Source organism: Dendrobium catenatum, unplaced genomic scaffold, assembly GCF_001605985.2.
Source record: "Dendrobium catenatum unplaced genomic scaffold, ASM160598v2 fragScaff_scaffold_842, whole genome shotgun sequence".
Lineage (NCBI taxonomy): Eukaryota > Viridiplantae > Streptophyta > Magnoliopsida > Asparagales > Orchidaceae > Dendrobium > Dendrobium catenatum.
This window is the reverse complement of record NW_021319304.1, coordinates 445,137-515,990: the sequence shown is the minus strand read 5'-3', so window position 1 is coordinate 515,990 and position 70,854 is coordinate 445,137. Positions and strand designations below refer to the sequence as shown.

General features: G+C 33.4%; 4 protein-coding genes across 6 annotated transcripts; 1 reads left to right on the top strand and 3 right to left on the bottom strand.

The window, feature by feature from the left end:
* Window positions 1-2,730: 2,730 nt before the first annotated feature.
* On the bottom strand, window positions 2,731-5,613 carry LOC110098140 (beta-glucuronosyltransferase GlcAT14A). The gene is made up of 5 exons (XM_020824866.2): window positions 5,089-5,613; window positions 4,033-4,195; window positions 3,864-3,939; window positions 3,662-3,777; window positions 2,731-3,379 (listed from the first exon to the last, which is right to left on the bottom strand). Exons 1-5 carry the CDS (start codon window positions 5,506-5,508, stop codon window positions 2,877-2,879), a joined length of 1,278 nt encoding a protein of 425 aa, XP_020680525.2. The 5' UTR covers window positions 5,509-5,613; the 3' UTR covers window positions 2,731-2,876.
* A 4,539-nt stretch (window positions 5,614-10,152) lies between these two features.
* Window positions 10,153-29,773, bottom strand: LOC110098122 (protein SPA1-RELATED 4-like). 3 transcript variants are annotated; one of them, XM_020824843.2, is made up of 8 exons: window positions 28,487-29,773; window positions 28,245-28,402; window positions 15,244-16,225; window positions 14,465-14,611; window positions 14,041-14,352; window positions 13,867-13,926; window positions 12,801-12,879; window positions 10,153-10,516 (listed from the first exon to the last, which is right to left on the bottom strand). In XM_020824843.2, exons 1-8 carry the CDS (start codon window positions 29,048-29,050, stop codon window positions 10,455-10,457), a joined length of 2,364 nt encoding a protein of 787 aa, XP_020680502.1. In that variant the 5' UTR covers window positions 29,051-29,773; the 3' UTR covers window positions 10,153-10,454. The 3 variants fall into 3 exon arrangements, 2 of the variants coding, with proteins under 2 accessions (XP_020680502.1, XP_020680501.1); XM_020824842.2 differs by lacking the exon at window positions 12,801-12,879 and having other exon boundaries at window positions 28,487-29,772; XR_002303310.2 differs by lacking the exons at window positions 10,153-10,516; window positions 12,801-12,879 and having other exon boundaries at window positions 14,041-14,132; window positions 14,227-14,352.
* A 14,372-nt stretch (window positions 29,774-44,145) lies between these two features.
* Window positions 44,146-48,114, top strand: LOC110098118 (ACT domain-containing protein ACR11). The gene is made up of 6 exons (XM_020824837.2): window positions 44,146-44,533; window positions 46,439-46,493; window positions 46,708-46,830; window positions 46,915-47,009; window positions 47,337-47,421; window positions 47,544-48,114. The coding sequence occupies exons 1-6, from the start codon at window positions 44,403-44,405 to the stop codon at window positions 47,895-47,897; spliced, it is 843 nt and encodes a 280-aa protein (XP_020680496.1). The 5' UTR covers window positions 44,146-44,402; the 3' UTR covers window positions 47,898-48,114.
* A 1,166-nt stretch (window positions 48,115-49,280) lies between these two features.
* LOC110098117 (probable serine/threonine-protein kinase At1g54610) lies at window positions 49,281-59,437 on the bottom strand. Its single transcript, XM_020824836.2, has 8 exons — window positions 58,678-59,437; window positions 57,115-57,399; window positions 56,663-56,980; window positions 56,079-56,306; window positions 54,572-54,672; window positions 51,588-51,702; window positions 50,403-50,840; window positions 49,281-49,772 (listed from the first exon to the last, which is right to left on the bottom strand). Exons 1-8 carry the CDS (start codon window positions 59,068-59,070, stop codon window positions 49,479-49,481), a joined length of 2,172 nt encoding a protein of 723 aa, XP_020680495.2. The 5' UTR covers window positions 59,071-59,437; the 3' UTR covers window positions 49,281-49,478.
* Between the last annotated feature and the right edge of the window lie 11,417 nt (window positions 59,438-70,854).

The following is a 70,854-nucleotide window of genomic DNA, read 5'->3' as shown; positions in this document are numbered from 1 at the left end:
GGTCAAGTGGGTCAAGGTGCTCTGCGGGGCGGGGCAGGCCCGTGGGGCGGGTGACTGGCAGGCCCGCAGGTGGGGTGGTTGGCAGGGCCGTGGGTGAGCCCAGCTGGGCTGGTAGATAGATGGCTTCAAGGACTGTGGTTGGACGGTTTCTTAATTTTTTTTCATTTTTTTTATTTTTCCGGCAAAGTTTATTTCCGCCGAAAATATTTCTGATGGTTTTTTCACCAGAATTTTGCCAGAAATTCTTCCATCGAATTATTTTGCGACGGTAATATGTTTTTGACGTGCATTTTATCGTTGACTAATTTCTCACCATAAATGCTTATTTCTAACAGATTTTGGGCATTTTCAGGCAAATTTTATCTACCGATAAAATGCATTTTTTCTGTAGTGTATTGTCAAGAGTGTGAGTATTAAGAAAACTATCAATAGAGTAAGGCCTAAGCCAATTGTCTTGCCAAAAGAGAACATCACATTGGCCCCTGCCCCATTGAATATATTGCTCAGCCTCCCATTTGATATGACAAAGCATTTTCCAAATTAGAGAATTAGAACTCTTATAACCACATAATAGAGGGTGAGGATACTTGCAATATTTAACTCTCATAAACTTAGCCCACAAGCTTTTATTAGATCTAATTATATTTTTGCAACCCAAACCCCCTTCCTCAAAGACACCATAAATATTTTTTCAAGAGGCCCAAAAAATGCTAGAGGTGATGTTATTCGAACCCCAAAAGAACTTATTAAGAATTATTTCCATTATAAGATAAGTAATCATAGTAGGTCAAATAGTATGGAAAATAAAAATAGGGACTTAATGCAAAACATTTTTAATCAAAACTAGCCTACCACCAAAAGACAGGAAGTTAAAAGACCACGCATAAAATTTCTTTTGAATAGTATTAAAAATGCCTTCAAACAAGTGAGTTTTTTCCTACCTTTGAAAGAGAGGATCCCATGTACTTAATTGGCAAAGACTTAGAATTAAACCGCATAATCTTTGAATAACAAAAAATCTAGACTAATTCCCAGAATTGGTCGCAATAAAATCGCTCTTGTCTTTCTTAATAGACAACCCACTAAGTTTTTTGGAACTGAGAAAGAAATCTACACAAGATCTTGAAGTTATTGATAGAACAATTATAAAAGATAATAAAATCATCAGCAAAGCTGAGGTGAGTCATAGGGATACCACCAGTCGTATGATAAAGAAGCTTAAGATACCTTTATGCAAATCCTTCAAGCCCCTAGAAAGATATCACTACAGAAAAATCATCCATTACCGACAGGTTTTATGAAAATACACTTCATGGCAATAATAAAGAGTATGAGAAATTAGGTCACCATGATGAAGGTCATGAGAATATTTAAAAAACCCATGATTCCTCTCATTAATAATCACTAAAAAAAAAAATCAATGTTATTCTTAATAAGTAAAATAAAGAAGAACTAAAACTAAATAAAAACAAAACTTTATATAAAAACTTCCAATTGAGATTATCATATGGATTTGCCATACCCATAATGTTATTATCACGGGTGATAAGAGCATGCCAATTGCTATGAATCATATCCAAAAAAACTATTATATAATAACCACATGTTTTGAAATTTGAAAGCATAAGGAACAAAAGAACTGCTAGCATTAATACTTAAAAGCAAAGGCATATGATCAGAATTAGTTCTGCTTAAATATTTCTCATGAGTCATAAAAAAATCAGCAATCCAAAATTGTATTAAAAAGAATCATATCAAGTCTTTGTCACATAGTGTCTCTATTCCAAGTAAAGTCACCACTCAATAACCAATGTCAAGCAGATTATAGTCAGTGATCACAAAATTAAAATCATTCATGTTGACTGGGGGGGGGGTCCCCAATTCTCTTAGAAGCATTATAGATAATATTAAAATCACCACATACACACCAAGGGCCATTAGAACTAAGAGCAAAATCAAATAATTGCTCCCAAAGAGGTAAACAATTCAACCTAGAGCAGTCAACATAAACAAAAGAGGCATTATATTTGGTATTAAAGAAACTAATTTGAGAATGAACAACTTGAGGAAAATTAGAAATAATATTCACAGTAACAAAAATTTTCCACTTAATCCAAATTTTGTTAGATCAACTAGCAAACTTCATAGAAAAACTCAAACGAGAAGAGCAGTAATATCTAAATTGTCAGTCGAAAATAAAAGGCTCGATTAAAACCAGTAAATGAATATTATGAACCTTGCACAAATTTATAACTAACTTTGTAGTCCACCCCTCCAATATCCCTTACATTCCAAATAAGAGCTTCAACCATTAAAATCTTTTGAAAAAGTTTGAGCTCCAGTAGAACGAGGCATAGAGGATAAATGGACTTTAGTATGTTTGCCTTTATTTTTCCCCCACCTTAGAAAAGCCATCATCATCATTAACTTTAGAAACACTATCCTTATAAGAAGAAGAAGTGGATTCAACATTAACAACCACACATTTATGGTTCACATCAATTTGACCCAATTTGGATTTAGGAAGAATCTCCCCCTCTCCAAAATCATCATTAGACAAATCCCCAACCTCCAATGAAGCGCCTTCTTTTTCAACTTCTTTATTAACATTAATTGGTAAAGAGTGGGTGGTTGAGGATTTCGATCATTAATGTTTTGAAACATAGAGTTAATCAAGACATAAAACTGAGTAAGATTCAATATATAATGATTGACTCTCTATGGTGGAAATTTTCATCAAACCAACAAAGTTTATTGAAATTTTATGTAATGGGTACTCATCATAACTTGACAACCTTAATCCATCTATGTTTGCATTTACATTGTCATTCAAATATGATTATTTAATGTTCATATTTTACAATCTATGAAGTTTTTTATCTACATTGATTCATCTTAAAATTATTAGATCTAACTAACCTATCCATAAGCTGTGTTAGTCTCTGTGATCCAGGTCCTGGCTCAAGCCTCATCTCATCTCCAATATCTGAGCACCGTGGCTCGCCGGAGCACCACCCACCAGGCACAATGCCCTCTTCGCCTCGGCGGCCCAGGAACTCTTCATCAATCTTGTGGAGAACAGAATCATTCATTTTGAATTTTCGAGCGAAGGGGGCTTTACTACTAATCATTCTTTCGAGGTCAGGAAGACCAAGGATGTGTGGGTGTTGCTGGGGAGGATAGTCCCATGAAATGTAGTGAAGGTCATGATTGATGACTGTGTTATTGAATTCTGGTACGTTGCATATTACTGTCTGGAAGTAACTTTCAGATGAGGAGATGAAGTTGGTGTAGTACATTAATAGGGTTCTTGGTAGATTGTCCCAACCATAGATGCAGAATTCAACAAAATCCCTTGATAGAGCCATCCATGCCGAGCCTACATAATTTGATCAATCTCTTTTATTTTGTTCTAAAGAATAAATATATTGAATTGAGTTCTGTAAAGAAAGACAGTGATTTTGAGCTACTATTAATACAAATCAAACACAAAATTTGACAGCAAATTAAGGCTTCGTTTGGGACGGCTTTCTTACTTCTTCTTAGAGCAGTTTTATAGTGCAACTAAAAAATTGCTCTAAGAAGCATTAAGATGGCCGTCCCAACCGAAGCCTATATAGCCTCTTAATTAATACAAATCCATTAGTACTGAAACCATTACCTGTAAAAAGCTTAAATGCGTTGGGCGATTCTCTCCTTGGTGACAGCCAAAACACATTAGATTTGCTCTTCATATAAAGCCCTGGATCTACGATCAATGGCTTTGCCCTCTGATCTCTAATTTTCAATAAATAAAACCAATTTTCATCTCATCACCTCACATATTCTACTAAGTAAAAACAAAAGAAATTCATGCAACTCACTCCTTCCATCCCAATCTGCTTGTATGCTCAATAAAATTCAAATTTCTTGGCAGCTTTGAGAATGTAAAGAGAAGATCTGAACATAACAATACAAGCTTTAAGTTATATCAATTAATAATAATAATAATAATTTAATATTTTCATTAAAAAATAATAATAATAAACTCACCATGAGTTACAAGAGGGTAATCTGAAGCACTGAGGTTGATGAACCAATCCCAGTGCTTCTTCTTCTTAAGAAGAATGGCACAGGCATGGAGGGTGGTGGCCATCATTGTTGGACCTCTATAGGTCACCATGTTCGCCTTTTTAATCACATGAACATTTTCCACCTTCACAAATTAAAATCATTCATTATTAAGTTGTTCAATCTAGGCGTGTAAGTGAGTCCAACTGACTCGTGAGTCAGCTCGGACTCGACTTGCTAAAAGGCTCATAAGCCGAGTTCAATGAACTAACAAGCCGAGCTCAATGAGCTAACAATTCTTTATTATTTTTCTTTTAATTTATATTTTTTACAATTTTATTAAAAGAATGCTGAATCATAATCATTTTCTCTCTTCCATAATTAAAAAGTATGCTCAAACATGTAGAATAAAGCTCGAGCTCGAGCTCGAAGTCAACTAATTAATCAAGCTCAAGTCAGAAGTGACCCGTAGCTCGACTCGTCTACACCCCAACTCCACTTTAATTGATGCTCCATGTAGAAATGAGATCACTCGTAAACTCAATCCCTAATGAAGGTCAAATTATTCTGTGCGGACGCCAAACGCCATCCAGAGACCAACCAGAATGCGTCACGTCATCCCTGCTAGGTACCGCGGCTCGGTACCACACTCGGTACCGCGCTCGTTCGGTACTGCTAACATGGCGCGTTCTAATTGGTCTTTGGACAATGAATAGTATTCGGAGTTCGCACATAATAATTTCCCCTAAAGAAGAGAGATTATAGCTGTTTTATTATTAAGAGAATTATATGATATATTAGAGTTCTAAAACTACAAAATCATTATCACCTTGGCGAAGAGGGAATGGTTGGCGACCCGAGCAACAAGTTCCCTCCTTTCTGCTACAGTACTGGTAATGATGCTCATTCTAATTGGTGTTTGGACAATGAACTGTATTCGACGTTCGCACAGAATAATTTCCTTAAAGAAGAGAGATTATAGCTGTTAAGAGAATTATATGATATATTAGAGTTCTAAAACTACAAAATCATTATCACCTTGGCGAAGAGGGAATGGTTGGCGACCCGAGCAACAAGTTCCCTCCTTTCTGCTACAGATGACTCGAGGTCTAGGTGCACCACGTAGAGGTTGTGAGGATGATAGAGTGCATGGAGGGTTCTCCACAATTGGTTGAGGTTGCCTTTGGAGCCAGAGATCAGGTAGGCAAGACGAGGGACATTGGTAGCCGGAGCCGGTGAGAGCTTGGATTCTAAAACAATGGCCGAACGATCGCCGGAGAATTTTGAGGGGAGAAAAGAGAGAACGGAATCAATGGTGGAGACAGAGGAGAGGAGGCCCATGTTAAGGGAGGTGACAAGGAAGACTGCAAAGAAGGAGATTAGGAAGAGAGGAAGTGCCCACTTCTTCTCCATGCCTGAAGGTAAGAGTGAGACTACTCTTCCTTTCTTGAACTCCATAAAAATCTAAACTTTTTTGTTTCTCATAATGGTTTCATCTCTCTTTTTAATGGCTAAGACGAGAATGGAGATTGGAACTTTTATTGTTTGTGGAGAAAAAAATGGTGAAGGTGATAAATGATTGAAGGACAAAATAGAACTTCAAATCTTCAATGAGCAAGAAGAGGAAAGTGGGGTACAATCCTCCTGCCTGAAATTTATTACGCGCGGGTCCGAATTTGTTCGAAGACTGATAAAAATGCGTCACGTCCCTCCAAAAAATGTATGGCGCTCGGTACTCGGTACCGCTCAGTACTCTAGCATGGAACCGAATGTGTCCAGTGTCCGCACAGAATAATCGCCCCTTCTTTTTCTTTTGGGACGGCTTTAGTATCAAAAATTTTTAAACTAAAAATTTTTATACTATAAATCAATAAGAAAGCTATCACAATCGAAGTCTAGGGCTTAGTTTGAGGCATCTTTCTTATTGCCTTCTAAAACAATTTTTTTTAATACAAAAAGTTTTAGTTCAAAAATTTTTTATTTTTAAAAAATTATTTTAAAAATCAATAAGAAATCAATCACAAGCGAAGCCTTGAGATGACTTTTTTACTACTTTTTAAAACATCTTTTTAGTACCAAAATTAAAAAATTTGTGTTAGAAAGTTGCTTTAAGAAGCAGCAAGAAAGTCATCCCAAACAAAACTTACGTCTTCATTAGGGGCAACTTTTAATTGCATTGTTTTTCAAACTGCAATCATAATTTTTATTTGAGCACTGATTTTCTACTACTTCCATTAAATTTGTGTTGGATAGTTGATTTTTATAGCAACTTTAAAAAAAAAAACTTATTTCTCTACGATAATTTTATAACCAACTTTATAAAAAATTATAGTTGTCCCAAACAGAGTCTAACGGCCTGTTTGGGACAGCTTTCTTTCTGCTTTACTTTACAGACAGCAAACACAAATTCGCTTGGGTACTACTTTCTCGCTGCTTTTTAACTAATTTTCAGAAATTTTTGTAATCGAAAACTGATTCCTACAATCATAATAGTAAAACTATTTTCCATGCTCCAGCTTTTCAACCAAATTTATAAAAGAAAAAGGATTTGTGGGGGGAGGAAAAATTATCACATCAGTGAAAATGCCGAGCAATACTGAGCATACCGAGTGAACCGAGCGCACTGTACCGAGCACTTTAGTGACGTGGCGTTTTGTTATTGGTTTTCGGATGCATTCGGTAACCTGACGGAATAATTACCTGGGGGAGGGGGGGGAGGATTTTGGTAAAAAAATATATTTTTAAATCATTAGAGAGAAGAGAAGATGACAAAAGGAGGAGACTTTCCGAGCCCTCAAACTGCAACTTACGGAGATTTCTAATAAATTCGCCACCGGAGATTCAACTGAGGAGAGAACTTTGAATAAGAAGAAAATAATTTTTTTCTCTGAAAAAATAAAATTAAAAAGATATTCGATTGAAATAAAATAATTATTTATAATCTAAGCATTGAAGCTAATATTGCGGTAATTAATGCCTTAAAGGTGATTAAAGGAAAGATAAGGATAAGAACAGTAAGGTCGTCATTACCGTCCAGTTAGGTAGATAATGTAATTACTCATTAATTAATGTACAAATTTTAGTTAGAATTTTCTGTAATTATTTCAATAAAAAATTCATCAAAAATAATATTTCAAATCAAATTTCCACAATATCGTGTGATTTATTTTAAAATATAAGGTATGTTGACTTATGAATCGCCATCAATTAAAAAAAAATTAATATATAAGATTTCATTTGAGGCAGCTTATCCTTTTTTGTTTCTTTTTAAAAAGTCTTTTTCTTTTATTGTAGGTATAAATATATTTTTTTAAATAATTTTCTTAAAGATAAAATTTAAAAAAATACTATAAAAACAGTCATTTAAATATGCATTATTTTTTGTTGACTTTTTTTTTTCAACACAAAAGTAATCGACATGGTGTCTTGGATGAAGCCTAAGGTTTCGTTTGGGATGACTTTTTTATTATTTTTTAAAATGAAAAGTCGTCTCAAACGAAGCCTAAGGCAGGCTTCATTTGAGACTACTTTGGATCATTAATTTTTTGTATAAAAAAACGGTTACAGAAAGTCGAAAAAAAGTTATCACAGACGAAACATAAATCAAAATATGAGAAATTATATAATATTTTTGGGCAATGTTCTAAAATTTCATCTTAAAAAACTAATATCCAACTATTTTTATGTACAATAGTATCTCATAAATCTTGGAGAGAACAAACAAAACTACAATATGATTTTTATATTTCATTAAATTCTTGATTCCACATATTTAAATATTAGAAATATAGACATTTTAGCAAAGAATTAAAAGGAGGGAAGGTTAGCAAGGAGACTTTCTTCCACAAATATTTATGAGAAGAACTTTGGAAGACTTTGTGGGTAGAAATTGGAATGATAGCCTATAGAATGCATGTGCTTTTTTTTATTTATTTAGGGTAATTAACCTAATTGCAACTTTTTTTGGTAAATTTTGGAGTCTTAATAAATTAATTAGCACTAATTATAGGTAATATATAGTAATGACTTTCAATCTTCTTATTTATGGATAGCTGTGAAATGAGAGGGGAGCGGTCATTCTCTTATCCTCTCCTTTAAGATAAATTCTCTTAGTATAAATTTTTTACATTATAGATTTATAGTATATATAATTTTATCATCCTAGCGGTAGCTTGTTGTATCATTTAGCAAGGCTCCAAATGATGACAGTGTGACCTTTATTTTAGATATCTTTTATTTAAGGTTAGTTGCAATACGTATTTTTTTTTCCTGCCGGTTAGGCGCTTTGGCTACCAACCAAAATATCTTGAATTTGAGTCTTCCATATATAATATGTGTGTGAGTTTGTCTTAGGCTTAGTTTGGGACGGCTTTCTTACTGCTTCTTAAAGAAGCTTTCTACTTAAAGCAGCTTTTTACTAGAAAGCTGTTTTAAGAAGCAGTAATAAAGTCGTCCCAAATGAAACCTTAACTGGTCTAAATGTCCTAAAAAATGGTTAATAGCAAGATTGTATAAGTAGCATCATTGCTCCCAAAAACAATCCAATGAAATAGTGAAATCTAGTGACCCTTTTATAGAATTCAGTGATTTTTTGACTTAGGATTACTCAGGCCTAATTCCTATAAATGAGAAGATATAGATTAATTAAAAAGTATGATGCTTTAACACAACTTTTTTGGAAAATTTGGGAGCAAAAGCTCAAATTAAGCTATAAATGAGAAGACATATAGGATCCTTAGAAAAGTGGAAGAGCCAAAGGGAAACAAATCAGGAAAAATAGAAATGAAATAATATTGCACAAATGCGAGAATAGGAAAAACGACTGAGAAGCCATCCAAAAACTCAAAAGTTGGAAAAATTATTCTGTGCAGACCCGGACGGCATCTATAGACCAACCAGAATGATCCACGTCACTTTCTTTTTCTTGGTACCGATGCTCAGTATCACTCAGTACTAGGTGATGTGGGGCATTCTGGTTGGTCTCCGAATCGTTCGGTATCGACGCAGAATAATTTCTCCACAAGTTGGACTTAGAAAGCTAAGCACAAGCCCATGCACAGGCAGCTGAAAGTCATGAACTTGGATGATTGGGATACAAGAGGCCCATTACAGTTATACAACCAAGAGGTCATGACCAAGTTCTTGAAAATCGGGATGTAAATGAGTCGAGTCGAGTCGAGCTACATTTGCTTAGTTCTTGTTGAACTTAAGCTTGACTCAAAACCATTTACTAAACCCAAATTTGACTCATTTGAAAAGATTCCACATAATAATCACAAATATACAAAATCATGCAAAGAGCCAATGAAGATAGAATCATGAACAAGAGGACAATTCATCATTGTCAAGGCCAAAATTCAATGGGTGCAGAGAACACAAGGAAGAACAGTTCCTACCAAGTCAAAAGCCTCTTAGAAAATATCCAACACACTCTGTTCATGCTTCCAAGTACTCAGCTTGGCTGAGTGGCTTTTCTAATCTTGAAAATAGTAGCTGTTACTGTAGTCCTATCATTGCCAAATCTACTGTTGTTTCTTTACTCCAAATATAATATAAGATTTTTTTAAAAAAACATTAAAGAGACTTAGGCTTTATTTGGAACAGGTTTTTGTTATTTTTTGAAACAATTTTTTATTACAAATATTTTAATTTTTATTATAAAAAATTATTTTAAAAAATAACAAAAAACCGTCTCAAATGAAGTCTTAAGTTTTCATTGAGCAGCTTTCTTACGGCTTCTCAAAATAATTTTTTAGTGCAGAAAATTTAATTTTTTACTAAGAAAATTTTTTAAGAAACAATAAAAAATCATCCCGTTTAAAATCTTAAGCTTCATTTGGGCAGCTTTTTTCTACTTCTTGAAGAACTTTCTAGTAAAAAAATTATACTAAAAAATTACTTTAACAAGTAATAAAAAGTAATAAAAAGGCCGTCCCAAACGAAACCTTAGACTTCATTTGAGACAGCTTTTTTATTATTTTTAAAACAACTTTCTAGTATAAAAATATATAATTTTAAAAAAGTGTACTAAAAAGAAAGAAAATTATACCAAAAGAAGCTTTTTTTTTTACATTTTCTTCCCCAAGAAAAGATATGAGCATAGATTAGATAACTCCTCCAATTGAATTTATATTTGACTATAAACAATTCTTTATCATTTATCTGTACTATATCATACAATAGCTCATCAGCTTCACCTACCTCTTTAGGAACCAACAAAATACAAATGATGCAGACAACAAATTTCTCACTGCTAGTAACTCTGCAACAAAAACAATTACACCATTTCCAAAATTTCGATGTTCCCGGTCGAATTCGCGGCAACGAGAGAATGTGATTCGCCGCGCCAGCACAAGCAGGAGATGAACTGGTTAGAATCATCAGCTTCGCGGCCAGAAATGGGATCAATGCTCCCAAATCTGTAGGATAACATAGGCATGGGGAAGGCTTTGTGGTACACAAAAACCTGAAACAAAAAGCATTTAAAGATGATAATCTTATTCATAATATTAACCATTTCTTTTAAATTTTGTTAAACGGGTTCATCTGAACCCAAAATTTTACGGATCAGAATTTCGAGTTGGGTCATATATTGAAACCCCTACTTTATGGTAGTCAATTAGGTTCTCTTATCTATGCTAGAAGGCAAGATGATCTAGTTTTTCCCTTCTTTTGGACTGCTGGAATTGCAATTCCAGAATTATTGCTCGTTGTTTTCTTCTAGAATTACTAGCAGCAGGTGACCAATTCCTACGACTCCAGATGATGATTGCAGCAGGTGAAGACCACTTGGAGGTATGTAAGCTGCAGCGACAGAGGAAGATGAAGAAGCAGGTAGCATCTCCAAGGGCTGCGCCCAGCAACAGCTATGAGGCTGGCAATTTTGGGTGTTGCCAACTGAAAGTGATGGAGAGAAGAGGATTTTGGAGAATTTTGGATTGAATTGGTTGGTCAAATATTTTGCTACCATTGAATGTTGGAAGAAAAATGATCATATTTGATTTGCTTGGGGAAGAGGTATTTTATTTTCAGTGTGAAAGGGGAATAATTTCATCATTTGATTGATTCTACTCATGTGCATAAAAGTACAAGAACGGGAGAATTAATTTTCTTAGCAAAGTTAGAAACAACTAAAGAAAAGGGTAATGATATAAATTATATTCCTATAGTGAATGAATATATAGATGTTTTTTTGGATGAATGGAAGGATTTACCTCAGAATAGAGAGGTAAAATTTTCAATAAATCTTCAACATATAACAAATCCAATTATAAATGCACCTTACAGAATGGCAACCAAAGAATTGCAAGAATTAAAAAGTCAGTTGACAGAATTGATAGAAAATTATTTTATCAAACCCAGTTCATCTCCATAGAGTGCACCAATACTATTTGTCAAGAAAAATGATGGTTCAATATGACTTTGTATTGATTACATAGAATTAAATAAAGTGACTATTAAAAACAAGTGCCCTCTTCCCAGAATAGATGATCTATTTGACCAATTAGCAGATGCTTCTATCATTTATTTAATGATAACAAAAAAAAATTAGCAGATGCCTCTGTATTCTTCAGAATTGATTTGAGATCAGGTTAGAGTGAAAGAAGGTGATGTTGAGAAGACCGTTTTTTATATCAGATATGGGCATTATGAATTTTTTGTTATGCTATTCGAACTAACCAATGCCCCAGTAGTGTTCATGGATATGATGAACAGGATTTTCAGACCTTTCCTTGATCAATTTGTAATTGTTGTTTATTGACGACATCTTGATCTATTCAAATAATCATAATGAACATGTTGATCATTTAAAAATTGTGCTAGAATTATTAAGACAACATAAATTGTTTGTTAAATATTCTAAATGTAAATTTTGGCCAAATAAAATTTCATTCTTGGGGCACAATTTCAATAGAGAAGGTATATTATTGGATCCAGAAAAGATAAAAATAGTGATAGAATAGTCAAGACCAACTAATGTGATAGAGTCAAAAGTTTCTGGGAATTAGCAAGATATTACAGAAGATTTGTAAAAGATTTTTTTTAAATTGCTTTGTCTTAATCTAAGTTGAACAATAAAGACATGAAATTTGAATGGAATGGGGATTGTGAGCAGAGTTTTCAAGAGTTAAAACAGTATTTAGCAACTCCACCTATATTGACAATTCCATCAGGAACTGAAGGATTTAAAATTTTCAACGATGCTTTTCTAAAAGGATTGGGTTGGTAAGAGGTGATTGGAAGAATAAGAGGGTTGAAGTAAAAGAGTTTCTAATTTTGATGAAGGAAGAATAAGAAGGAAAGTTGGAGGAAGAAGAAGGATCAGTTTAGGGAAGAAGAAAAAAAGAAAGAGGTAAGAAATTTGTTTGTATGATAATGTTCATAGTTATCTTTTAGATTTTCAAAAAGTTGGTAAAAGTTTCTAAAGCAATTTTACCTAATTATATTTTAGGATTTATTGGGTATATGCAGAAGGGGGATTTTAAGGAAAATTATTATGTTAAATATAAGTTTATGTTATACAATTTATTTGAGTAATAAACTATGGAATCTATCAATCTATAGAATTTGAAATAGGTGATTGTAGGTTACTTCCAGACGCAAAAGAGTAAGAGGTGGAGAATTTGAAGAGAACTCGTCAAGAAGGTAAGTTGTGTAAATTCTAATTAACAAATGCAAGAATTAATAATTCTATATATATATATATCAAAAATTAAAAAAGATTGGCTATAAAATAATATGCAACTTACCATTATAGGTGGGGCAAAATGATCCATATGTATGACACTGCACTGTAAGTGGGGCTAAATGGACCCAGAGATATAATTTCTGCATAGCAAATGGGGCAAAAGGGACCCATAAAGAGGCAAAAGGGACATATATATTGTTCAATAGCAATAATGTCAGGACTATTTGTGCTCTATTGAACTTTTTTTTGAAAGTTCAGTCAAATCTTTAAAAATTGATATTGATATTCTATATAGACTTCAAATAAATGAATTTATAATTTTTAAAAGATGATTAATATTATTTTGCAAATATTTTTAAGTTAATTCAATCATGTTATTCTTTATTATTTGGCATTTAATTTTTATATAAATTGCATAACTTATTGAACCTCATAACACATCAATTCTTTTCATATTGATTGTTATTACAAGAAAAGAAAAAAAAATATTAAAGCAGAATAGATTCAAGTTATTTCATTTTATATTCTAGTATTTAACTTTGTTTGTGGATCTATAGTTGAGATATGATAGACAATTCAGTGGTGTACTATTTTAAATTTTATTAGTGGCTCGATAAGTATTTATTTGATGTAATTGAAGTGATTAGATGCTTCCATTTATATAGTAAATATAAATGTTAATGAATGTTTATACAAATATTCAGATAATGAAAAATATCATATCTTAAGACTGAAAAATTTTATGTTTATTTTTGTGGCACTTTACAATACTAGCAAGGGTATAGTGGGGGTGTTACGCTCCCTACCTCAGTTTTCCCTAAATCTTGCATGAAATTGTTCAAAAATACCTATGTACAAGAAGAAATTAGCTAATATAAAAATCATGACTTGTTTTCTATAAGGTTATATAAATGCATTTGCATTTATAGTATTGTAAGGAAAATTAATAGGTAAGCTTGAGTCCTACAAACAAATAAATATTTCCTGTCTCTTCTGCAGTTAAGCGGATTATTATAATTCAAGTGAACAAGTTGTTCATACTGCAGGTGTGACTAGAAATCAAGTTTCCCACATTGCAAGCAGCTAGAATTCTAGCTCACAAAGATCATGAAAACATAAAATCTTACCTCATTTGTTTCTGAGCCTGTAGCAATATAACCATCAGAAACGGACAGACCAACAAAATTCTGAGAAAAAAAAAAGAAAGAAATTTAAGAGAAGTTCAATGAGAATCAAATTAATCTTTAAGAAAAAAAAAATCTAATCATGATGAACAATTACTAAAGAAAACAGGCTATTACCTTCACATTTGTATGCCCAGTGAATGAGTGAACGGGTCTTTCAATGACCCCTGATGAACTCACAGTAAGGTCCCAAAGCTTCAAAGAGTTGTCTGTCGATGAAGATACAAGGGTGGATGAATCAATAAACTTCACATAGCTCACAGTCCTTGCATGAGCAGCCAATGTCAATAAAGGAAGCCGTACATTTCGTAGATCATAGTAGTACACATTATGATCTGCTGAACCAATAGCAAGTAAATTAGCCGAATCTGGTGGAAATTGCACAGAACATACATTTGCCTTTGTTATGATAGTTCCAGTGCTTCCTCCCTGTATTAAGAAACAGATTTACATGTTGCAAGAATGGAAAATAAGTTTATAATGTCATATAGCAGTGCATAGTTGCAAAGCTGACATACACCAAGTGCAAGAGTACAATTGCCTGATTGATATTCCATAGCTTCACAGTCCCATCATCACTTCCACTAGCTAACTTTGTTGGGTCAATTGGGGAATAGTTAACCGACCACACACGCTTCTCATGTTCCCTCATTTCAACAAGGACTTCACTTCGAGAGACATCCCATACCTGTGATGGAGCATAATATAAGTAATTGTAAATAAGATTAAGGTTTCGTTTGTGACGGCCTCCTTCCTGCTTCTTAAAGCGGCTTTCTAGTATAAAAATTTAAATTTTTTAACTAGAAAACCGCTTTAAAAAGCAGTAAGAAAGCCATCCCAAACGAAGCCTAAGAAATGAAGAAAACTGTGAGGATCTTCAATGAGAAGAGAAAGCACTTCCTTCATGAGCTTCTTGGGAGAGGAGGGAGAGAGGGAAGGGAAGAGGGAGATGGAAGAAAACAAATCCTTTATTGCTTGACCATACCTATTACAACCTATAAAGCCTCTATATATAGGTACTAATGCTATACAACAAGCTACACAACAAGCTACAAACCTAAATCTAGTACCACCGTGGAGAATTGTTAGATATAGATCCTAGATTTAGCTTTGTAGCTTGTTGTGTAGCTTCTTGTATAGCATTAGTGCCGATATATAGAGGATTTATAAGTTGTAATAGGTATGATCAAGCAATAAAGGATTTGTTTTCTGCCTTCTCCCTCTTCCCTTCCCTCTCTCCCTCCTCCTCTCCCAAGATCAAGAAGAGGAAGTGCTTCTTCCTCTCAAGCAAGATCTCACAAAAACAGTATGATTATTCACCTGCACAACCCCTTCGAAGTCACTTGAAGCAATCTGGCTCTTTATGTAGCCATTCCAGCAAACATTGCTGAGTTTTGATCTACTAGTCATCTCAGCCACAGGATAATGAATATTGTGTTCTTCATTTAATATTGCATCACATTCAAAAACTTTGATCTTCCTATTTACACCAGCAGTAGCAAAAAATTCTTTATCCCGGTCGAAAGAAAGGGAGCAAATCAAATTACTGGAGTTTAGCAGGTCTCCTTGTTTAACTTCTGCACGAACTTTAAATTTGCTGAAAGATAAGTACTTGCACAAACCGTTCAGGAAAGGATTTACCAAATCACTCATTTTACTGCCACCATTGCCTTTCTTAGAGGCTAAATAATCAGCAGAACTCCCATCAGTTCTCACAGTTGATCCACTACTAGGATTACTAATTAGCATTTTACTACTAAAACGTTGGCCTATTGGCCTCATAGTTTTGTATCTTGATGAAAAATAAGCTTCCTCCAGCCTGCTAAAGTTTTTCAAGATTCGAGAGCTCTTTGATGATATTTTCTCATGGGTCTCTTGGTTAGTATCTGGTCTGGGAACATCAAGATGATTCTCATTGAACTTTTCTTCCATAAAATCCTTGTGTCCAGGCCTGATGCGCTTTCGAGAGCCCGAAGAAAATGAATCTTCATTTATTTCATTACAAGGTAATGGACACTCAAATTTATGAGCTGTTCCATGATCACCTTTCTCAAGTCCAAGAAAGGAGCATCCATTTTTCATGAGGCTTGACCTTTGATTTTCAACTTCTTCTATATCAGCACAGAGAAAACAAATGGTGTCATGAAGCTTATGAGCAGCTTCTATCTTTCTTGTTTGCAGCCCCAAAAGAAAATCCAGAAGTAACTCCAACTCTTCAATCTCCTCTTTCAACTTGATAGCTGCTCCTCGCTCTTCTAAACTATCTAGTTCTTCGTTTAAGAACTCGCTTTCTAACAACTCGCTGCAATCCACAAGAAAAGGAATCAGATTAAAATCAAAGAGTAAAATTCCAATTAGGTAAAAGCTGAATATGTTCATTCATGTCCTAAGGTGAATTTTTGACATAAAAGAGAGTACCTAGGATCCCCTAACAATGACTAGCTTTGAACTTGAAATATTTTGAGAGCAATGGTTAACTTTCTTTTATTCCTTCCTATCCAAGCATATATATAATTTGCACTTCCTACCACTGCATGCAAGGATGAACCATTTTTTGCTTTGCAGACATATATTTTGCAGACAATGCAAACATCGTAACTTTTTTTTTCTTTTTCCACATGGCAGATATATTTTGCAAAACTAAAGTAGTTCTATTGCATTCAAGTCAGACAAGCATGAGCAGGACCAGACCAGCCTCAGTGGCAATAAGGATATGTTAATCTAAACTTGCCGCACAAGAATTTTGTCAATTACTGAGAAATATCTTCTCAAGCCTAATCAGCTCCTCCTCATTGATTAGGTTTATGTTGTAGCAAAAATAAGAAAAAAAAATGAGGAAAATTGAATCCCTTATTGAGTTAAATCTCTTATGTAATTCATGAGATGAAAGTTTAATGAAAACATATTGGGGATGGGGGAGGGAGAGAGAAAGAGATGAGATATATTGGGGAGGGAAATACCGGTAGTTTAGTGTTAAATACCGGCGGTTGAACCGCCGGTTAATAGCAGGGTTTAACCACCGGTATACAGCGAATTTCCTGTAGTGGAAGTGATCACTAGATGTTAGTGGAAGCTGAGAAGGTTTGTGCTTCAATCAGTTTGAAGAATTATCACTCAGTTTTTATTACAGAAGTTGTCTTGCTATGCAGTGAATATATACCCATACACGTTGATCTATGTAGAAAGTCCTGTGCCATAAAGAGAGAGAGAGACACACACATGTAGGGAAATCCTCAACTTGCATCCAAATTGTCAAATAACATACAACAAATCATCTACTACTACTACAAAAGAAAGAAAAAAAAAAGCAATACTTTTTAACGGTAAAGTTGTACTCTTGTTTTCAAGCATAACTTTTTCATTTTATAAAATTAAACATATATCCTCAAAATCAGGTCTGAGATAGGATCAATATTTAAAAAGGTGATCTTGAGGCTAATTGATGTGAAGGGGTGGAGCAAATTTGCCTAAAAAATAGTCGAGAGAGGTGCTTAGCCTATAGGGGATACACCCTATAGACTAAGGCATCGCCCAAAGGACATGAAATTCATATTTTGTGCGTGAATGACAAGATGTCTTGCACTGTGACATAAATTAATTTAAACTTATCAAGCAACCAAATTTTAATATTTCATAGAATCTTCCTATTTATTTGAATAGGAAACTTAAAGACAAAATTAGTTGTCTTATATATTTCCTACTAGGAGCACTCTTAAGATTGTATAACTTATTCTAAAATTCTTATAATGGCATCCGCAATGAAGAAAATATTTCCCAAGTATCCTCCTCTTACTTTTCTTCTTTATTTCCGAAATGTATAACTTTCAATTTATGTTCCACTTTCTGGTTTGTAATACACTTCTGCCACACTTTTCCTCACCAAGGACAACAACAACAACATTGCTCCCTTTGTCTCAAATTCCCTCGAGACTAAGTGATGAAATCCAAATGACATGAGAGTTGCAAAACATTCATTCAACACATCAGTTGAATGGAAAGAACTAACTAAAGTGGTCGCAATGGGTTCACACATTCTAGAAGGGAAGGGAAAAATTAGGTCATTGACTTGGCATCATAACTAAACAATGTGAAACCATGTTTAAAATATGGGACGAACATGACTCTTTCGTGATGTCTTAATTATAGAACTCAAAAGATAATTGATATATGCATGTTCCTCCATTCAGAAAAGAAAATATGGTATACAATAAATTAAAACTATCTACACATTCACTATATCACACAAATCTATGAATTCAATATTAATATCTCTTCAGCAAAGCAAAGAGGGCAATCCATCACAAATATCCCAACCTATTGCAAAGCCTATGATAAGAGATGGACCATTATTAATACATCCAAATGTAATGTAGTCAAAATGTGGCTCTTCTTAAAACATTTGTTGAAAAAGACCAAATATGTGATTTTTTGGGGATTAAATGTTAAATTTGATGTTGTGAGGGTATAAATTATCAAAAATGAGGATTTAAAATCACTAAACAAATTCATTGCCTAAACTAAAGAAAGAAGAAAGGGAGTCATGATCACCAACAACCCAATAGAAGGCTCAAGATTAACATCCAAGGCTATCGATCTCAAGAGCTCTGACTCAAATCCTTCTGCAACTGAGGACCTCAAGTAACCAAACCTAACAAAGATTATCAATAAAGATACCCTATGGAGCACATATTGCAAAAAGGTTTGAAATACATGGTAAAGATGTTGAAAACTTTATAGCATACCACAAAATCGAAGTCAAACAGCACAAGAGATAAGTAAAAGAGCAAAAATATGTATTGTAGCACATATGATAGAAGGTAACACAAAAGAATCACCAAATGAGTTCCACATAATATATAAAGGCTATAAAGCTTTCTAGGAATACTGGAGAAAACATCTATGAAATGTTAGGCGGGCCCCTCCGGTCCTTACTCTAGGCGGGCCCCACATGGAGTTAATTCAAGGGTTGGAGGGAAAATTTGAATGGAAAGGGGGGGAAATTTGAATAGAAGGGCTGTTTAGGGATTTTGTATGGGGATGAGAGTTAAAGAGGGGGAAAGGGGGGAATTAGGTCCTCATCTTGAATTTGAATAAAAAGTTTGAGATCTCATTATGTGCTTGGGCTCTAGGGTTTGCTAAAGACTTGTGGAGAGTTGTTCTTCCTCTCGAATCGAAGGACGTTGTATCTTTCTTTGTTTTCTTGCATCTACTAGTGGAAACCTTGTTTCTTTTCCTTATTTTTCTCTGTTTGGGTGCATTTCCTGCTGCAGAGCTGCTGTAAAACTGCTGGGACAGCAGTTTTGCTCACTGTTTTGGGCTGATTTTGACTAGGGTTGCTTGCGAACTCAAGTATTACCTTAGGGTTACTTGCGAACTCAAGTATTTCCTATCAGAATGTTGAAAAGATATCTATGGTGCACATATTGTGAAAGGATTGACACCAAAGGAAAGATGTGAAAACTTTATGCCAAACCATAAAGTCAAAATTAGACAGCACAAGGGAGTTAAACAAAAGAGCAAAAATATACATTCTAAAACATATAAGGCAATACCAAAGAATCTCCCATTGAGTTCCACAAATAAGAAATAGAAAGGCTAAAAAATAATTCTAGGAATACCAAAAAAAACATATATGCCAGGTACATGTATTGTAGTATTCTCAAGTGTTACCTTATCTTCTCTACCTTCAAAGTCTCAAAGATGCCCATTTTTAGTTATTGGAGAATTGATTCAGGAGAAACATGCTAGATAAACAACTACTCTAACAAAATTATTTCATATACTATTTATCCTAGAAACCAAAAAATAATCATTATCGATGGATCATTGACAATTATGATTAGCTAAGAAGATATTCTTATAAACACATCCCTTGCACTCTTAAATATCCTTCATGTATCTAAATTATTAACAACATGTTATCCTTTCAAAAGCTAGCTAAACAGCACAGGGAGGGCAATTAGAGTGGCAAAAAGGAAGGGATGGTCTCCATCGCCTTGAGAAAACTAATGATTAAAAAACTTTACACAATCTTCTGTTATTTCTTCTTTCAAAAACGATTAAATCAAATAAAATTAGATATGGCTTCAAAATCTACGTATAAGTTACCCATTCTTTATTGTTCTAAAAAACTATATTACCTTCGTTATTTAAAAAAAAAATCAATATTGAAAAGTTTATTGTAATGTTTGTGATTAAGCAAACCACAAACATACCAATTTTACAAAAAATTAAACATCCCTAATTCCCTTTTTGTCGTTCATAATGGCATCTAGGAATCTGATAGGAAGTACTTGAATATTTCAAGTAAAACCTAACACTATTGGTAAAAACAGCAAAAACAGTCCACAACTCCAATGGAAAACAGCAAAAATCGTAATTTTCTTGGAAAATATGAGGGAAAACACTTGAAATTCACTAGTAGAAGAAGAAAAATAGCAAGATACAATTGATCCTCTATTTGAGAGGAGGTTCTATCTCTCCCAAATCTCTAAACGCAGCTAGAGCCCAAAAGAAACCTAAACCTAAGTGATCCTAAATTCAGCCAAATTCAAGATACCCTAATCCTAGGAAAACAAACTATTTAATGCATACAAATCAAAGAAAATCCCTAAACAATCGCTACATTCAAATTCCCTCCTAAACTCCCTTCAAAAACCCTTCCAAAATTGCTATGTTGGCGCTTGTTGGTGCTTGCGGTGCGATCGGCGTACAGGAGAAGCGGATGCTTCCGCCTGGGCCGGTCCCGTATGGAAAGGCTGGACCGGTCCAATGGATCGGTCTAACATAATTATATTCTTTGCCTGACATCTCCAAGGCTCAATGGTTTGTCTTTTATCGATGTCGTACCAATATGTCATGGAACCTTCTACTTAAATCTAAGAAATGACATGAGTACCACATTTCTCACATTTCACAACTTGATTAAAAATTAATTTGTTGTTGAAATAAAAAAGAGTTTGATATTATAATACTAATAACTATTTTATTCACTATCTTTCATACTTCTAAGAGGATGGAATAATACATGAGTCTTCTTCTGTGTATATACTCCAACAAATAAAGTAGTTGAATAAAAGAACCACCACCTACTTGCTCCCACTAAAGCTTCCTTTTTTTTTCAAAATGATGTTTCAAAAAATTATTGGGGGAAACTATTTTAACGACCACTTACATCATAAACAAGTTACTTGTAAGGGTTTTTTAATTCAAATATCTTATGGAAGGCCTAAAAAATTTCTTTCCTCACTTTAACACCATAAATAACCTCATTCTAAAATTATTTGTTAGTGTTACTTCTCTTCATACACGCTCTAAAAATAGAGGAAAATTTGATTCACAATCAATTAAATGTGCGACCATTAGTTATTCTCCCACATAAAGGAGATATAAATGCTACCACCCCTCTATGAGAAAGGTGCATATTTCAGCTCATGTTACTTTCAATAAAGAAAAATACTAATTTATTACTACTTACCCTCAACAATAAATATGAGATAAAGATACATTTTTCTCCTAGATTGTCATTCCTCGGCACGCATCGCAACAAGCAATTCTATTCCAGACTCTGCTACCCCTATCCAAACTAAGATTATGCCTAAGCCACTTTCTATTTAACCACTACAGATTTACTCAAGAAGCAATGCATTAATCCCTCAATCAACACAAGCTTAATCAACTGAACAAATACCTGTTGTTGAATCTACTAAAGGAACGATCAAACTTACAACTAAAAGGAGTCCTGGTAATAAAGGTACAAGAACATCTAATGAACACCTATTATTCTTGTTTTTCTCATACAAAAGTCTTTCTCATAATCAATAAACCTTCCTGACTACCCTGCAAACTACTTCTAACCCAAAGGAAACCATTGATTTCTTAAATAGGGAGAATTAGAATAGTGCTATGAAAGAGATCAAAATGGAAGCACTTCAAAATAAAAAATAAAAAATAAAACATGCAAATAGGTAAGATTACCACAATAAAAGAAACAAATGGAATGTAAATGGGTCTTTGCTATAGTGTAAATTAAATGGTTCTTTAAAAGGTATAAAACTAAATTAGTTGTCAAATGCTACACTCAAACAAACAGAATTTATTACCTTAAAATATGTACTTCAGGTGCCAAAATGAACACTATTAAATTATTCTATTATTAGTAATTAGTATGGAATGGAAAATATAGTAATTTGCTGTTAAAAATGCTTTATTGATGGTGAGCTAGATGAGGATGTATATTCAAAGGTGAAATTAGGATTTTGTTTAAATATAGAACAAAAGTTACATAAGCTAAAAAAAACATGGTATGAATTAAACCAATCTTTAATAGGAGTGTCAAAATGGGTCAATGGGTTGGGTTCGGATCTGACTCGAATCTGGTCAACCTAAACACAAACCAAAACTATTTAATAAACAGGTTAAAAAGGTGGAACCGAACCCAACCCGAATGACCTGAACCAGACCCAATAACCCATTTTGATTTTTTTTAAATCTTTTTATATATTTTTAATAATAGATTTTAGAATAATTAATAAAAAATAGGACTATCATACCAATAAATAAATAAATTGAAGAAAAAAATAATTTAAACAAGTAATTTCGGGTCAACATAAGTTTGGCGAGTCAACCTAAACACGGCCCGTTTAACAAACATGTCAAAATTCCAGACCCGAACCCGACCGTTTATTAAACAGGTCAACTCAAACCTGAATTTTTTAGAGGATCCTATAATTTTTTTTACACCCAAAATCTTCAATGGCCTCACTCGTAAGATTCACCAAGGTAATGCGCAATATAAAATATAAATAAATTCAATGAGACCTACATTATTTGTAAAACATACGCCTAAAGCATGCATCTCTTCACCGGTAATTTATGTGGCCGAAATATCATAATAGTTAGTGATGTGGAAGAAATTGAGAACTTAAAATATATCTATATTTAAAGAATTTAAAGTAACAATGTAGGCAACTTAAAGTATTTATTTAGCATTGAGCTTGCACACTGTGCACATAGAATTTTTATATCACAACAAAAAGTCATAACGGACTAATTGAAAGATATAGGTATATTAGGATGCAAGCTTGTTAAAAGTCCCATAAAATTCAATCAGAAACTTAGAGATTCTCAAATAGACACAACAAAAGAAAAAAAAATCTCCTATAAAGGACTTCTGGGAAGATACATCTACTTAACAAAAACTAGATTTAACAGTGCTTATATTGTTAGCATTGTGAGTTAATTCATGCACAGTTCTAAAGAATTGAATCTTAGGACAGTACAAAGAACTCTACAATATTTGAAGGAAACCCAAACAACATAAAAAAATGGGAAGAATTCACTCTTGAGGCATTAAAAGATAAAGATTATGCAAGTTTTATGATAGACAAGATCAATTTCAGGATATTACATATTTTTAAGAAGCAATCTCGTGATAGGAAGAAATAAAAAATAAATATGATAAAAACATCTTGCACAGAAGCCGAAATTAGATATATGACATTGAGAATCTGTGCTCCATTATGACTAAATATTATCCTAAAGGATTTGAAGTTTGAATAAAATGTCCTATGAAGCTCTATTATGATAATAAGACAGCTATCAATATTGCATATAATCCCATGAAACATAATCATACATAGCATATTAAAGTTCATACAAATTTTACAAAGGATATGCTTAACAATGGTCTAATCCAAGGTTTGAAATTGTGCCATCAGGTATTGAGCCATATTCTTTCCATGAGACGAGGCGTAAGCCTCAAGGTGTTTTGAAACGTAAACCTTTGAATTAAATTATTAAATTAATGAAAAACATGAAATGATAAGTAGAATATTAACATCAAAGTAAATTATTCCAATAAGAGTATTCAAAGTCAATATAAGGCTACAATCAATGCTAAATAAATAACCTCTATCACTACCGGTTCAAAATAAATAAGTAGTCTAATGTCATAATTGTGACTTTAAAATTTCCCTATTCTATTCTCATAGAGGATCTTTATTAAAATAATCGTTATAATCAATTACTTTCTCTCCCCTCTCATATTGAAACAAAGAAAATAGGTTTTCAACACCAAGAGGAGAGGTGTTGGAGGAGAAGCAACGGCGGTGAAGCTACAATGGCAACATAACAAGAAAGGGTGCCAGTGTAAGGGTTTTCCGGCATGTGGCTAGACATTTGAGGTCATGCAATTTTCTCAAGTTTGGCTTGGTTTATGGGGGGTTAGTGGTCAACATGAGGCATATCTCACTCCAACTGAGGTGTCAGCCCCATCTGGCAAATGTGAGGCATACACCTCATTGACTTTTTTAAAATTGTGTTGAGACAAGCTTTGAAGTGCGCGCCTGATTGCTACATTTACACCCGGTCTAATATTTATCTCGCTTATAACCACATGTGAATAACTTGCCAACATATTCACCATGGGAATATCAAGGGCAGACCTTCAAAAATTATATGGCAAACATGGAATGAAAGACATCCATTTATTTTCTTGAGGGAGAATATGTAAACAACTCTTTATTTTTGCCTTGACTTCCACCCTCTTCCTTTCTTGATGCCACTACCTCATGGATCCCTAACTTCAATCCAAACTTCAACCCTCTTCCTTCCTTAGGGGTTGTTTGAAGTGGGATTTAACTTTAGTGGGATTTAATAAATCCTGTAAATCCGGATTTAGTAAATCCGAAATGTGTTAAATCCTGATAACTGTTTGGTATGCTAAATGTTAAATCTTGTTAAATCCTAAGAAACTGTTTGGTAACATATATTAGGATTTATGGCGGTTAGGGATTTAAGTTTAAAGGAAATATTTATGAAATCAAGATCATTGCATAAAACATAATAAAACCAATTTTAGTTCATATAAAATGACCGAAAATTCAATAAAAAGCAAATACAAACTAATATGGACCAAAATGACAGTTGAAATATTAAATAAGAAAATTATATTAATATTTAATTACTAAGTATATCATTAATTAGTCAATTAAGTTAAATTAGATAATTAATTTATGCATTAATTATTTAATTAATTAATTGCATTATTAATTATTTAATATTAATTAAGTTAATCAATAATAACTTTGAGGCGTCTAGGGTTTGCCTTTCATCTTTTCTTTTCGTTGTTGTTGTTCGGCTTTGTTGCTTAGCAGGAGGTGTAGAGATTGCGCGCGTCGCTACTTCGGTTCCTTCGTGGCGACGACTTTCCCTTCCTGTCGGGTCGGAAGTTACGACATTTTGATCGGAAGAAACAACGGGAGCTTGGTGGCTGTGGAGGTTCTCCCTTTCGCGCGCTTCTTCGGCGACTGTTGAGCTTCAGCGACATGGGCGCCACGGGTAAGTCTTTCGCCATTCTTTAAATCCCGTTAAATCCACCAAACCGAGGGATTTACTAAATCCGAGATTTAAGTCGTAAATCCGGAATTTATTGAATCCCGGGATTTAACGCACGTTGTAAAACCGTTTGGTTGGATTTAGCATAAATCCGACTTAAATCCGACGATAAATCTGATACCAAACAGCCCCTTAATGTTGTCATCTTATGGATCCATGAGATACTTCACTACAAGAAAAAAATGGCTATACCAGTGGAATTTCCAACGTAATTATATCCGCCAGTAGTAGCGGCAATGTAATCGACAGATATTCCACTAGTCACTTACCGGCGGGTTTTCTGACGGATAAACCGCTAACAATTTTTAGGTGGAAAACCCGCAGGCAATTTTTTGGCAAAAAAACTGCTGGCAATTTTCAAGCAGAAAACTCGCTGGCAATTTCACCGGTTTTTATAAAATTGATGGTAACTTCTGTCGAAAAATACACTGAAAATTTCTTGTGAAAAACTTGTCGGCTTACTTAAACACGACAAAATATTTCTAGCAAAAATGTCGCCGGAAACATTTTCGCCAAAAAATCCACCGGCATTATAGCCGGAAAAGGCCCTATTTTCCTCCCGGCACTATTCATGATTGTCTTCCTACTCATTTCATTCTTGCTTCGCTCTCGACCACGTGAGTTGCCTCCCGTCGAACGCCGTGTCCACCGCCTTTGTGTACACCACTTCGTCGCCATTGTTCGCCGCCTTGGTCGCCGGCACCGCCATATGTTGTTCTGCTATTAGCCAATTTCTTTTTGCTTTGGTCATGGATGATCTCGGTAGACATTTGCAAGATATTGTACCATGGTGTATGCATTTTTTTGATGATATTCTCCTTGTTGATAATACTAGAGATGGAGTTGATGGTAAAATAGATGTGGATGATATTAGTAGAATTCAAGTTGGATGGTTAAAGTGGAGGAATACATTGGGTTTATTGTGTGATAGAAAATTCTCCTCAAACTTAAGGGAAAATTCTATAAGACATGGTGAAACCTGCAATGCTTTATGATATAAAATGTTGGTCACTAAAAGAGAAGCATAACATTAAGTTAAGTGTTTGCAGGGATGAGAATGCTCATGAGTGACTTTACTCTTACAGACAAGATACGAAATAAGCATATATGTGAAAAGGTTGGAGAAGCTCCTATGGAAGATAATATTAGAGAGAGTGAGAGAGTCACCTTAGATGGTTTGGACACATAAAACGGCGGCCTCCCGATAACCCAGTTAAGAAAGTAAAGGTATTAGATTTGGCTTATATTAAGAAAAAACTTGGATGTTTGAGACACGGGAAGAGTGCTTCGCAAAGGACGAATATTTCTGCACAATTCTGCCAGAATTCCGTCGGTAAATCCAACAAAAATATATCCAGCGGAATAATTCCACCAAAACAAAATTTTCAACTCTCGTTTTACCGTCGACTAAATTTCCACTGGAAATCCGTCAGAGATGCACATTTTATGGCGGAATTAATCATTTTCTGGCAGATATGGACCGCCAATAATATGAGTTTTTCCTGCAGTTCTTGTTGTCAACGCACGAATCCGTGAGACTGTTTTAATTATTTTCAGTTATTTATATTCTCTGATTTTGTATGTTTTCTATTATATACTCTTCTAAGATTTTATAAATTTTGTACATATCGGAATAAAAGATAAAACAAACTATTCTCCAACTCATGAAAAAAAAAAAGACATTGCCTCGTTGCTTCCAAAAAGATGGAAACATAGAAGGCTTTCATGTCCTCTAAAAAATTGCAGGAACTCTATTAATGCTAGGGTTGTATGTATTATTAATCATCGAAGCAAATCTAAGTAACCAAGCAAAGGTTCTCCTTACCCTCGACGACATGTGTCTATTAATCAAATCATTGAATTTTACATTTCATTTAATCAATGATTTGTTAAACGCAAATATATAAACTTAAATTATTAAATAAATATCCAAATTTTAACAATTATTAAAAAGAATGACACATAAACAATAAAATTGAGAAACAATTATCAATAACTTGGTAATAATGTCGAATACACTTACGCTTATTATAACCACGCATGAAGGAAAAAAAAAAGGACACTAGGATTGTGTTGAAGTAAAACCTTGTTGAATATTGAACCCGAATTCATACAAATTATGTTGAAAATTGAAAAAACCTAAAGAAATTCAGGCTTTGTTTGCCATTGTTGAATTTTGTAGTGTTGGATTGTTTAGTAAAGCAGATGACTGTATAATAAAATTATATTAAGCATATTGTTTAGCTTGTTGCTTAAAGTGTACTAAGAATTTTGTTTTTCTAGTAAAAATTTGTCATAACAGTGAAATAAGTTTATTGAATAGAATATTATAATGAATTTCATATATCATCATCATCACCATCCTCATTATCCTTATTAGCCTTATCCCAACTATTTGGGACCAACTTTATGAATCCTCATACTTCATCCCATTTTGTTAAATGCTCCATGAGGCATTAAACTCTTTTCAAATTATTTTGAACAACTTATATCAAAATTTAATATAATATATTAATCTTAATTAGTAAATAAGTATTTAAATAAATATTAATTTCTTTAAAGGAAAAAAAAACTAGCATTCATAAAAAGCACTTTTTGAAAAGCCAAATAAACTGCTACTAAAAAAATTTAGGCTTCGTTTGGGACGGCTTTTTTATTGCTTCTTAAAGCAGTTTTCTAGTACAAAAATTAAAATTTTTATACTAAAATTAAAAAGCTGCTTTAAAAAGTAACAAGAAATCTATCTCAAACGAAGCCTTAGTTTCCATCTTTCATAAAAGTTAATTGTTTATGTTGTTCAAGAAAACATAAGTAGCAGAAAATCTAGGTAAAAAAATAGCTTAAATCACTTAATATTTGAGCAGTTGAGCTAAACCAAAGCAATAATACCCAAAAAAATATCATCACAGTTTAAAAAATCTAACCTCAATGTAGGCCTACTACTTGGCTGTGGATGCAAAAGCCACAAGCAAAAGGAAGCCTCCTTAGGCCACTTGAGTAGCATTTGTGGAGGAAGAACTCGGTCTCTCAAGTTAGACATTTTGCTAAGCTTCTCTTCCAGAGTTTCGAACATGCAAAATAACTAGCAGACCAAAACCAATAACCAAAATTAACAGATCAAACAATCAAAGGTTTAGCCAAAGATAAAACAAAATTGATTCCTAACCTCAAAAAGAAGAACTCCTAATTTGTAAACATCAGAGGCAAATAAGCTTTGCCTTCCTTCGACTTCTTCAGGGCTCGCATACCAAGTAAACTCCATACTCAATATTTTCTTGAGAGGAAAGTCTCTGGTCTCATCAGCCTCACTCACCACATGCAATTCTCTCTTTCCCTCCACAGACTCCATTGAAGTCATCTGATCACCAGGAGCCACGGCAGCTCCGGCAGCATAGCTACCTTCTTCGTCCCCACATGAAGTGTCTGAACAAGAAGCGGATTCAATGAAAGAAACACGGTTAAGTGCTGACAAGACAAAGCAAGATGGCCTAATGTTGTTAACCACAACTCCCTGAGAATGTGCGAGGTTCACCGCCTCGACAACCTGCCGGAATATATGAAGACATTCTACAAAGTCCACCGGTCTCTTGGGCTTGTCCAGCCACTCCCTGAGACTCACCTCGCCGGAATTCTGATGAACATGACCGGCAGGTTTCAACTTGGGATCAAAACATCTTTCATCAGCACGGCATCGGTTAAGATCCTCGTCGTCCTCCACCTCCTCCTCCATAGAAATGCCGCCACCAACTAGCTAATTACCCCAAGCTTTAATTTGCTTGAGGCGGCCTTCAAGGGCTTGGAGGCGAAGAACCTCCTCTAATCAAACTCCTTCTCGAAAACCTCCATGCGACCATTTCCAATGACAAGAACCAATCTTTTACTCTTCAAGGATCGCCGCTCCGAGCACAGGAAAGCATTTGAAGAGGTTTGTGACGCCAAGATCTGATCTTTCACACGCGAAGAACAAAGCTAGATGCTTTCCATCAAAACCCAAATGCAGAAAGCTCCCCTCTTTCCGGCAAAACTAGACGCACAATGAATCGAACAAACCCAGAGGCCAAGAAGAGAGAGAGAGAGAGAGAGAGAGAGAGAGAGAACGATAAAGAGCGGCAGCTAAACCGGAGAAAATAGAGAGAAGAAAACAACAAGATGATTTTTTTTAAGTGGCCCTCTTCTTCCTTTTTATCACCGAAGCTCCACAGCCTCCCAAATCCGCAGGCTTCTCTTACGCTTTTTATTTTCCACCAGAAAAAATGAAGCTTTCTTTATTTTCCGCCGAGAAAAGAATGGAGAAGAAGAGTAGGGAACCGAGCCGCCTGATTTGCAAAATCCCATTGGCCGAAAAAGTTGTTTAGTAGCCAAAATGAGGAGGAGAAGACGCCGAGCCATCCGCTTAGTTTTCCACGTCTTCCTCCCTGCATTCTGCATCCTTGGAGCTACGTGGTTCTTCCATGTCCGCTCACCAAAACAAGCACGTCCACTTTTTACAGCTTTTGGTTTTTGTACTAATAAAACTTTTACAATTTCTATTTTTTATAATGAATATTCACCTACATCTGAACTATATTAAATAGCCGAATATTAAATATTTACACATATTACATGTTTGCATATTTAATATTAAATTTTTCATATATTATTTATATATTTTTTAATTTATTTTTTATTTTAAAAATATCAATAAATATATTAATATATTAATATTCATCATCATTATTTATAAAATAAAATAAATTATTATTTTAAATGTTTTTTTCTATTTTTTTTATATAAAATATAGTCATTATGTCACTCAGACATGCAATGACTTTATGTAGCATTTTGAGTAATTCATGTTTTACTTGTGAAGTGAATCAAGCTTAGAGAACAAAAACTAGAGAAAGAGAGAACAAAGTCTTAATGATTTATGTTGAGAATTAAGCTTCATTTGGGACTACTTTTTTACTGATTTATAAGAGATTATATCGAACTCTTTTAAACAAAGTCTGGTGAATCAAGCTTAGTTGTAGAGAAACAATTAATAAAAAATTCTAAAGGTATTTCATGTAACATTTTCCTTGGTGTTGATTAACTAATGACCCCTATTTGTAGAAAAGAATAAATGACAGACATTATAAGATTGATTACACGGTATAATTTAATAAGAATTGAATAAAATTTACTTATTATTACTAGTTATATAATGAGCAAATTTGAACTAAGGCCAACTTTTAATCAAAGGAATGGAGAGCAGGTTTCAGATTGAGGTTAGTATCCTAAATAGATTCTTCTGACGAGAACCTCTTATCAATTGACAGGTACTCTACTCGAGATGAAAAATTCCTTGAAAAAATATTCTCAAATAGACAGATTCAATAGCTTTGTACTAAAGGTTGAGTTAGAACTTCCTCTTAAACGATTTTCCCTAGATGAAGTTACAGGCAAATCTAGCTAGGCTTCGGATGACCACAAAATATACAATGACGGAGATGCAAGAGATTCAAATTAGTTCTCAATCAAAAACTTCTTAAATTCAATTCTAATCTAACACATATGGGTGTATAAGATTATGAACATTAAAAACAAAAATTGATATTGTGATGCTTAAAATGCAACCTACAAACAAAATGGTAGCACATTGAATGCACCAATGAATAGTACTATAATAATGCACACACTCCAATTGGGAGCAAGGGGAATGGATGTTTCCTATATTAGTAGTAAGGAGGATGGATAGCTTTGATTTGTTTGTATATTCTATTTAAAACTAAGACTTTTAGGGACTTGTTCTTCATGACATCATTGAGGTGTCATTTTAAGCTATATAAAAATGTTGCTTATGGTTAATGCTTGCCTCGGGCTTTGATAAACCGAATCTTTCACCATTAAATTAGAAGATTAATTATTGTGAGAATCAATTAGGGGAGATAATTAGTGGTAAATTGCATAGATTATGCTGGCATGAGTAATTAATTAAGTGGGTGAAGATTAGTAAATTTATATGATTTTTTAAAGAAGGTGAAGAGCAATCAATATCTATTGTTTATCAAACAAAACTAAAAATAATAATAATCAATATTTGCTTTGTATTATTATTATTATTATTATTCTAAAATTCTAACTCAAATCTTGATGATGATAACCAACCATACTCCATAAAGCTTAAGATCAACTCAGCTCTTATAATCTCTCATTCTTCTCCCTTCGAGTTAGCATCCACGTGATCTATGTTGTTGACTCCGTTCTCTAAAGGTTCTCTGGTGACCAATCTACTGCCTAATTTTTCATCTTGTTCTCAGTATCATTGGTCCTATATTCGTGATGTGTTATAGAAAATTGTCTAGATAGAGCACGAATCTTGATTCATATTTGGATTGGAAACTTTCAAAGTTAAATTTAGGGATATTTGAATTTCAATTTTAACAAATTTATAGTCAAACTGAACATCTTGATATGATAAACCCAACAAAATTAAAATTAGTCCAATCCAAATACAAATATGCCAAACTTCCGACCTTGAATCACCATCACTTATATTAAAAAACTATCCAATATAATTTTCATGCCAACACTAAAAGGCAATTTGATGAAATAAATTTTTAAAAAATATTTTGCATTATAGTGTTTGGTGCTTATTTTAATTGTTATTCTTCAAATGACATCTTTCATAGACTATTTTGTATTAAAAATTTGGCTTCAATCATTGCTTTGACAATAATATATTTTCTTTGCTTTTATAATGCTCAATGATATTTTATGTCACTTACTAAGGGTTCATTTGAGACAGTTTTTTTATTGCTTCTTAAAGCAGTTTTTTAGTACGAAAATTAATTTTTTTGTACTAAAAAGCTGCTTTAAAAAGCAATAAAAAAAAATACGTCCCAAACTAAGCTTAAATCATTGAAGAAGCCTTCTATGCATGCTTTAATTCAACTCTATATTGATTTTTTAAAATAGTTAAAATTATAATCAATTATATTACAAAAATAATAGAAGTGTATATGCATATCAATTCAAGTTTAAATTTTATTTTAGAGAAAATTAATAATAAATTTTAAATAATATAATAATATAATATTCATTAAATTAATATTTTAATATTATTCTCGTTAATTTATATTATCATATCAACATTTAATTGATTAATGTGCAATTAAATTATTAAAATTAATAAAATATCATAATTACTTTCATAAAGTAAATAGAATATAAATAAAATTTATAATATATATTTATCCCAAAATAAATTTAATAATTATAAAAGTACTCAGAATATTTTAGCTCAATCTTTCTTAAAAAATAATGTAGAATTCAACGGCTACGATTTATGACTAAAAGATAATGCTGAAATGAAGTGAATCCAATTCATAGCTGAAGTTTGAAAGCTTTGAGGGTTACTTTGTTTTAAAATAAATATCTAATTATTGTAATTTACTTTTAAAATTGAATTCAATTACTTATTTAATCAAAATTATAATATAAATGGAATAATTTTTTTTTTAACTCTTATTTAAAAATATGAAAATAGAATTTCAAGTACAATATAATATTTTAAAATTAATATAAAATGAATAAAATAATTTTTATTATCCAAAATAAACATAAATTTTGATTTCATAAGAAGTGAATTTCTATAATAAAATAAACAAAGGACAATAGAATTTACTTCAATGTAAATTTCATCTCCAAAATCTTATAATAATTATTTTCAACTACATTGAACTCCCTAAAGGGAAACAAGATAAGGCTAAGTCCAATGACCCAATCTTTTGTTGGGTCGGGCCGGCCCACCGATTAGTTGGATCATTATTGAATTTGACTATAGTCTTTGAGAGCATGTGACAGTAGTAAATGTGCAATCAACAAAATTAAAGCATTATTAATTGAAAAAAAATAATTTTATAAATTTAAATGTCTTTTTCTTGGTTGGTAGCTGTTGACATAACAAGAAATCTTAAATGCAAAGATAATATTTCTTTAATATATAGTTTCTAAATTAAAGGTAGAGTAAATATTCAATAAATAATACTCATTAAAGCTTTCTTTGTCTTTTTTTTTTTCTTTTAGATATTTAATTAAGGATTCGTTTGGGACGGCTTTCTTACTGCTTTCTAAATCATCTTTTTAGTACCAAAATCTTTGAAACTAAAAAATGTTATACTAAAAATCTGCTTCAGAAAGTAGTAAGGCTTCGTTTGGGACAACTATCTTATTTTTTTTAACTAGAATTTTTCGTATTAGAAAATTGATTTAAGAAATAATAAAAAAACCATCTCAAATAAAGCCTAAATAAATAATTTATGTTGAAAGTAGTTTATCTAAAGTACAAGAAACTAATCTTTTAGACTTGAACATTCACTAAAAATATTTAAAAAATAAAAAGAGATATTTATGTCATAACATCAAATTTTTATTTATATATTTAATATTTATGTTATTTTTTATGCAAATAACATGTTTTAAATATTAATTTGGATAAGTTAGCATTGGAAATGAAATTTAGGTTACATTTGCATTACATTTTTTTAGGTAATTATTTATCCTACATTGTTATATGGAGTTGGTGAGAGATTTTTTATAAATTTATCATACATATATATTCCTCATCAGCCTCTCCAAATTAATTATTTGTCTTACCTTATGGATATATAATACATCATTTATAGATCATCCATTATAGTTAAAAGATTCATTAGTGAAAAAAAAGCTACTTTATCTTACATATATATATATATATTTACATTCCCTTTTCATGTATGTCTCCAACTAATTAAATATCTAATCAATCATTAGGCCATATTTGAATAAGCCTTCTCTCTTTTTATGGTCATTATAAAAAATAACTTGTCCCGGAATTATGAGTATCATACATGGTCAGATCTTGTTGGAGGAAGGCAGAGGGGGAGGTTTATGACTTTGGTTCGCAAGGCTATACTTATGAAGGCAGTGCATCCACCTCAGCATTTTATGATCCTAGTGGAGCTGAAAAAAGTGTGGTTGCAGCGTTGACGAGAGAGATATAAGAGATGAGAAAGGTTCAAAATGAGATGCAGGCATAGCTGTGATCCTATAGAGATGAAAATCAAAAGAAGAAAGTGCAAGAACAAGAGCAGCCACATACATCACCAGACAGCGAGGACACAAAGGAGGATTAGTACTCTTATTTGTTTGATGAACTTATGTGTAAACTTATTTGGTTTAAACATTTAGTTTGATGAACTTGTTGTGGTAAAGCAATGACTTTATTTATTTGGTTATGAACTTATTATGTGTTTATTTATTTTGATGAATATATTTGTGATAATTGTTGTGATTGATTATAGTGTCGTGTTGTCCATATTTGTGATAATTGTTGTATTTTCTGTGCAGATTTAGAGTTTAGGGTGAAAATCAATAAAATAGAGAGGCAGCTGTCATTTTTTTTTTTCAAATTCAGCGGCCAACCGACGATTTGGCCGCCGGAAACACCAATACTGGATGGCTAATTATAGCCATCGGAAGTTCACTATAGCCGTCGGTACTTACAGGCGGTTTGCCGACGGTTTCCAGCTGTTCTCCGGCGATACGTCGGCGGTTGAATTGTCATAATTCCTTAGGTTATGACCGCTGGTAAACCACCGGTGATTTACCGGCGGTTTATCGACGATCATAGCTGTTAGAACGACGATAATCCGGCGGTTTGGCCGCCACAAAAATTCTGCCAAATCGGCGGTTAAACAGCCAATAAGCCGCCGATAAATAACCGGTGGTCACCGACGTTATGACCGCTGGAAACCACTGGTGGTATAGACCGCCGGAAAGCCGCCGGTGAGCAAGACAACTAGAAATTGTTTCCTAGGCGGTTTTTACCGACGATTTTTGAAAAGCCGCAATTATTTTGCAAAACTGTCGGAAATGTTATAATAACCACTGGAACAAACCGCCGGTAATGAGTGATTTTCCTATAGTGATTAAAATGATATAAAATCCACAAACTAAAGAATATCATCAAACATTTGGGACAAAAAGAAAGGAACATACAATTAGGGTCTTGTTTGTTGGTTGTCAAATTGTTAACATCACACATACATTAAAGAAGATGGTGTTTAAAGTACCTTTCACTCAAATATCTAATCATTATGTTACAAAACTTGAGGACAATTTTAATTGTGGTCCTTCATTTGATAATTCCATATTAAATCTTCTATGGACATTTGTTTCCATATAAAAGAATATACATAGAGATTGAGATTTATGTATTAACTTGCATAAAGATCTCACATACATATAAATATCACGAGGTAAAATTGCAAGGATCAATAGAGTAATATTTTTTATAGAAAACTTTTGAAGAGGAAAAATTAATGGGTTCTTTCCTAGTAAGAATATATCTAATAGTATTGATTTGATATTACAATGTGATGATATAATGTAAAAAAAATTAGTTTGATGCTACCTCTTTAGCTAATAGTAGACTAATAGTAGATGGCTATGTTCATAAAGATGGATGAGCATCAACTGTCAATGTTGATAAGTATGAAGATTGGCCACAAAAAAAAAAGACTTTGATATCAGTTTTGGGGAGCGTATGTAGTGGTTTTAAATATTAGAAATTATCTTACATCAATTTTAGAACCACTCAATACAAGAAAATAGGAAATTAGCGACCATCAAAATACGCTACTAAAAATAAAAATCTCGTCACTAAAGTGAATATCAACCAAAAAATTGGGCCAGTAGTGTTGAGCATCAAAATTTTATGTCGATAGTATTTATTGTCCTTATAAATGAGGACATGCATGATGTTGGTGGTGTGGGAAAGGATAGTCGGGCAAAGTCGATCAAGTGATAATGCTTGAAAGATCATGATCATTGTTGGATAATGATTGTTGAGAGATCATAATTGGGCAATGATGGTGTAACACCTTCAAATTCAGTATTTAGTTCAACCAATTCTGACCCAATTTAAAGGAGGTAAATCTTTGAATTTCTATATTTTTTAACTCTTTTGCATGTGTGTGGGAATGTTTTTTATACATGTAAGAGTCTATGTGTGTTCTAAACTAGGTCCTTGGGGTTTGTTTATATATTCATAAAACCTCAATTTTCTCATGGGGCATTGCGGCGTTGGGTTTGATAGCACCACGACGAAAGTGAGTTCTACAAAATATGTAATTAATTCAGTAGTTTGGCACATGCAACAACGTCTAGTGGTGCTGTGAGTTTTTGAATAAAGTCATAGGAAACATCGCGGTGCTAGGTTGAATTTTAATATTTTAAATATCTTTTTCTCTATTTTATTCATTTATTTTCTCTTGAGGAAGTCGATGCTAGAGAGAGATAGATGAAGATTTTAGAGAGAGAATGTTTGATTTGAGCAACTTCAATTCATTTTCTACTAATATATGGGCCAGTTCTAAAAGCCATCCGGATCAAGAAGGTCATATTTTACCTATTTTTATTTACAAAAATATCAATTTTCCTCAAATTTTTTTTATTAAATTTATATTTTATTTTCCAAAATTTAAGAAAAAATTTGTATCCACAAAAAGGTAACTTCATAACTTTTTATATATTGTAGAGACATCATTTCTGAACATTTAGATATTTTTCTAGAAATTTTATACCAAAATTTTTTGAAATTAAATTATCGTAATTTAATAGAAAATAATTTGAACTCTAAAAAAAATTGTAGTATGATTAAAGTCTTAAAATAGTGTTATGTATAATCTCTAATAAATAGGTTAAATTATGAAATAGTGTATTTCTGCGCAATTGGATTTTTGTTGTTTTCCAATGGAGTAATTTATGATTCTAAAATATGAAGTATTTGTTTACTTTCCCAGCACTTTATAGTTCTAATAACAACAATAGTTATTATATTAGTAAAAATTTTATTATTTTACTATTTTGTTAAATATTTAATAAATTATTTATAAATTTAGATTAATTTAAATGTGGCATGTTGAATTGTGTAGTTCACATATACTTTACTTTCTATTTTTAGGATATGAGTAAGGATGGAGTCTGTTGATTAACAATTTAGAATATGCAGATATAAGTTTGTACATATATTCTTCTTTTAGTTTTTGTATAATCATGACTATCTTTTATTATGTTTGATTCTGCTCTTTATTTTGTAGCAATATATTATAATGTTGACGTTTTATAGACATTTTGATGATGAAATTAAAAAAAAAAAATGGATGAGTTCTTTATTATAAACTAGATGTTGTTAGCAACTTTGTATTTTATTGTTTGTTTTAAAGTTTAAATTGGAAGAGAAAATTTGATTTTTTTTTTTATTATTATTAGATCTTGGATTTTGTCTATCGCAAGCCAACATGATAAGACCTGTTTCATCTGTGGGTCTTATCGGGTTGGATTATGACAGATGGTCAAGAGATTATTATCAAATGATAAAGGTTAGGAGTTAATTCATATGTGATGCCCCAATATCTAATTGTAGAAGAATTGCTTATTTCATCTCTAATTAATCAATTTATTATAGCCACTAATTTTTAGTTATTTAATAGAAGCCTACTAAAGCAATCATATATACAAACATTCCACTATACTCATTCATCAAAATATATTTACAATAGTCTAAAGTTCAATCAATACATTAAATTATCTTTTAATACTTCTAACTACAAAAGAATAAGGCATGAAATAATAGAAATCTAAACTTAAAAATAGACTAGCCTCACTTTACTGGTTCCTAACCCCTTCTTGAAAAACATATACAAATCACAAAGTGAGCTAACAATTCTATAGATGATTAAAACCTATAATTATAATCAATGCAAAATAATATAAGCAATATGTATATAATCATTAATGTAAATCAGTTCAAACATATAATAATGAGAATAGGTAACAACCTACAATGAACAATGTCATTTTATATAAGCAATGAGAATTAATACAAGCAATACAACTTAGGGAATATTGATCAATAATCATATCAATGATCAATATGTTATGTCATTTTTATACCCATGCCAAATACAATTCAACAGGTTTGCTATAAATCTATGCATGTTTTTAATTTTTATATATATATTAGTATACCTATCATGCCAAATAAGTGTTTTACATATGTTATATACATGTTGCATGATATTAATGCATGTGTATCATATTTTATATTCATTGTAATGTATCATGTATATTAGATATATTATATCTATCATATATTCATGTATCAAATTTATGAATCTTATCATATGCCTTTACAATCATATTTTGTGCCATATTTATATCATATCATACTGTTTATACAATTATCATGTTATGCCTTATTTTATGAGTATGTAATCCTAACATATATGTAAATTATGTTATAAGCAAGGCAACACATTTGACTACATGTGATGTTTTTTCTATATTAAATCATGTAGACCATTTAGACTGAACAAGAATTAGTCTCAATCACATCAATCATCTAAATAGGAATAGGAATCAGTCTCATATCATATATCACAAGTAAAATGGATTTCATGTAAGAAGTCGTTACTTTTTACTCGCCAACATATCATATCATATCAGTCAATCTCTTTATACATCTCATTTTATATCACAGGCTACAAATCTTTTTTAAAAGAAAGCTTGCTAACCCACTCACATGTATAGAATAATATATCTCTAGTCAACCTGAATCAATCAATTATTTTCAACCAGCTTTTTTTGCTTTCACGAATTTATTACATCATATATATCATAATAATTGACATCATGTATATACGTTATGCAATTATCATAATATATAAATCTATCAAGTATACTCATCAATATGCAAGTATTATATAAAAAATACATGTTAGATCAAATAAATAGTAAATTTATGTATATCATGTATTTCAAATGTAGTGTACTAACTCATGATCATTTCGTACATAGTATTATTCTACTATTTTAAAAGAAAATAACATATATGCAAAATAATTCAATGAAATCTCAATATGAATTGACCAAAATATTTATTATGATGATATCTATCACATATCACATCAAAATTTATACGCTAGAAGTTCATTAGAATTGATATATTATATTTTTATCAAAATAGGAGAGAAAATAAATTAAACTTGAAAATAAAAAATAGAAGTAGGTTAAGGTTGTCTATCACAATCAGAACAACTTTTGTAACTATAGAAATAAAATTTTTTGGCCTGAACCTTGCTTTCTCTCTCCTCTCTTCACCACTTTATCATCCTTTCTCTCCTCTTCTCTTACTCGACATGCAATAGGGATGGGCAGGGAAGTGGCTTAGGTGATAATTTAATATAATAATTTTAGATGTTTTATTTTTAAAAATAAAACTTCAGACTGAACACTGCAATGCTTATGACATCGGCATCGCAACTCTTACGGCCTCAACGTCATAATGCTCACTCAAATCCTAATAAACTCGAGAGCTTGTCACTACAGTGCTCTTAGTAAAAATTTTGTATTTATAAAATATTTAGTGAAATTAATTTTAAGGCTATTAAACTAAGTTGGGTGATAGTTAATTGATTAATGTTGCATTGGGTAATGACAATTGGGCTATAGTGGTGAACTTTTTTGCTCATGTCTGAGAGTGTTCCGTATGTAGGTGAAGTTCTGCATATATTTATTATATAGTGAATTTCTGAAATCTATTTACATTTTTGTGGAATTTAAAATTTTCCTAGAGCACCGTCGTTATATTTTTAGCACTCTAACGCTAAAGTCTTAGGAAAATCTACATTTAATTCAGCACTCCGGTGCACGGCGTGGGAGGCGGCGCTGTAAATTATGTAGGGTGACAGTGTCGCCAATGCCATGTCATCATAACATATTTAATATTAAAATATTCAAATTTACTATTCATTTTTGTTTCATTTCTCAAGCTGACAAATTAGAGAGAGATAAAGAGGGTCTCTAGTGAGAGAAAGTCTTCTTTGAGCTGCTTTGGGTCATTTTTAGCCAACGGCCCAGTTCTAAAAGTTGTTCTTATTGAGATAGGTTACATTTTACATATCTTAGTTTTTGATAATTTGGTATTTTTGGAGTTTTTTTTATCAAATTTATAATTTATTTATTTTTTTTAAATGCAGTTTTATAAGATTCTATTAACTTTTATCAATGTAATTTTTAATATATTATCGATACGACTATTATGATCGTTTTGAGTATTTATTCGAGATTTTTCACCGTGTGATTTTGAAAATTAATAATTTTTATCTATTTAAAATTTATTTTAACATCTAAAAAAAAAGTGCTTTAGCTCAATTAAAGCTTCAAAATACTATTATACACGATCTCTAATAATTTAATTATTTTTTAAAAATATGAATTTCTATTTAGTAGGATTTTTGTTGCTTACCATTATAGCCTCTGGTGAAATTCTGGAACAAAATTATTTATGCTTTAATTTTTGTAATGAATTGGAATATGTATTTATTGTGCTTTGTCGGGTAAAATAAAAAGGTTGAGGAGGTTTGGAGTAAAGGGGGGTGTTTTAGAAGATCTATTATGATGCATATAAGACATATTTGGTGGCTAAAAGCTATATTCTTGTATGCTATATGTATGATATAAAATTTATTAGGTGATATATACACCATGCTATTTATTCTGATTTTGAAACTTGAGGGCTATTCTGATATTCCCTAAAAGAGATGTGTTGACAAACATAAGGGGTTGTTAGGTGCTATGTGCATTATGCTATGTATTCTAATTCTGAAGCCCGAGGACTATTCTGATAATTATTATAAGATATTTGTTTATGTTTCAATCTCAGTATAATTTCAATAGTTATTTAAATGTATTAAGTATCAGTATCTATTTAAGCTTCAATTTTTTATATTTTACTTCAATTTATTATTACATCATTGTATTTTTCAGTCTTTTGGTTTAAGTTATTGATTTTTGTTTTAGGCTACGATAGTCTAATGAGTCATATTAGTTTATTCTTTTTTTTGCTTCCATTTTTAGGTCAAGAAAATGATAAGGAGAAGCTAAGTAGTTTGATAGCATGCTCTGATTTGTGTTGTAATTAAGTATGCTTTTTGGCTAGTTTCATTTTTTTTGGATCTTGGCTTTATTTTATTATACTTTATGTTGTCAAACGTTGTTGTAGATAGATCTCATATTGTATATATATATATTTGGATAATATATCTAGAAGAATCATTTTTTATATTTAGTCTTTAGCTTTATGTTATATTTAGTAGTATCTATGTGTTATATAAATAAGAAGTTCAGTTTTTGTCAGCACTTATCAAACTAGATTTTGAGATTAGTTTCGAGTTTTTGCCATAATTAGGCACAGTATGACTTGTGTGGTATCAGGTTATAGAAGACAAACCTGTAGAGCAGTCTTAGAAGAAGAGAATGAGCAGAACAAGAGTAACAGGGAAATATTGTTTCATTAAAAGAACTTAAGTTTCACTGTTACAAAGCCTTGTTTATATAGATGGAAGAAGAGTATTATGATTGTCTGTTAAGGTCGTTAGTGACATACTGCAGTAGCAGTAGGGAGTGGAGACGGCTGGAGCAGAGACCGTTGGAATCACGTGGCTGAGTTGACTCGGTGAGTTGAGTGTGCTATCAGCCCCCTGCAATGTTGAAAATTTGCTTGTCTCGCTGTAAGAAATCTAAATCCTATTTATGATTTAAATAATTTTGTATTTTTTTATCAAGTTTGTATTTTCGTTTATGAAAAATGAGGATAATTTTGTATTGTTAAAATTTTCTTAGTGTAACGTTTTATATATTATAGAGTTTAAGATAATGAACTTTTTTAGTATTTATTTGAAATTTTTTGTCGGGTGATTTTGAAAATGCAGCAATTTTTGCGTATTCCGAAATTTATTTTGACACCTAAAAATAATGTTTTAGTTCAATTAGATATTCAAAATGTTATTTTATACATTATCTGATAATTTAGTAAATTTCTAAAAAATTTAAGGTCGCTCACAACATCTTTAAGGTGATTTGGTACTTATGGTAGAGAAATATGGAAGCTTCTAAATGGAGAATAGTAGAATACTTTGTATATACAAGATAATATCAAGTGTTTTTAAAGTAATTGAACCAAAACATATAAAAAACAAGTGAGAGATGTGAATTTCTATAATAACTTTTTTGTGATGAAGGAGCACTGATACATGGAAGAATGCACATCGCATATTCATGACAAAATATCTCCAAAAGTTGCGTGTTTATAGTCAAATCAAGTGGATCGATGGGACAAATCTAATGAGCTCAATATCATTCAATTCTAAGATCATTAATGCATTCAAATACTAAATATATAATCTGTGATCAAATGAATCAATAGGAGCCATTCGATTGATTATTCATATTCTAGCAAAATTGATCAAAATAAGTCTGTCGAAAAGCTTTAGATACGACCTCATTTTCTACCTAAGAGAGGTTTGAAAGTAATGAAGTATTTTTTGTGTATTCCGAAATTTATTTTGACACCTAAAAACAGTGTTTTAGTTCAAAAGTTGCGTGTTTATAGTCAAATCGAGTGGATCGATGGGACAAATCTAATGAGCTCAATATCATTCAATTCTAAGATCATTAATGCATTCAAATACTAAATATATAATCTGTGATCAAATGGATCAATAGGAGCCATTCGATTGATTATTCATATTCTAGCAAAATTTATCAAAATATGTATGTCGAAAAGCTTTAGATACGACCTCATTTTCTACCTAAGAGAGGTTTGAAAGTTTAGATGCCTCAAGAACTTTATCGCATTGCCCAACAAATGTTGCCAATGAGACCCATTAGCAATCACAAGTATTGTCACTTAACTACTAAGATCATACCCCATCATTTTAATTTTGTTATCCTGCGGTGGATACCCGACCTTTATTACATTCTTGTTGATCAACATATATTGTATAATTTGTCCCAACCACCCATCACTTTTTCTATAATCCATATAAAAAGAATTATAGAATTATTCTCAAATGTATCATCCCCTCTCTTCTTCAAATTTAAGGAAGACTCTTCTATTTTTAATTATATAGTGTATTATTACAACTACCTTAACCCCCGTGATTTTTCTCATTTTAAAGTATTCCATGTAAACATTTTTTGTTATTCTTAAAACTTGTATCAATCATGTCGGTTATTTATAGAAAATTAAGATGTTAAAAATTATGTCATAAATTTTCTAGCATATACATATTACATGTTAGTTGTGCCATAAAGGCCTTAATTTAAGTTAAAATAGTTAAAAATAAAAAAAAACATAAATTTAATTAAGAAAAAAATCTATAATAAATTTTGAAAAAAATGCTATGCATAGTTGAAATTATAATAGTATAATTATTATATTTGAATTCAAATTTTAAAAGAGCAATATAAATAACATAATAATTAAACATTAATTAAAATTAATTGTAATTCTTAAAATTAAATATATGTGATATATGATGTAATAGTTAGCTAAAAATTAGATTAGTGATTTCACACACTTCATAGAAATCAATAACAAAAAATAAATTTGGAATCTTTTTTTTTAGGTAGCCTAACAATAATAAAAGAAAATATTATACATTTTTTCTTAAATTTTTTTTTTATTAGCAACCTCTAAATTAATTTTTTTTAATATTAATTTTTAGGATTATTGACAACACTCAAACATCCAATAATGTAAATATTTTTAGGATATTTTTTGCTTAAGATTAATATTTGAATCTAAATAAAAAAAACATGTGATAATCATATTAAATGCTAAATATCACATCCTTAAGCCCTAATATGTGTAAAGATATAAAAAATTAAAGAGATAAATGTGATATTATCTATAAAGGAATGATTGGTCGCGTGCTTTCTAAAACTCTTCTCTCTTCTTCCTAATCGACAATGGGGGATCTGTGGTCGTCCATGTGAAATATGTGGAATAAAGAAGGGGAGAAAGAGACAGCGAGAGAGAGAGAGAGAAGGAAAGAAAGAGAGTGTTAGGAAGATAAACCTGATTTCTCTCCTCAGAATGGCCAAATCCAGCCCACGCCTTCCTTTGCTATCCTTGGCTCGAGGTCCAGGTCCTCTTCTTCTTATTAGAGAGTTAAAGGAGGCATTTTGACAACTCATTTCTCTGCTTTGCTCCGTCCGCGAGAAGAGAGAAGGAGATGGCCATGGCCATGGCTTCTGGGGTTTGCCATTCGTTAATCGCGGGGGAGAAGGGCTTATTGAGCAGCAGAAATTGTATTTATTTTGGGGGTTCTCCCTCTGTGGTTAGGGTTCTGAGTTCTATAGGAAGGTATTATATCGTATTTAAGTGATTTGTGTTGAGATTATTATTGATTGCTTTCTCTTCCTTTGCATGTGGATTTGATTAGTTGAAAATGCATTATGTTTCTGAAATTGGATGTTGTTGTTGGAATTAGATTGAAAGATTTTAAGTATGAGAGAATGAGATATGTTTGAATTTAATGTTTTGGATCGTTATTTTAGGGTTTTTCCGCCCCAAAGGTTTTGTTTGAACTGGTTTTCTTGGAATCTGAGTGGGAAGGAATGAAAAAAGAGTTGAAAAGTTTAGATCAATGGCTACAGATGTTAATTACTCGCAAAATATTTGGATTTCATTTGACTTCCTTTGCTTTCCTTCAATGAAAACAAAGCTTTTATTGATTTTTGCTTAGATTTTTGTCTGTGCAATTTGTCTTTTCTGTTAATTATGAAATCATCCTTTTCCCATAATTGTGGGTTTAACCAGCTTACAATGCGTAGCTTTTCTGTAATCCAATGTGTGTGCTTATTAGGATTTGGGTTCATTTGTTTTACAAGTGATGAATTTGTTTTTAGTCATTTTAATTGTTAGAATAAAATCATCACATTTGTGGATGTTGAAGTTTTTTGGTGAGTTTAAATCAAACATTGACCACTTTCTGCATCCATTCAAATGATTTTTTGCTAATTTATTGCTTTTGAAGAAGAAGAATTACAAATATATTACAAATAAATCTGTTTTATCTCCTAAAAATTTTAAATTCTGCTTGAATTAGGATACCAAACATCCCATAAGGAATTTAGAATAAAAAAGAAGAAACTCGGCATGAGGATTTTTGGATTTGAACTCATGTAAAATTAATATGGTCAATTTAAGCTTCGTTTGGGATAGCTTTTGGCTATTGCTTTTTTGCAGCTTTGATGATTTTTTTTGTGTTAGAATGCTGCTTTTCATAGCAGTAAGAAGCCATCACAAACGAAGCCTTCATTTTTTTGTTTGGGATAGTTTTCTTATTGCTTTCTAAAGAAGCTTTTTAGTATAAAAATTTCTTGAAATTAACGAAAAAATAGTGGTCAAAAGCTCCAAGAGAAACCTTAATTTACTCGAACTTTGGAAAGTAAATAAACTATCAAGCTAAGCTTTAGTATCAGGTAATTATAGATTAAAGCTATCTAGCAACTCTCTATCCACACATTTGCTTATTGTTACTTTCCCAGCTACTGTGATAAGATCTAGAAAGGTTGCCCAAGCTGGGAAAATTTCAATTCAACTAAGCCTTTTGGTAAGAATATTGAATATACGGATCAACCAAATAGAAGCTCTGAAGATAACTAAATTGATAGTAAGAAGTCACATTACATTTCACATGCCTTGTCAAGGATCATCCTGGCAAAAATACATCTGCTCTATGAAATGAAGGTGAAAATTTTTGTTCCTGTATAATGGCTTTACGCCTAGTGAATTTATTTTGAGACGGTGAGATACAAATTTTGATTGATTAGTCATGAATTACACTCATTTTTAAGCAAATCCAAGAAATATAATGCTTTTCCTATCGTACATCCCATTTCATATAACGAGTAGATTTAGGGTTCGTTTGGGACAGCTTCTTTGCTACTTTATAAAACTACTTTTTAATTATAAAATTTCTAATTTTTGTACTAGAATGTTGTTTTAGAAAGCAGCAAAGAAGCTGTCCCAAACGAAGTCTTAATTTATCTATAATATTTAGATATTATAATCGTAACTCAGAAGAAGATGCATCTGCTTTAGATAAGTAGTGCTTAACTGAAATATATAGACCACGACTCAACACCTTATATTCATATTATGTCTCGTAGAAAGTGAAAGAGTATGTTTTTATCTTCTTCTAACTGCATTTCTAACAGTTTATTGTGATTATCTGACACTGAACCAGTTATTGCTGTTCTCTAGATTATCTCTTGTAGCTGTAAACATTCCAAAAGCTACATCTCCAACTGCTGTGGAGGTAAACTGGCATCATTGCTTATGTCTAGTAGTGAAATTAGAGAGGGGCTAGGGGTGGCTCTCACCTCTCTAGATTGTTAAAAAAGGACCAATTAACTATGAATATATTACAGAAGTTTTATCTCTTCCATTCCATAACTTAAAATATTAGTTGAATTATTGCTTATGCCTAATAGCTTGTTCAGATTACATTTTGGGTTCTCTACCTTTAACAGGAAGGAAGTTCTAGAATTGATTCAGTTCCTACTCCCAAAGTTATAATAGATTTGGACACGGATCCAGATTCAACCATTGTCGAGATTACTTTCGGTGATCGCCTTGGTGCTCTTCTTGACACTGTATAATTCATCATTCTTTTTCCATTATGTCAACGCCAGTATTTGTTTGCAATAAACAACTTTTTCCATTTTTTACCAATGTAGATGCGTTCACTTAAGAATTTAGGCCTCAATGTTGTGAAGGCTAATGTTTACCTAGACTCTTCTGGCAAACACAACAAGTTCTCCATCACAAAAGCGTAAGTGCTTTGTTTGTTTTGATTTAGGCTTCGTTTGGGACGGCTTTCTTCTTGCTTCTTAAAGTAGCTTTGTAGTAAAAAAATTTAATTTTTTATACTAAAAAGCTGTTTTAAGAAGCATTAAGAAAGCCATCCCAAATGAAGCCTTAGTAGTGTTTGGCATACAATGCAGAGTAAATTATGTCATTTTAACTGCATTTCTTTGAGATTTGCAAATGGAATGAGCTATGAAGTAACTTTGCTTTAAAAAAAAACTAATTCATCTGAAGGCTTCATCATGCATTCATGATATTTTGTCTTAAGATCAGTGGCAAGGTTATTTTGCAGGTCTACCGGCCGTAAAGTCGATGATCCTGAGCTTCTGGAAGCGATTCGGTTGACCATAATCAACAATCTTCTTGAATACCATCCGGTAATCTTCATTGGAAAACTTGTAGAATCATTTCGTTCTTATGATTTGTAATGATAAACACTAGCAAAGAGGTGCAATGAGATGATAAATGGAGATGATAAATGTCTTACTTGATCTGACAGGAATCTAGTAGTATGCTGGCCATGGGAGCAGCATTTGGCATTGAACCACCAAAAGAAGAAATCGATGTTGATATTGCAACACACGTGAACATTTACGACGACGGACCAGCTCGAAGCTTGCTTGTCGTAGACACCGCAGACCGGCCCGGCCTGCTCGTCGACCTTGTGAAGATCATTACTGACATCAATGTAACAGTTCAGTCTGGGGAGTTTGATACTGAAGGATTGTTAGCCAAAGCCAAGTTTCATGTTAGTTACAGAGATGAAGCAATCAGGAAGCCTCTTCAGCTGGTTGTAGCTAACAGTTTGAGGTATTATCTCAAGAGACCAACAACAGAGGAAGCAAGTTTCTGACTTCAAATTCTATGTCTACTTGATAAAGAACTGGTGGCATCAAGCTTGCAAGCTTATGAATCCTTGCAAGTGTAGTAATCACAAAAGGCAAATCAAGCCGTATATATTTTTTAAAATTTATGAGAACTGCAATTCTCCTATTCAAGACTGTATGTTCAGTCTGGAATTTTGTTTTATATTGGAAATACTTTCTAAGATGGCAAAAAGGGCTTAATGAGAAAGGTGTGGCCTCAAAATGAATGTCAAAAAAGAGATTTCACAATAATTTTATAGCTAACTTTTTTTTTTCTCGCCATAGCAGAGCTCTTATCAGCAATAGTTGTGATGACTTATGATTTAGGGTTACGAATTTATTCTAACTTGATAAATGTATTCATCTGATTTATAATATATCATCGTATCCTTAATTATATTCCTATATACTAGTTTCTATAAATTAGAATCTTTCTATTAAGGGGTATCAAAAATAGGTCAACGGGTCGAATTTGGATCCAAAAAGGTTGACCTTAATCTGACATGATTTTACAAATAGGTTAGGAATCCCAACCCAAATCTAACCCGTGCGGGTTATCGGGTTGACCGAACCCAACTTGCGAACTCAAAATGCAGTCTGCGGACACACTTCTGAGCACAATGAAGGTTTGGTCCGGATGCTTGATGCAACACACGGGCGACTGAGCAGCGAGAGGGGTTCGAAGACTCTGGAAGGCGAACAGAGTGCATCATCGACCTAAGGGCGGTGCGGGGGTGAGGTTGTGCGCGGGTCGAGCTCGCTTGATGGCTTGAGTGAACGTGCAAGCAGTTGACGGGCCGAGCGGGTATGGAGTCTGGACTCCATACACAATCATGTGAGGCAAAGTAGCGAAGTCGAACCGAGCGCATCAATGCTGCGGGGCTATGCATAGGTTACCGAGTGACGAACGTTGGGTGATTAGTAGGTCAACACAGGTTGATTTCGAATTTTCGGGTCAACCCGAACCAATTTAATAAACGGATCAAAACCTCGAACCCGAACCCACCCCCGTTTGACAAACAAGTTGATCCGAATTCATAATTTTTTGTGTCGGGATTCAGATCGGGTCAAATTTTGACAATCTTGCTTTCTATATTTATATGAATCTATAGAAATTCATATGCATATAGAAATATAATAAAATTAACCTGAATTAAATTTGTAAATTCATATTTCATAATTATTGAAATGGAAATCAAAATATCTTGGTCCTTAGGGTCGCAATTCAATATGAAGCCCTAAAATTCCTAGAAAGAAAAGTTAGCCTGGTATTCACCTGGGCACAGTGCAGTCTTACTCAAACCAGCATTCACTATATACAGTTACACACATTTACTTCATGAAATGAGAAAAAAATTCAAACAATGAAGTGACCAAATTCAAACAGCCACTATTTAACTGAATTAATTGAAAAATGATTTACTTTATAATTCAACCTCTCAAACACTTTAAACTTAACCAAAAAAATACATTACAGAGACTCTATACATCAACATTTATCTCTTTCCCACCCAATTCACAGCCCCAATAATAACAATTGCAAACTCACAGGTCTCAGAAAAAAATGCCTAACCTTGCTGTTGCTGCTGTAAAGCCCCACGACTAGTAGTGAAGACTATAACTGAGCTTCGGCTAGAGGGATACACAGGAGCAACACCCAGGTTGTGGGGTTTGAGATTGGACCCGGCTTGGCCGCCATTGTCCTGATTTTTTCTGACCTTCGACCGATCGATCCTTGCTCGTCGAATCACCTCTTGGACCTGACGGTCGTGATCTCTGAGCATCTGGTCGACGTTCCCGGACGGGCGAATCAATGGTCCTGAGTAGTGTATTTTTTTTCCCTTTGATCCGAACCCTTGGGGCTGCAATCATAATAAGTTGGTTAATATGATGGGCAGGAGTTAGAGGTCTTTTTTGTAAACATGGGAGTGCAATGCATAAGTATATGCATTATACTATAAAGGTTACCCTACACATTTTTTCATACTTTTTATAAGATATGAAAAACTATCATGGCTCGCGAGCTGGCTCGAGCTCGTTTACAGTGGGACGAGCTCGAGTTCAAGCTCGCTTTCCAACTAACGATCCGAGCTCAATAAGGCCTAAACTCGACTCGACTCGTTTATACCACTAGTCGCCATGTTTTCCGAGAATTCTTGCATATGAAGGTAGATGGGTTGAGAAAGTAAGGCAACCCCGCGAATGAAGCGAATATGTCAATGTGTATGCTTCTAGTTTAGCTATCATATACATGCATAAATGCTTAGATGATTTCCCAAGTAGCTAAGAAGAAGTTTAAAGAAAACCTACTCAATCAAAATTCTGGTTCAATACTCATTATTCAATTGGAAATTTGAAATGGAAACACATCTCATCTAATAACTTCCTAAATTCTTCAAATAAGGAAGCTATTCTTGAATGTTTAAGAGACCAGTTGCAACATAAATATGTAATTTGTTTAAGCACGATTCATTAAACATCAAAATACTTACCAAAGACTGGTTCATATAGCTGTCTCTTTCATCCTCCTTCAGATGAGATCCTCCGGGGTACGCTTGAGCATATCCAGACTCCGAAAGTCTGCCATCTGGTGTAGTATTTTTTAATTGAGAATCGTTTCTTTCACTGCCATCTAAAAGAGCATTCGTACTTGCTGCGACTAAACTGGATAGGCCAGATAAATTGGCAGCAGCTGCAAGCCTCAATAAATCATCATCTTTTTTCCTGCTCTTAGCTTGCTGTCCTCTACTAACCACAGGCCCTGAATATGAAATTTTACGAGGGTAATGCCTTTGAGAAACTTCACCAGCTTCTGGGGCTACTGAGCTCAGCCTTGGTGGTTCAATCGGAAATCGGGTGGCAGCTTCCTCCTGATGTGGGCTGAAATTCTCACTCATGCTCTTAGGATTACCTTGTCCAAGCCATTTTTTCTATCAAAGCAAAAAAATATTATTTCAATATATCCTATAAGATTCAGCAGTAAAATTTGCAGTAGGGATTTTGTGGAGAACCTCGATCGGGATCTACTATAGCAAGAATTTAAAAGCCTATACCTAACACATACACACGCACACATTGACAATCTTTGCTTGTCAGTGTGCCTTAGCTGTGCCTACCAACGTGCCATGGTCCTGCCTGTCAGCGTGCCTAGGCCTTGGCTGCTAGTGTGCCCTGGCTGCCAATGTGCCCCAGCCCATTCAAATGTACTCATAAGTACTCAATTTAATACTTTTCGGCATCAGGATAGCATGTTGGGTACACATGGTTGTATGTACAAGTAAAAATGTATTTTTTGTGGCAAAAAGAAATTTAATCTTTTTGGTCATTTTTTAACTACCGAAGCATTCTGGATGAAATAGGCCCTGCCTGTCTATTAGAGGGGGAGCCCAAACATGATGCAGAGTCATCTTTCTATAAGATTCAGCAGTAAAAATTGCAGTAGGGATTTGTGGAGAACCTCGATCAGGATCTACTATAGCAAGAATTTAAAATCCTATACCTAATACACACACACACATACATTTTATATATATATATATATATATTGAAGCAATGTAGCAATGCGTCCATTTTATTTTCCATGGAAACAAAACCCTGTTAGGACTGACATGAGTTCCACTTGACATAATATTAGATTACTGTTTCGGCATGTATTGCAAAGTAGTTAAGAAAATGACCTTTATTGACATAGATAACTCGGCATTGGCATTTGGTGCAGGAACAGCTCTTGATTCTCCGAGTCCTCTCTTTTCAAGGTCTGGTCTTTGCAACTTGTCTCCACTAGCACCTTGCCTGTGAACATAGTCAATCAAGTATTATTAACGGTAACCACGAAGATGAGGTTTTAATGTCCAACCAATATACAATAACGGGTCATTTGTGCCCACATCATCCCATCACAGGCAAAAAACCATGGACACGTTTTGGAAGAGAGAAGATAAGAGTTGAACGATGATTAATTGTGTATTGAGCTCATCAAAGGAAAAATACGTACAAGCAATATAAGAACATATCCCTTGCAGCACAAAACTTTTTATGTAAACCGCAAAAACTATGTATGGAGCATTGTTTGATTTTGGCTAAGATGGATTTGAAACAGCCCAAAGAAATCATGATTGGCCATGTTTCAGCTAGTTTCTGGCAAAATAGTTGTTTCAGTTGGTATTGACCAAGATTGGCTGAATTTGTGCACATAATATTCTCCAATGCCTGTGCATGGAAGCAATTAGCATGAGTGCAAGAACTATAGCTAAATCTGTGAAATTGTGAAGGTTCAAGATAGCTGATAGCTCAAAAATTAAATTGAGTTTTAGCTCAATTAGAATGCAGTATTCTAAAAAGAATTTTTAGGACTCGCCAGAGAATTGGGTAGGATGGGGTAAAGCTACCCCAAGAAATACATAGTAGGCGCTCAGCCTATGATGCACCGACACTTCTCCTCAAAGCGTGTAGTGTCCAACAAGACACTACGACACGTGTCAGATATGTCGAAAATGTGTCCGATTAAAAAAATATTAAATATAAATTTGGCATGCGTGTCCGACACACATATCTTAAATATTTTATTATTATTTTTTAAATATAATTTCTTGTATTTAAGATTTTTAATTATTTAAAATATAAAAATTAAATTTCTTATTTCATATCCACAACACCAAATCAATTGCCCTCACTTAATACCCCATTCATCGAATATTCTTATTTTCATTTCTCTTTAGCGGGTTAAACTTTGATTTCACAATAATGTCCAATGTCATCTCAACATTGACGTCTGACGTTGTTACAACATCAACATTTCGAAACGATCTCTATATGAAAGTCTGGCACTGTCTTTACATTAATGCTCGATGCTAGCAATTTCTACACCCACAACTTGACATCTCATCTTTGACCAACGCCTTCTCAACATCGAGGACCAACACCCTCTCAATGTCGACAAGAAACGTCCTCTTAACATTGATGCTCAATATTTACTGCATAACATCAATGCACAACTTGCGATAGCATAGTCATCTCGATGACAGATAAACGACATCGACGCTCGACTCTCGACATCTTAATATTAATCATTTTAAGCAGAAATTCTAGTTAAATGACTTATTATCTCTAGATTATTTTTAAAATTATACTTATTCATTTTTATACATTATATTTAAAATATAAAAATTATAATATTGTGTCCAACTCGTGTTCGTATCCTATATTTTCAATAATTGACGTGTCCCGTGTCTGTGTCGTATTCGTGTCATCGTGTTCGTGTTTGTGCATCATAGCGCTCAACCTACAAAACCTACACCCCACAGACTGAGGCATCAACCCCGAGCACCCGAGGCTCGCATTTTATGCACTATTAGCAATAACCCCATGATATAATTTCAATTAAATTAATTTATCAAATTGATTTCTCTCTTACAAGCCAACAAAAACATCAAAGCCCTGTATGGCTTGCTTTCGTCTTGCTTATATCTCGTCTATCTCTAATGTTTGCTCCATTTGCTAGACTCCCTCATTGCTTCTCACGGCCTTCTTTAACTTGTCACTCATCTTAGTTGAAGCCATATGTTGGTTTGCCTTTAATTTTATTAGTTTCATAATAATTCCGTTACTTGAGTTTTTAGAGTTAGATTATAAATCATATAGTCATGGACTACAAATTTTGGAATCTTTTTAATTATTTTTTCATTATCTAAGATTTTTAAATTATATATTTTTATTTATTTAATATTTATAACATAAATTGATGGTGTTTACCACATGCCACCAATCTTTTTTCTTAGCCTTGTGATAACAAAAATTCCTATTCTTATGCCTCCACCTTTTAAAAGATTGTTCAATGTTGAGTTAGGACTGAAACAAATCAGACTAGCTTGAAATTGGATAAAAAAGTATATACATGTGTAAGTGCATACATGCATATATTCATGTGTGTGTGTATATGATTGGTTAGACTTTTGTTTGGGAATGATGGGTGATAACTAGCAAATTGTGTGGCTCGCAGTCGAGACCTTGGAGAAACAAACTCTCGAACCACTAAGCCACAAATCCTTTAATAGCAAAACTATTATCATTTAGTAGGATAGAATCTATTCCTCATAGATCTCACATATTTCAACATATTTTAAAGGCTAAGATTTAAAGTACCTAAAAGCTACTCTTTACATTCCCAACTTGGGAGTTAAAATGAGGTTCAAAATTTTTTAAGGAAAAATAGTTGAGTTAACATAAAAAAAGTGCTACATAACCTTAGAATATTAAGTAACTTCCCTTTTTCTTTAAGCCAAGGAAATGAACTCAACATTTTTTATCGACAACATGAAAGTAAGTGTCCTAACTTGACCTCAAGTATTTTTACCCGTACTATCACAAGAGCAAGCAAGATCCTGAAAATGTTTATGATTTGGGAGGGATGGATGGTAAAAAACAAGAGAGAAAGATTAATTACCATTAATTTTCTTTCTAAGAATACAGAGATAAAACTAATTATTTCTATCTCCTTCCCTCTCCCTTAACTTTCTTTAAAACCAAACAGTGCCTTAATGCTGGCTGTTATCAAACGAATGTTCAATTCCTCACACAATGTTGCAATCCATGCAACTGTGACTTAACAGTGGCTTGTAAGAATAAATTTTGTAGACTAATACTTGAGAAAGCGAAAGTGCACCTTCTAGTTTCTTCGTCCCGAACTTTAGCATCGAACTCTTTGCTAGGGGGGTATGTGGGCAACGTTGACGGGTCGCAAGGAAAGGGATTAGCTGTAAAAAACTACAAGTAAATGGATTAGAATGTTATCCTCACGAAGAAGAAGAGCCAATATAGTGAAGGAAAACAAATAAGTTATGGAATCCACCAATGTTTAATCAAACAAAAAAACAAACAACAACATCAAGCCTTTGTCCCACTACGTGGGGTTGGCTACATGAATCCTTTTTCGCAATTGAGTCCTATTAAAAGTCAATTTCTTATTTAAATCTAATAAAGAAAGATCATTTATAATATTTTCTAACCAAGTCTTTTTAGGTCTACCTCTACCTTTCTTAACATAAGTCAAATCTAATACATCTACTTTCCTAACCGGGTCATCGGAGGGCCTCCGTTTAATGTGACCAAACCAATGCTTAATAAAAAGAAAAAAAAACTAATAAATATGCACTAAGAGCTAAAGAATTATTGTTTGCCTACATAAAACTTCTTATTCCTATTATAACAGGACTATAAACTACAATATGGAATCATCCTTGTGGCTAACAAGAGTAAACAAGAAAAGAAACCCTACTTGTATCGTCTGTCCATGGTTTTTACTGTTGGATCTAAGGAATGGAAACCAGTCAAACATGAATTGAACGAGCAAATGTCTTGTTCAGCTTGGTTAGTTAACTATCAAAGCTTCATTTGTTAACCATTGAGTTGAACAAGAATTAGTTCAAGTTTATTAGCAAAAACTGAAAAGCCTCCTTTGTGTTGCGCTCATTTATCATCAAGTGGAATACAATCTGAACATAAACAAGAAACTAGCCCGATAGCCATCAAATGCATCAACAATTCTTGATTGACAGCTTCAATTGAATAGCAAATTGTGATTTTCATAATACATTTTTTTAAGCATCGATGAACATAAAACATGTGTTGCCCATGATTTTAATAGTATAATAAATAAATGTTAATAATAAAATCCATATGTAAAATTGAAATTTATGTATGCATATCTGTGTATATAAATAGATAGATCCCTTATTAAGCTAAAGATAGTTGGGAATGCTCTTGTCTGTGCTCAGCTTATTTAATGAGCTGAAAAATCTTACTTAAGCTTGGCTCTTTTACTTTACCAATGAGCCAAATTCAAACAAGCTACTCATTTGAACGCGAGTGTTTTGCGAACATCAAGCTTTTTTGACTCCCCTACATTCAACCACCAATGAAAATGAATTCAATAATTTTATAAAGATTGTTATAAAGCATTGATTATTTCCCAAGAGAAAGGGTCCGCGAATACGTCAAAACGTTAGGCTATCAATTTAAAGCATTAAAAATGCACAGGACAACAAAAAAAAGTTAGCTCCTATCTTTTGTTTCTTGTTTGGGGGTGGAATGGGAGGGCTGTTACAAGCATAAAATTAACTTCAGATTGCAACAATATACAAGGATGAATGAGATGTTAAATGTTTAAGTACCTCACTATTTAGTGCAGATGCTGCAGTACCACGATCAGCTGGATCAATGGACAGTAACACTTCCATAAGCGCTAAAGCTGGTGCAGGTAACTCCTTATATGTTTTAGCAAGACACCGAGGGTAAGGATGTTGTGGTTTAAAAATGGTGGCATGAGGAAGTTTGGACTTCCTCCAGTAGTCCTCATCTGGTGAACCACAGAGCTTGAAAATCTTGTGCAGCTGCTCCACCTGTAGAGGCATTAAAACGAAGATGCATGCAGAGATGAGTATCATTCCAACTTAAAATATAATAAATTTTTCTTTTGGGGGCAAAGAAATAAAAGAGGAGATCCTGATAGAGATCCAATGCTCATCAGTTACAATTTAAGAAAATTTTAACTACTTGCTAGTTGCTACAAAAATTAGTATCTTAATTCAACAGCCATAATTATGAGGTCAATAAAGTGCAGATCTGATGAATAAAAATGAATACATATAATGGAAGTTGTTATAACAGGCATTGTAGACTTGTTTTTATTTCAAGCATGTGGTGATATTGGTAACAAATATTTCTATTTCCTGGTTCAAAGATAAAGGGAGAGTACCTCTGTCCTTCCAGGCATTATAGGCTTGCCCACATAAAGTTCAGCAAGTATGCAACCAGCACTCCATAAATCAACAGCAACGCCATAGTTAGTAGCACCAAGCAAAAGCTCAGGGGGTCGATACCATAGAGTGACCACACGACTTGTTAAAGTTTGGTGTTGCTCAGGATCAAAGAAACTTGCCAAGCCAAAGTCTGCAATCTTTAAAATGCCATTATTGTCGATTAAAAGGTTAGACCCCTTTATATCCCGATGCAGGACATTTTGGGTATGACAGTGATCAAGACCACACAATAGCTGTTGCATGTAACATTTTACCTGAAAAAATAAAGAAATTTTTTGGATTATGGTCACTGAGGCCAGGTTTTGCATCTTCAGTCATACAAAAATGAACAATTTAGAATAATAGCAAAATAATCTAAAACAAAGAGGCTTATGTACTTTCATGTTACCTGTGGTTCTGTGAATTTGATACTGGGATGAGAAACAAGACCAGCAAGATCATGCTCCATGTACTCAAAAACAAGGTATAAACTGGAAGACAAGCGCGAAGCTACTAAGCCCTCTAGCTTTACTATATTTGGATGCTCAAGCCTTCGCAGAATGTGGATCTCCCGAGCCATAAAGCGTACACTTTCAGGCTCCAAACTGTCAAACCTCACTTTCTTTAATGCAACAATTTTTCCATTATCAAGATCACGAGCTCTGTATACATTGCTGTAGGTGCCTTGACCTATCTGCAAAATAGAGATTTCCCTTAAGAGATCAAGGCTGGCTAAATCTAAGAAATAAAATTACTACCCAAACTACTGTCAACAGCCAATGTACTCCCTCTTGACAGAAAATCCAATATGGAAATAAATTGCAATGAAGAATAAAAGAGAATTATATCCAAACCAAGGATTTGCTTATTTATGCGCAATCTATCACCAACTAGAACTTAATTCAATTAACATGTACAAATTCTAACTTCCAATAATAGCTAGTAAAGAACTAAGCATGCAAAACAAGCAGTAAGTACCACTTCACTGTTCAACTAGAAGGAATAAAATAGTAAAAGCAGTAAACTTGAAATAAATTGATGGCGGCTTTGTATAAAACATAGCCAGAAGAATGTAGCAATTAGCAAACATTTTACCCTTAACAAAAGATTATTAACAGTTTAGAGTTTTCTCAAACAAAAAAGATAAAAATAAAAGTCAACATGAGATTTCCTTCACAAAAGTTGATAGCGCTTTGTAGAATATGCACATAATCATATCGTCAGCAGTGGTTGAAGGCTCATTTTTAAATGAAAAAGTTTGACTTCTGCTGTTATTTAAATTTAACTTTCCTCAGCGGACCGTTTGAATATCAGCTATTCAGTAAGTATGTGCCAGGTAAGCTAGAAACATCATATAGATAGTCCAAATCAAGCATGCCCTTTATAAGGGATCTGCCAAAAAGGCCAACATGAGAACTGTTGACCTCCAAAAAAAGCAAGAAGGGTCGTTGACTTACTTGTCCATCTATGGCATAGCTTATCTAAACTCACTACAACTAGACTATCAAGAACTTTTTCAACAGACAATCAATCATCAGAGAAAAGAAAAAAAACTACTTTTTATCCTCAGAGAGAACAAAGAAACTACCTTTAATCCCCAGACAATCCATCCTTCATTACTCTTTGCATTCAATCAAACACAATCTTTGCTGCCCATAGAGTAAGCCATCAAGTTCCCTAGCTCCCAAACTTTAAAGAAAAATACCTTTTGTTTAAATTCATGCCTAACCACCAATTATACTTCATAGGTAACACCTAAGTTACAAATCACGCACCAACCTTTCCAGGATATACAATTACAACTATTCGATCAATAACTAATCTAACAGCGCTCTTGTTCAAATCAAAATGTTTCCCCAAAAAACTTCAAAATAAAGGCAGCAAACTAAAGGAAACATCACTATCCCAAAGCATGCAAAATCATATGCAGAAGAAAGGAAAAAAAACAGGATAATCACACAGCCGATCTTACCTTATCAAGCTTCTCAAATGAGTCAGCCCGACGCGGAACCCAGCCATGAATCGCCTCTCCAGCCACGGCTGCAAGCCAAGCCGGCCACCCAGCCGCAACTTGCTCCCCTTCCACGCTCTTCGGAATGCTGCCACTCAGCCGCACCAGTTGATTACTGGGATGAACTTGTCTTTCCCTCCTCATCTCCACATCATGTTTCCTCTCTCCCGCCGTAATCCCAGTCCAACGAACAGCCACTATCTCCTGCCCCGAAGAAGACACCGCCGCCGAAAGCTTCGCCTGAGCCAGCAACTGCGCCGTATTAACCGCCGGAGGCGCGGGATTAACTGGCCGCGCCCTTGGACTTCTCCGGTTATCATCACCAAACAAGGGCTTCACGCAGACGCAGCCCATTGATTCACACTATGAAGCAGAAGAGCTTTAATCTGCAAGAGCTATGTTTCCATGCGGAAGAACCCTCCCACTTCCTCTTCGTTGCCTTCCATGTGGCATCTAAATGAGAATCGAGAATGTCGAATATGGAACAGCAAGAAGAGTCCCGCCACGCCACAGATCAGCGTTTTTCAAGATCAAATTGATTGTGAAAACCCTAGGCCTCCTCCGGCATTGAATCAGGAGCTTGTTCAGCTAGGGCGAGGAGTTGCAGTGGAAGCCGGTAAGTCGCTTCCCGGGAGAATTTTTCCTTATGGAGTTATGCAAAGAAGCTTCTAACGAACGCCAATTGGAGTTCTACTGAGGAGCGTCAGTTAACGCCAAATTCTTCTTCTTTTCTTCGCTTCCGGAATCCATCTCCCTATATCTTCCGTTCTCTTTGACCAACCAGTCCGGCCCGGTTTGACTGACCCAGAAAGGCCCGGCCTGGCCCGGACTCATTTTCCCATTTGTTTTTTGAGAAAGGTTGCTCAACTTATCAAATGGCACTTCAAAAATATGAAATTTTTATTTTCCTCTTGGATTATGTAATTGCATTTAGTTAGTTTTATTATTGTTAAGTAAAAATGATATTCACTATTATTATATATGATTGAAACACGTTAGATTTTTTTGTGTGCAGGTTGAGCGACTCAAATGCCGGACCACGCGGGATGCATGAATGCTCTGACCGCCCTGCCACAGTACGAGCCGCATTACATTAACTTTCCAAGCCTATTAAGATGAATGAAAAGTTGTTGTGTAATTCATTACACTTCTGATCTATCAAGTTGATTTCGTAATGTGACATGAAAGCTTTATCACCCTTTTAGTTCAAGTGACCGTCACATTAGTTATAACGGTTGAATAAGATCAAGCATACAATATTTACACTGAAGGTCCTACTAATAATATATTTGAGCTCGTCATCAATGAACTAAAACTTCTTGATCATCATTGGGGCCTATAATGAAGACCCCTATATGCAATTAAGGAAGCATTACTTCTTAATCATCATCTTCTTTCTTTTTCTCGTGTAGTCGAATTCATCAAGAATATTTGAAGAACTTAAAATTATTTTAAGAGCGAAAAGATGAGTGGTCGAAGGTAGATACAAGTGAGGGTCTCAAAAAGGAGCTTAATATATTAACATATAACTTTGTATTAATTGGCCTAAGGTTTCGATTGGGACGACTTTTTTTCTGCTTCTTAAAGCAGCTTTATAATACAAAAGATTTAATTTTTATACAAAAAAGCTACTTTAAGAAGCATAAAAAAAGTCATCCCAAATAAAGCCTAAGTTTAGCTCGGGTTGGTCCAAAATCTTAAAGCCCGACCCGACCCGACCCGACCCAACCCACTTTCATCATACGTATAAAGGAAGTAAACTTATCTCATGCAAATATAAAAGTCAAAATTTTGACCAGCTTATACGATACAAAACTACACGATCTGTCATTGAAAGCTAGGATGATATATCCATTCTTTAAGCATTTTTTGTTAAAAAAAAAAAAATCATTGATCTGTATAAATTTTCTTGATCTGACGCACTCAATTCAACTGTGTAATTTCTAATAGAATTCATCATATATTTTAAAGAATATCACATGAAATAAGTTCTGAAAGATTGTCCAATTTAGCAGTAAGAGGGCAAATTATTAGGTCCGATCACCGGATATGTTCGGAGCCCAATGAAAATGCGCCACATCACCTCCTATTCGGTACTGAGCAGTATCAAGCAGTACCGAGCTCGGTACTGCTCAGTACCCTGCTCAGTATTGCTCGGTACTCAGTACTTCACAGTACCGACTCAGTACTGATCGGTACTGTAAATACCGAACGTAAGCTGTGTCCAATGTCCGAACCCAATAATCTCTCAAGTAAGAGATACAGATGGCTTGCAGGAGAAGTGAGTGGTGAGGTGAGGAACTCACTTCCGAATTAATCCTGCAGAAGAAGTACAAAGAGCAAGAGCCAGGAAGTCGTTTTCCAAGCCAGTGGGAAGTCGGAAGACCAGTTCTCAGAAATTTTATTGACGGAGCTGAGCTTCTGTGCATTCTGTTTCTGAGCTGTTTGCAGAAAAACTCATTTTGTTTCTACTGAACAAAGTCAGAAGCAGGAGGAATGGCAATGACCGTCGGTTTTGTACAGAAGTTTAGGATTCTTAAAATTTGAGAGCTTTCTGCAACTCAGGATCTTCATACATCTCTGAAATGAACTATAGTATTATGTAAATTAATAGTAAAATTTAGATGTAAAATATGTAAGTATAGTATTTAAATGATATGTTTATTAATCCCCATTTAATTATTTTTGTTAAAATCTTGACCATTTCATTGGACGCTATAGAATAATCCCCGATCATTTGATATTTTTTAATTATTTAAGTGTCTTAATGACGTCAAAACTGTTCTCCCAAGGAAGGGCCTCATTTGTAATCGACTACAAATACTAGTGGATTCATTCAAACTGGGCCTGGCCCCGTGGTTTTTCCTCCTTTCAGGGGTTTTCCACGTAAAAAACTCTGGTGTCTCTTATGAATGTTTCACCCCCCTCTCTTATCTGTTTGTGTACTGGATCTTCGTACAATGCTAAGACGTTAAACCATATATTTCTTTACCGCCGCGAATATTCCAGGATGTAACAATATATATATTTGGGATTCATATAATTTGACAATATAGTGTAGATTAAATACAATGCATTTAAATACTTAAAATGATTTGTTTAGTTGTAAAGAAAAAACTATTTTAATTGACTTTGAGTTTTGCTAGTTTGAAGATGATTTGAATATAGACCGATTAATTAGGATCAAATCAAAGTCACTTATGCTTCCTCCTTTGTTCTTTAGATCTAGCACACACACTCACTAGACCCAAGTGAACCCCTCGTGCATTGGCTCGGTTGATCCTAGCTCGCATACTATGCTTGATGCAAACGAGTCAGCCCATTTTGACCAAATCAATGTCAATTTAGTTCTATCAAATTTGATTAAGTTTGATTGATTAAACCAAGATGTAATGGAAATTTTGAAAATTTTGATGACATTTAATAATTAACAAGCTCAATCAATTCAAAATATAAAATTTTTAGATCAATTCAATTAATTCTATTCAACGCCAATTGACTTGAGTTTTTAGTTCAATTGACCAATTATAGTCTGCCACATAGGGAAGATAAACGGGTCTCTTTATCCCACACAATCATGCTATAATTCTTATTGCGAGTGTCTTTTCCACCATCTCTTCATGATTGGTTGTAGAGTTTAAGTTTGGTTGTAGAGTATAAGACTCCCCATTTGTCTACAAGGTTCCTTTGGATGTGGTTACTCGTTGTTACTAAGAAAGTTTCTCAAGTTTTTACATGACTAAATGGCCTAGACTTCTAAAAATTCAAGATGATGAAAGCATGAGATTTTTATTAGGGTCATCCTCCACTCTGTAGATTTCTCCTTAGGAAAATCTTGCCCCAAAATTACAATAAACCTTATTTGAAGCCACAATTCTAGTAGGAAAATCTCTAAGACTTGTACATGCCATACGCCCTTCATTAATCCCGTGGGTATTTATAGTGCTTTTATTAGCTATAATTAACCTCTCTTACAAATTCATAGACATCTTTCGAAGCTCACAACTAAATATGATTTTCTCTAATCTAAGAGGATGAGACCACCTCAACTCTCATGGTTTTCGTCCTTAGCCATATGTCATTTTTCAATTCACCCACATCTTATTAACTAAAGGATATAAAAGATAACTTTGACACTATTCAACTATTCTTCTTTGACCACTTGTCCTACTCTCTGACATTGAAAAGATTATACCAATCTTCTTCACTTACTTCCCTTTTTTTTTTCCTATCTTCTAATCAAATCTTCCTAAATCCTATCAATTTCTTTCAAGAAAGATTATCAAAATCTTATCCTTGCAATACCTACTTCAAAATAATTCTTTTCTTCCTCATAAGCACAAAGCATTGCAATTGTAAAAAAAATAAATAGTTGAAAGTTATCACAATCTTTATTTGTGCAATATATACTTCAAAACACTTCTTTTCTTCCATATAAGCACAAATCATTGCAATTGCAAAATAACTAAATAGTTAAATTTTCTCCTTAAACATAGTGGGCATAAGTTGTTAAGCCAAATTACTACAAATTTTAGTGTTTATATAAGGACGTTTATATGTTTGCTATTCACTCTCTCTAAAATTGGAATCAGCTCAGGTCTGCAATCTTTTCTATATGATATTGTTAATTCGTCTCATTACATTTGTTCTCTCTTGAATACTCGAATTACCATCAGATTCTAACAGTATGAACCAAATAAGGATCAACTTTGAGCCTTGATAGGGCATCACAAAATTAGCTTGATCGGGCACGAATCTCGAGGTAAAATCCAACCCGGAAACTTCAAAAATTAAATCCGGAAGCACCAGAACTCCGATTTCAATGATCCTATAGTCAAACTGAGCGTATCGGAAATACAAACCCAGAGACACCAAGTTCAACCCAATCCGAGCTCAAATGAGTCCGAATCAACGGTCTGAAGCGCTATTGGAAGGTTCAAATCGCAATTTGAGTTATCAAACGGTCTCCGATTTTAATGAGCTTATACTCGAATCGAGCGGCTCGACGAGACAAATCCAACAAGACCAAGATCACCAAATATCGATATAATTAAGGTCTTCAAATGTTCAACTAACGGTGCACGATCGAAGGGTTCAATATCGGCCGTCCATTCAAACCACTCCCTATTCGCCCATGATCTCACACCTATTTACAAGCCATGCCACTCCAGAAAAGCTATAAATAGAGCTCTCATTCTTCACAAAGGGGACTCAAGTGAAGAGCGAGAAGAAGAAGAGAAGAAGGAGGAGAAGGAAGAAGCTCCTAATCGACCACCGTCGGAGCTCTTCCCGCCGCCTGAAGACGCCTGACATCCCTCAATCTAGATAAATGAAATACACACCTAAAGGGTCTATAGTTATGATCCTTTAGACTTTGAGCCCCTTGTTAATGTTGCCCAAAGGGACTAACCGTTACAGCTCAAATTCTTAAATATCGAGATTTTATTCACTTTAGCCAAATTGCCTCATAGTTTTATCTTGTTTGTATAACTTTTCAGGAGGTCACATATTCTAGGAGTAATCTCGCACAAACATGCTTAGCCTTGAAATTTCTTAATAAAATTTTAACCATTACACCAAAAGGTATCTCGATGTTTAAGAGTTTAATTTATTTTTATTTAAGAGATTTGACAATCTCTCCCACTTAAGTAATTGACGTCCTCACCCCACTATCAACATTATTTAACAGGTTTCACAATAAAGATATTTTTACTTAATTGACGTCCTCGTCATTTAAGTAATGAAGGTGTTTCAAAGCTACCTAGCATGTTCTAGCAAAATAATTTGATGAAAGAAGTCACATTATTCATCAAAGTCACTCACCAGCAATGAGTGTGACCTGTCCCAACCAATCAAATTGAGGATTCTCCCCATGCATGCACAACAACAAATTCATCAAGATTCGTCCAATCCCTTAAGAATCACCTATCACAACATATATTGATTTTTTGAGGTCACTTTCCATCTTTTAGGCCATCAAGCTACCACTAGCATCCTGAAATGCACACCTAAAGGGTCTATAATTATGATCCTTCGGACTTTATCAAATACTAAGCTATGGCCATCATTTCCCAAAGGGACTAACAATAATAACTCAAACTTTTAACTATCGCGATAATGCTCACTTTGGCTAAATGGTCTCATAGTTTTGTCTTGTTTTTATAACTTTTCAGGAGGTCACCCATTCTAGGATTACTCTCCCACAAACATGCTTAACCCTATAATTTCTTAATAAATTTCGACCATTACACCAAAATATATCTTGTGTTTAAGAGTTTAATTTATTTTTATTTAAGAGATTTCACAATCTCTCCCACTTAAGTAATTAACGCCCTTGCCACACTATTCACATTACTTAAGAGGTTTCACAATCGAGGTATTTTTACTTAATTAATGCCCTCGCCACTTAAGTAATGAAGGTGTTTCATAGCTACCTAGCATGTTCTAACAAAAAAAATTGATGAAAGCAATCACATTATCCATCAAAGACACTCACCAGCAATGAGTGTGACTTGTCCCAGGTAACCAAATTAAAGATTCTCCCCATACATGCACACCACTGAACTTGTCAAGATTCGTCAAATCCCTTAAGAATCACTTATCATAGCATACAATGATCTTCTGAGGTCACTCGCCATCTTCTAGAACATCAAGCTACCATTGACATCCCTCGATTTAGATAGATGATGTAACAACTCAAAAATGTGAAATAAATTTATTAAAAATATGAAATTGTTAAAGTATAGCACTTTGGTATTGATATGGTGAGTTTTGCGGTGCCAGGCCATAAATAGTATATATTTATATATTCTTATCTCACCCCATCGACTTCCTCACTTGGTTGGTTAACTAGGAAGAATATGAAAGAGGGGAAGAAGAGAGAGGAGAGACAAAGGTCTTTAGATAGTATTTGTAAGTCATTCCTATCATAGATTTAGTTTATTTATTGTAAGCAACTAATCTCTTACTTTTGTTTTAAATGGTTTTGATTTCTACTGATTTCATCACTATGAAATCTAACAAAAATATATCATCTCATGATTTCATAAGCTTTCACCATACAAGTTTGAATATGTTATAGATTTCATTATTCTGAATAATTTGATATGATTTTATTAAATTTAAATAAAAAATTAAATAATATTATATATATGATATGATAACTCCACGTGATACCCTACTCATCCATGTAAATCACTGAAAGGGAGTCATAAAGAGTTGTAGATTGATTGAGAGTTATAAGGAGTCGGAGCAACTGATTCACATGATTCAAGATGAGTCATAAGAAGTACATTGATTGAGAGTTATAAGGGGCGACTGATTAATAGTCATAAGTGCGGGAACACGATACCTTTAAGATATACTCATGAAATATCTTAATACTAATACCAACATTTCTATGAACACTATACTGATATTTTGACTGACACTAGTATCATTTTTTGTCATTAATATTATTTAACATTATTGATCATGATACTAATATTTTATTAACATTACTAATGTTGACTGTTAGTGATACTGTGATTGATGATGTAATGATTAAGATGTAATAACTATAAAATGATAAATTGGTATAACTAATTAGTATAGACGTTGATGTATATTTTTTATAATAGTTATATCATATTGATCTCTTTTATCTTGTATTAATTTTAGTTATAAAATTTTAGTTACTTGTTGGGTTATTTGCTCATTATGTGATTTTATATATTTTCAAGAAATGATAAGAATCATATGATATGATGCATTAGACAAGACAAAAAAGCAATCATGTTTTTTTTTTTTCGTTGTTCATTGATAAGCTCTAGTTAAATAATTAAAATAAAAGGTATATATAATTCTTTCAATATATATCCTAAAATGTGATACAGGAAATGCACACCTAAAGGATATGTAATTATGATCCTTCAGACGTTATCAAATACTTAGCTCATAGTCATTGTTGCCCAAAAGGGACTAACTGTAACAGCTCAAACTTTTAACTATCAAGGTATTGCTTGCATTGGAAATGACCTTATGATTTTTTCCTATTTGTATAACTTTCCAACAGGTCACCCATTTTATGATTACTCATGTACAAACATGCTTAGCCTTGTAGTTTCTTAATAAAATTTCAACCATTATGTCAAAAGGTGTCTTGATATTTAGGAGTTTAATTTATTTTTATTTAAAAGGTTTTATAATCTTCCCCACTTAAGTAATTGACGTCCTTGCCATTATCATTATCCCAGAATCATCCACCACACAAGTAAGATTCTAGAGGTGTCTCCTACATGTTAAAGTAGTGTCTTAGACCAAGTCTGTTAAGTCCAGACCCAAGCCCTAGGTCAAGCTGTTTGATCAGGTCAACCTGAGTTGACCCAAATTGACCCAATTCCCTTCCTTTCAATTTCAAATCCAATTCAGAGCTTCTCAAGCTCAATTCTCTCCTCCACATGACTCAGTGGGTCAAACCCAACCCATTGGCCCCAGACCTGTGCCCCAGGTCAACCCAGGTTGACCCATTAAGCCCTATTTGGTCAATTTCAAACATCCCTTGGACTCAACACCTCGCCTATTTGAGTCTAATTGACCAAGTTGACCAAATCAACCCTTGACTTGGTCAACCATAGTCTCCCTTGGTCAAATTAGGCTTGTTTAGGTCAAATTAAGCCCTTTAATGCATTCAAACTCTTTGTAAATTCTCCCTAATGCAAACTACGGCCAAATCCCTTCAATTTCCCTCCTAATTGGTCTTAGAGTTGATCTTGGTCATTGGTTTCAACCATATGCCTATAAATATGCTCTTTAGGATTTCTTTGAGGAGATCTTTGGCTATTCTCTCTTTCCCTAGCTCCTCTCAATCTGATTTCTCTCATGCTTGAGCACTTCTAACCTTCTTTCATCTTCCCCAAGTCAAACCCAACGTCAAGAACTCGCCGACAGTGATATCTCCGACGAATAGAGATTATTTCCTTCTCAAGCTCTCTACACAACGATCCAAGGTGTTTCAAGCTTCGAGATCAACTAGAGAAAGGAGTGTGCAAAGTCTACAAGTGCAACAAGCCCAAGTTCTTCCAAATCCACCTTGTGGATTAGGTAAAATTGCAACCCCTAGTATAGGACACTTAGGATTAATTAGCTCATTGCACAGTGCGTTTCGAAAAAAAAAAAGCTCATTAATGCATAGTGCGTTTCGAAACGCGATTTTACTTCCCAAAAAATGCTCTTCATAAGTATTAGGTAGGTTTAATATTCATTGAATTTGTTGTGAATTTTGCGAGAACGAAGTGAAATACGCTTTTAGAGTTTGGTTTACGTAACCCGAACATTACGTAAGATCTAGACCGTTGATCGCACGATTAACGGTTCAGATCCATTCATTTCGTGACACTCGTCCAACCGCAAATTTGATCCCACATGTAGTCGCTCCATTTGGCTCCATTCGAGTCGTTGATCCATTTTCGCGGAAGATAAGACATCTACGAGAGGCTGCCTACGTGGCTAAGTGGACGATGCATCCGCAGCATTGATTTCCACAATTATTGCATCAATCATTGTCGACGGCGCAAAGATTGCACCGCCAGCAATGATTGCCCGTGGTTTCGGGATCCAACCAGAGCCCGCCACATATGCCGCTGTCGTTTTTTTTTTTAAATTTAAATCAATTTTAATTTATTTAAAATGCCTTTTTAAATGAAAAAATCTTCAAAATGATTTAAAAATTATTTTTAAATTAAAAATATACATATTATCTATCATTATTTTTAGAAAAATAATACCTTTAATTTAAAAATATAATTACTTTAAAATATTATTTATATTGTAAATTATATTAATTATTTAAGTATTTTCTATATTTAATTAAAATTAATTATAAATAATGAAATTAATTATAAATAATAATAACTTCAATAATTTATTTCTAATTCATTTTAAATTGGAATTTTTCATATGATACCTCGTACTTTTCAAAAAAATATGTATTTTAATTTAAAATTATTTTTAGAAGCTAAAAAGTATTTTTCTTATTTATTTCTTCATTATTTATTTACTTTCATTATTTAACTAAATAATATATTAATTATTTTAAAATTATAATATTATTTTTAAATTATTTTAAAACCTCTTTAGGTGGCCAGTTGATCTCCCATATAGTTATGTATCCTTATACATTAAACTATTTTTTAATTACATTATGTTTCAAGCCTATTTATTCGTTATCAGTATTTTGAAAATTACCTATATGATTAAATCCCTAATTTCGAATGATCCACTTCATGAAATTTCAAACATAGATCATTCATGTGAATAGCATTCACGGGGAGGTACATTAGTGGGTGATTGGATTTCAATCACTTACTAATCGCATCGATAAGCATGCTTATCTATTTATTTTATATCCCTTGCATGTGTAGGACGCACGAACACTTAGCTTAGGCCCCCCTAAATCTTAGGATTGACGTGTTTATTATTTTTATGCATTCCACTCTTGTTATCCCAATAATTAGTCTTGAACATTTGATTTAAACCTATTTAACGTAGTAATACCCTAAGGATAATAATTAAGGACCAATATAGCGAGCTTAGAAAAATTCTATGAGGTAGGATAGAATCCTGATTGATATGAAACTTTAAATACTTAAATTTTGTGGCATCCTAAATCTCATAGAATTTTCTAAAAATTTGTAGGAGCCTTTAAGCCCCTTAATCAACAAACCCTAATTTACTTGTTAATTATGCCTCATTAACTTCAAAAAATTCTAATAAAATTATTTTAACTTAGAAAATTCTCCATAATATCTTGAACTTTTCAAAATTTAATGTTTAATCTCAGATAATTAGGGCCCCTTAATTGAACTTTAATCTGATCCTTAATTTAACTTTAATTAAAAATCACCTTTTTGCTTTAATTAAATAATTAAAAATTATTAAAAAATCTCAAATTTTCCCCCAAACACTTGAGAACATCTTCTTAGATTATTTATGACTTTTGGGATGATTCCAAACAGTTTGGAGCTGATTTGGATCAAAACTCCTAAAATGCCCCTTATTAAACAATTTCGATAATTCTTTAAATGTCCAAAACTTTCAAAATTCATAACTTTATCTAGAAAACTCTAAATTCAGCAAATTCAAATCCTAACTACTCCCCTTAAGGCCTTATATTTATCTAAAATGTTAGAACCCCTAAACCTACCTCATTCCAATAGTGACCTTTTGGACTCCTTTAACCTAGCATATAAGAGGACCCCGGACCTTTTAAAATCCACTAATGTAATTAAAACTTTAAAGAGCATTATCTTATGTATTAAAATTGATCCACTAACTAAATTAACTAAAAATGGATCCCAATTTATTAATACTTAAACTTTAATCGAATATTCCCTTTTGGCTTTTAACAAACTTGAACTCAAAATAATTTGAACTAACTATCCTATATAGGATATATTCAAAATCACACAAGCCTACTACATACACATAAATTTGCTAGGGCACCACTTTTAACTGTAGGATTAGAGCCGGTGTTTTACTTCTTTCTGCTTCTGTGATGTGATGCAATTGTGTATGACACTTGTATTATTTATCTTGATTGATTTGTTGTGAGGCTTATTGTGATGTTTTGTTTTATTACTGTACTTTACTTGTGATGTGATTTGTGCATTAGATTGCCCATGGGCTAGGGGCGCTTTGATACTAACGATGTCTTATGCAGGTGGTCACGCTCATGCAGTGTTAAATAAAAGGGGGCCAAATAATTAAAGCTTTAAAACTAACGCTGTTTTCTGCAGATGCTCCTGAGATTGTTTAGCCCCCTTTAAAATTAAAAAAGCGTGGCCAAGCTTGTTTTCTTTTATGCATAATATTAACTGCTTGGGTTGTTATACATAAATTACGTGGGATTTTATTAGGATAACCATGCAGGTTCAATTTAAGTCTAGATTTTTTTTCTTTTTCATAATGTAATTTGATATAATTATTATTGAGTTATGAAAGTCTTCAAAAGTAAGACATTTCAAACACAAGTACCCAAAGAGAAAAAGAAAGGCCCTTCATAAGAAATTTCTTAGTTATTTGGGTACTATTTTGGAGGACGAATCATATAAAGATGATCCAAAGGAGGATGATCATGAGGAGGACGATCCATCTGAAGAT

What these genes read in the sequence shown, in the direction of transcription:
- LOC110098140 (XM_020824866.2), bottom strand. Translation starts at nt 5,508, where the DNA reads ATGGAGTTCAAGAAAGGAAGAGTAGTCTCACTCTTACCTTCAGGCATG. An exon ending in ACCATTCCCTCTTCGCCAAG is followed by an intron (nt 4,196 to 5,088) that starts GTGATAATGATT and finishes TAATTTGTGAAG; the next exon opens with GTGGAAAATGTTCATGTGAT. An exon ending in AGCAGATTGGGATGGAAGGA is followed by an intron (nt 3,778 to 3,863) that starts GTGAGTTGCATG and finishes ATTGAAAATTAG; the next exon opens with AGATCAGAGGGCAAAGCCAT.
- LOC110098122 (XM_020824842.2), bottom strand. Translation starts at nt 29,050, where the DNA reads ATGGAGGAGGAGGTGGAGGACGACGAGGATCTTAACCGATGCCGTGCT. An exon ending in ACTTCGAAGGGGTTGTGCAG is followed by an intron (nt 14,612 to 15,243) that starts GTGAATAATCAT and finishes GCTCCATCACAG; the next exon opens with GTATGGGATGTCTCTCGAAG. An exon ending in AGCTATGGAATATCAATCAG is followed by an intron (nt 14,353 to 14,464) that starts GCAATTGTACTC and finishes TTCTTAATACAG; the next exon opens with GGAGGAAGCACTGGAACTAT.
- LOC110098118 (XM_020824837.2), top strand. Translation starts at nt 44,403, where the DNA reads ATGGCCATGGCCATGGCTTCTGGGGTTTGCCATTCGTTAATCGCGGGG. An exon ending in CATCTCCAACTGCTGTGGAG is followed by an intron (nt 46,494 to 46,707) that starts GTAAACTGGCAT and finishes TACCTTTAACAG; the next exon opens with GAAGGAAGTTCTAGAATTGA. An exon ending in AAGTTCTCCATCACAAAAGC is followed by an intron (nt 47,010 to 47,336) that starts GTAAGTGCTTTG and finishes GTTATTTTGCAG; the next exon opens with GTCTACCGGCCGTAAAGTCG.
- LOC110098117 (XM_020824836.2), bottom strand. Translation starts at nt 59,070, where the DNA reads ATGGGCTGCGTCTGCGTGAAGCCCTTGTTTGGTGATGATAACCGGAGA. An exon ending in CATTTGAGAAGCTTGATAAG is followed by an intron (nt 57,400 to 58,677) that starts GTAAGATCGGCT and finishes TCTATTTTGCAG; the next exon opens with ATAGGTCAAGGCACCTACAG. An exon ending in GCTATATGAACCAGTCTTTG is followed by an intron (nt 49,773 to 50,402) that starts GTAAGTATTTTG and finishes TTATGATTGCAG; the next exon opens with CCCCAAGGGTTCGGATCAAA.